We start from the raw sequence: 72,089 nt of genomic DNA on the forward strand, positions 1-72,089 counted from the left end.
CTTATCTTTAGCTCACAATTCGAAGTTACAAATCCTCATCATGAGGAACTCAAAGCAGATAGAACCAGAAGTAGCCAATCCCATGCAGCCACGGTGCAGAATAGAGGGCGATGGATGGGCTAATGAATACAGGGGCCGACACACTGCAGAGTGCTTCTTCCTATGGTCATTAGCGGGGCCTCCACCCTCTTCTGTCTGCCAGGCTTTCCAATTTTTGGTTCGGCTAGTATCTGCTACTGCTGTTCCAAATACTTTGTCACTTCGAAGGAGAAGGCCAGATGCCCCTAACCTAGAATTCATTAATTTTTCCATATGTAATGCCCAGCTCACTTTTTTCTTTTTCTGCAGTCCAGAGACCAGACTATGAAACGGTGCTGCCCACATTCAGGTTTGGCCTTTCCACCTCAATTAACCCCAGTAAGGAAACCTCTCCCAGTCATGTCTACAGGCTTAGTGTAGACAGATCCTCACTGAGGCTTTCTTCCCTAGTGATTCTACATTGGACTGAGCTGACAATTAAAAATAACAATTACAAGGCGTTCATCTTGGATCACTGAGGTGGTGCTATTCTCCCCTGGGTAGAGACAGAGACGAACTCTCCATAGTTCTTAGTTCTACGGTATGGTGATTAATCTTCATTGTCAACACATGACAGGGTTTAAAAGACCCTAAGAGCTATCTCTGGGCATGCCTGTGAAGGCATTTGCAGAGAGATTTAAGTACAAAGGGAACAGTCACCCTGAAATTGGAAAGTGCTCTGCCGTGTCTTGGAGTCCCATCCCACACACCAGCAATCCATCTCTCTATCTCTCTCTCTCTCTCTGGGCGACCCGACTGTAGACATTATGTGACAAGCTGCCTCACGCCCCTGTCACCCCAGTTAGAGCCACTCCCATCATCATGCCATCCTTATGATATGGGATGCATCATTTGAAACTTTGGACCAAAAAACAAAAAACCAAAAAAACCCAAAAAAACAAAAAAACCTCTCCCTTCCCCCTTGTTTCTGTCAGGTATTTTGTCTCGGCAATAAGGAAGCTACGACATTGAGGCCACTGCTGTGACTAACCTGAACGTATGGTTTGTGGACCTTTGGAACTGGTCTGAAAGAAGAGCGTGGACATTTGCAGCCATGGATAAGAGGCTACCTACGATGCAAAATGTAGCACTTCATGAGCGACTCTGTTTCTTCTCTGGAATAGTATCTGGCTGCACTGAATTTCATATCCTGATAATTTGAGTGAGGCTTATTGCAAAAGTAATGGACTAAGTAGTTTGGCGATGTAAATGTCATGACATCCATGCTGTGGCATGGTTGCTACTTGCAGCTTTTGGTCATTTCTATAGTGAGAAAGAGCAGATGGGTATGAAAACTGTGGGATTTTTTCTAAGGAAAGTGACCAAGTTAAAGCTGCAGACAAGGTAGGTGCAAGGGAGCAGCTGTAAGGTCAGTGCAGCTAAGAAGAGAGCTTTCATTTTTGCGTTGAGATCACAGGTAAAGGCACCTTGAGGGCTAGAATCACCCATCCCCTGTGTGGCATGCCAGCAAAGGCTCCAGTTTGTAAAAATGCAAACCCATTTGAAAGAAGAGTGGGATGAGAATGACACTGGTGAAGTATTTTCTCAAGTTTAGTGGCAAGGCATGAAGAGGCCACTGTGATATCCCAACGTTTCAAGCTGGGAGTAGAGCTTGGCAGCAGTATCCTCATGGTGCTGGTCTACATGGATACAAAATGCAAGACTTATAGGGTTCATGGAGGCTCGAATCAAGGTCTCAGCAAAATACTAAGGTCAGGCAATAAGTGTCAGGGTTGGATTCCTTGCAAGAAGTCACTGAGGGGCCACTGTGTAAAACTGTGAATGTAAGCCTTCTTTCTGAGTCTCACAAGGTCTTACAAAAAGATTGATTCAAGTCTCAAAAGAGACTTTGGGCTTTTGAACAAAGTTAGAACTGTAAGATTTATGGGACTTGTAACAGATGAACTAAACGTATCTTGTTTTATGAGAAGTTCCTTAGTTTTTAAGGATCAAAAGTAGAATGTTATGGTTTTCAAATTATGAGCTTGGATGGTGTGCTGACAAGCGATAGACTTATGGTAGTTAATCTTCATTATTAACTTAATGGGACTTAGAATTACATAGGACAAACACCTCTAGGCATGTCTGTGAGGGCATTTCCAGAAAGGCTTATTTGAAGAGGGAAGGCCCACTTTGGATGTAAGTGGTACCCTCTCATGGGCTGGGGCCTCAAACCCATAAGGAGATTGTGACCTGAGCATCACGGTTCATTTCTCTATTTCCCTGCTATGTATGCAATGTGACCACAGACCCCATGATCCAACTAAAGCTTTATCAGCACCACATCTCCCCCGCCATAATTTGAATATACCCTCTCAAGCTGTGATCCAAAACAAATCTTTTTCCTCTTCCTTAAGTTGCTTTTGTCAGGCGCTTTATCACAGCGCTGAAAAACTTACTGATACAAGGGGCAACTGGGCAGAGGTACCTAACGATATTATAAAGGCTATCTGGATATGTTTGAAAATGGCTTTTTGGTCAGGGACTTCAAAGCCAGTGAGCAACAGGAGGGATAGAGAAACGGAAAAGGACCTGAAGATTGAACCACAAGTCGAGTACATTAGAAAATGTTGTCCTTCTGCTGCTGCCAAGCGCTGGGGACTTTATCGGGGGCCCTATGAGACTCACTGTATACAAAACAGTATCTTCTTTTCATCTGGTCTGAAGCTGCTGTTGAGAATTCAAACTGTCCGACTGAGAAACAATGTGACCTTGAACTAAACATTTCATCTTCCTCGGCTTTGATCTTCTTCTTATCTGCCAAAATACATAGAGTATCTGCACTGGATTATCATATAAGGTCATTGGGAAGCAGAGGATGATGAGAAAAGAGGAAGAGGAGGGAAAGCATGGTACATGTGAGATGGCATGAGATGCCTATGGTCATCCCACCCTGAACATGCCTGGTTCCTTCTAGTACCGCAGCCTGTGGACTACAGAGAGCAAGGAAAGTGATGATCACATGATGACAAAAATGATGACAAGTAAGCAGTCACTGTTAAAAACATCTCTATTTAGTCACAGCTGTCAGATTTCGAACAGGAGAAAACACCACTGAGAGCAAGTTTGTACATTAGTGAGCCTGTGCTCTGTGCCAAGTGTCGCTGTCATGAGGGCTCCCGACAGCCCTGTAGCACACAGCCTCCTGTGGCTGCAACCGTGCCTTGACTCCTGCCTGGAGTTAGCTCAGGGCTCTACTCTTCCTCTTTGCAATTGACAACTGACCTTTCTTCCTTCGTGTGGAACAAATCTTTCTCTATCCTTTGTTTCTAGTAGGTTTCCCACTGAGGGGGTAGGATTCTTCCTGGCTGCCTCACAAGGTCTCCATTAGAGCCAGGAGAACTGATCTGTAGCTGGAAGATGGAAGTGAAAGCAGACCAGGCAAATTCTTATTTCATTTTAACAGTCACACCGATGAACATTCAATCCTTTTAATCTTGGCTGTGATCTGGCTACTAAACAGATATTGTCTATTAAAATTCAGTATCATGCCTGTTTTCTAAAAATGACTCCCCAAACTCATGAGTTAGAAGCCTGAACTATGTTTCAGAGATTCCTTACCAGGAGGAGCCAGAGTATGCCAGAAAAGGGAACCTGGGCATCTCTGAGATAGATTGTGGATGACTGTATTGTCTAGTAGTGATTTGTGGGTTTTTTTTTTTTTTTTTGCAAGAATTCATGACCACCCTCCTATAGGCACCTAGTGTGTACACAGCAGTGCCTACTTGGTGTCTTTCCTCAGCCTTTGGCTGTGTGATGACAGGTTCTCTCTGTTAGATACATTCCTATGTGATTCACCCACAGTGGCTTCTGTGTCCTGTCAGCAAACACATCGTATGTGCCCTAATAAAGCAGGAGGAGAAAGCACCCTAGGGTCAGGATTCAAACCATGCTGGGGGAAACCATTGAGTGTGTCATCCATCAAAGAGGACAGAAAAGATTTATTTTGATTACTCCTCCAAACTCTTGTGAGAGGAAAGGATACAAGAGCACATTTGAACCCTTTCAGATTTCCACAGGAAGCTGGGAGGCCCTATTTTTATCTTCTTCGCAGAGTTTCTTTTGGAGAGACTGCATCCTTGTGTTCCCTACAAGAGAGACTAGAATTGCTTCATCAGCCTCATAGCTGACTCTACACAATCCAGCAAGTGCCTCATCCCTGGGAATTCACGTCACTGCCCTACCCAGACCCTGCTGCTGCATCGGCCTTGGCGGGCAGCAATTCACTAACGCTTGTTTCGTTCTTGCTTTCTGCCAACTCTCTATCACACAGGTCGGTTTCATCCATGGAGAGTAAAGTACAGTACGAGGGCAGCTAGAACGAAACACAAGGGCCATGGCCAGGAGCATCAGATGCTTAGACGTGAAGATGGTTTTTGTTGGAATCAGTATCATCCTGGTGTGGCCCAAGGTGATTTGTATGTATGGTGCGTACATTTACGGTGTGTACATGTGTACATGTGTGTTGGTACATATCTGCCATAGCAAGTGTGTGAATCTCAGCCTTGGCAAGCACTGTGTATGTCAGACAGTTGGGCCCATGGGCTTCCAGGGATTCTCCTAGCTCTACCTCCCATCGTGCCATACGAGCACTGGGGTTACCTCCACACACTACCATGTAGGTTCTCTCCACACACTCACCTTCATGTAGGTTCTGGAGGTTTGAACTTAGGTCCTCACACTTGCAGGACGAGTGCTTTACTCACTGAGCCATGTCCTCAGACAATATTTACCTCTTTTATATCCATGTATCTGAATGTTGTCCCAAGTGCTGTGAATGTTGTGAGCCTTGATTTCCTCACCTGCCGTGACTCCCCGCTGACTGTGCAGTCAAGTCTAGACCACTTAGCAAAATGCAATGGCCTTTCCAGGACTGGCCATGGCTGCACTTGCCATACACTCTCCCTACTTCATCAACCTGCCCTTGCCAATGATTTATTTTATCGATAAGCCCCATCTGAGTGGAGCTATTTGTGTCTCCTCAAAGACACCAACTCCATCATGAACTTGGCCTTCATACGCACTGTCCCTGCAGCAGAGGCACTGTATCCTAATATCTGTTTTGAGGACTACTAACAATCCTTTAAGGCCCTGCTCCCAAATGTGAGTTTTACGTGGAGCCTCTTCCTCCCATGACCACATCCCATCTTGCTCATGGAAAATGTTTATGTTGAAAAATTTCCCAAAGACCTTGGACATCTTTTACCACTATAGACATTACAACGAATTAAAAGCAGACCACGGCTGAGCATGATAGTCTGAATCTGCTGGTTGCTGTAACAACCTCAACTTGCACTAACTTCAAAGAGCAAGGCACTGTTTCCCTCACTGATGTATTGTCAACTCAGCTGATTTGGACTGAACTCTCTGTTGTAGGTGAAGCATTAATTGTATTAATTTTTAGCATCAATAGGACAGGTATTCAACCTTTTCAGGATCTGCCTCTGTTTATGGATTATTCATAGTTTATCTATTCAACCACCCAGGAGCAAGTCTATCTCTTAGATACTGTAGCTGATGCTTTTGTGAATGGGAGTAGAATATCTGATGGTTTTGGTTAGGTAGGGTACATATCCGAAAGTGGAGTTACTGAAGCCCTTAGTAGTTCTGTGTCTTGTTTGCTGAGGACATACTGCACCACTTTTCCCACCACAGTGGCCAGACCAGCACCATTTTACATCCCTGTTAGCAATGCACGAGAGTTCCAACTTCCGTATAGCTTCACCAATGCCTGGTATGGTTTTTGTTGTTGCTGTTCTGTTTATGTTTCAGTAATGGCCACCCTGATGAGAAGTGGGTGCCACTTGCATCCCAGGAAAGTGGTGCCCATTTGCCATGCGCTGTGGGCTCTATGCTCACTGTCTTGGGAGCAATGTCTATTCAAGTCCATTTGAAATGAAGTTTGTTTGTTATTGTGTTGTGGGATTTTAAAATATGTTTCGATGTTGATTTCCTATCAGATATATGATAAGTACATATTCTCATCCATTCTGTTCGCTACCTCCTCACTTTCTAGATGCTCAAATGAACAACATATACACCAAAAATAATGGCATTATGTTGGGAGCCGAGAGACCCTGGCTGAGCTGAGAGACCCTGGTTGCGTTGAACTCCAGCTGACCCTTTCCAGCCAGCCTATACAGAAAGAACTTATCAAACATCTTGCCTGGCAACGGACAAACCGCAAACGTCGTGCTTGGCCCCAGGAGAGGGAACTTGGCCCTGAGAAAAGGAACACTCAGTGTACCGTGGCTTTGTAGCCTTTCACAGGAGTCACGGTACATGAACATCTGACGTGCTATGCTCTCTGGGAGAGGACCGCGGGGCCACCTGTCTCCTCCCCCCGCCCCATACATTGTCCCAGGGGTTCCTACCCCAGAAGATTCTGTACTCTCCCACTGCTCTCCCTCCTTCCCCCGCCCTTCCTGAAGCACACTTTAAAAATCATACACCTGCTTTCAGTAAATGACTCTTGATAAGACAACCTTTCAGGAGTCGTGTCTTCTCTCCCGCCCTATTCTTCATTTACAGGCCGCGACCCCCTTCGAGAACCCGAATAACTAAACCTGCGGGACAGGGACAGCATTACAGAGGACAAACGATGAGTGACACTGTATGCCTGGCTCTCTCCCCTGACCCGACTCTAGTCTTTTGCGTCTCTGGGTCCCCTGTGACTTATTCTTGAGCAAGGTGGCCAGCCTTCTTCCGTTTGTCTAGATTAGACCGTGGTTGCTATGTAAGGAAAAATCATGACACAAAAACATGTAAGGTCAGAGTTCAACTTCAGGTGTCTGTCATCACCTTCCGTCTTGCTGGAGACAGTTTCATCCTTATTGTTCAGCTTCCTGTTCCAGGCAGCTGGCCATTGAGCTTGTGGGGCTTCTCCTGTCTCTGCTTTTCGTTTACCGCAGATGTGCAGGGCTTACGAGCACACACTACTGTGCCAGGCTTTTCTTTTTATTTTAGACATGGGTTCTGGGGATTCAAACTCAGGTCCTTGTGCTTGCAAGGCAAGAACACCTCTCACTGAGCCATCTCCCATGCCTGATGTATCTTGGAGTACTAATGAGTCCATAAGGCCATTGGGATTAGTAGGACACTTAACATTATGGAAGCAGTGCACAGACACAGTCTCCTACAACTTGGCACCATGCTTATCATCCCACAGTGTTCAGGGCAGAACCTGACGCGCTTCACAAGGATGGAGGAGAGGCCTCTGGGTATTTCTTTGGTGATATCTCACTGAATGCTGAAATGCAAGATACAGCCCAACAGATGCCTTTCTCCATCATGGTGAGAAGCCACAGAAATCTAGTACAATTGACAACCCAGTGTAGCAAAGTCTAAAAAGGAAAAAAAAAAAGAAAAAAAGAAAAGAAAAAAAAGAAAAGAAAAGCAATTGAGCAAAATTTATAACACTTGTCAAATATGAGAATGAAAATACAGATCAGGCAAACTTCTTATGAATATATCCATTTTTAACATTCAGTTTCAATTATAATTTCAGTGTCAATGGGGGTTTCACCTTAATAATGTTTTTCAATCATTTTAACTTGTACTTGGTGATCATTCTAATATAAATTCAATTTGAAAATATAAAGGACCACCTTTCCTTATTTCTTTCTTTTGTTTGGGGGGGAAGAGACAGGATTTCTCTGTGTACCCTTGGCTGTACCGCTGTACCGGACTCACCTTGTAGACCAGGATGGCCTTCAACTCACAGACATCCACCTGTCTCTGCCTCCCTGAGTACTGGATTAAACGATTAAAGGCATGTGCCACCACACCTGGCTAGAACTACTTTTCTTTGAAAAGTTATAGCGTCAATAACAGATCTCTTCTTTAATAAAAACCACATTTTAAGTGTAAAACATGTGTGTGTCTGACCTCTGCTGTATTGATTATGTTGATAGGAGTTAAATAGGACTTGGAAATAAGGTTGGGGAGAGATACCCATGAATTCACCACATCACTCACAGGTTAGAGGTGGCCCTGAGAGATAGCAGCGGGGCTGTGAGAGCCTCAGTGTGCTGGTAATTATGAAAGTGAGAGCTCAGGCTGGAGAGACAGCTTAGCAGTTAAGAAGGCTTGCTGATCTTCCAAAAGACCCAAGTTCCATTCCCAGCACCTATGTTGAGTGACTACCAGGCTCTCTTTTGGCCTCTGTAAGCATCTGTACTGATGTGTGCACACACACACACACACACACACACACACACACACACACACACACAGCATTTTTGATGTTCAAAACAAATTTGATGACTTTTTTTCCTTCTAAGACAGGGTTACATACAACTCAGGCTGGCCATAAACTTGTCACTGAAAACAACCTTTAATTTCTGACAGCCCTGCCTCCACCTCCTGAGTACTGGGATTCTGGAATCTGTAAACCATGCCCATTTATGTAGTCAGAGCTATTGAACCCAAGACTTTGTGTACTGGTAAGCAAGCACTCTAACTATGATAGGTCTCCAGCCCAAGTTTGATGACTTCCTGTGATAAGTGGCTGTGATGAACACGCTACCTAGTAGACAGTTCCTGAAGAAAAGAACTCACACAAAATTTGCTCCTTCAAGTTGAAAGTGGCACATTAATGACACACCAAAGCAAAAGTGTTCCAAAGAAAGCCACACTGTGGAAATAGCATTTTGGGGACACTGGATGCTTGGAAACATCACTAGTATTTGGCTTTTTTTTTTTTTTTCCTTGCCCCGGTTTGGTTTCCCTTACAAATATTTTCATACCTGAATACTCAAAGGACTTGTACTCGATGATGTACATATATAGTTTCTGTGGGATTCTGAAAAGTCACTCCTTAAAACGTTGAATGTAGTGCCTGAGAAAGACTACACTTGCCTCTGAGACATTGGGTGGAGTCTGAGTACAATTGGATCCAAGCAGAGAATCCGTGCACACCCTCTATTATAGAGCTCAGCAGCTCTGCCAGCTGCTCTACTCACAGTCAACACCAGTTCGAGGAAGCCAGTGTGTTGAATTTCAGTAGGTATTTGTTTGTTTGTTTGTTTGTTTGTTGTACTTGAACACCTTGCAATGGACATCTCTATATAATATCGCAATTCACTATAAAGCAATCCATTTGTCATCAATAATTATGCCCCCATAGTTTGATACTGTTTTGTGCAGCATTTAATTAATTTGTTTTTGAAGCTACCAGCTTCAAATAGACTCTCCAATAGTCTCTACCACCAGTCTCTGAGGAAGGAAGCCAATCCTCCTTTTTAAAACTACCTAGAACATTAGCAACTTGGCTACTTTGTGGGGGCATAGAAATTAACTTTCATCTCTCTCTCTCAGAAAAAATAATTCAATCATTTAAAGACTATGCTTTCAGCTGCAGGCGTCTGATTTCATATGAGGTAGAAAGGCAGGTTTATAACGGAAGACATATCTGAATAGAGTCAGACTAGGAAGCTCAGGTAAGTTATGGGTAACATCTCTGAAATTGTGTCTTTGGTCAATTTTGTTCATCTTGGGAGTCAAACCCAGGAGCTCTGTGACTCTGCACGGCCTCCCCTGGCCCCAGGTCCTGGTCCTTCCAGCTTCTCCAAGCTTGCTCCCCTCCGCCTTCAGTAGGGGACCATGCCCGCTGTACTGTTTGCTTGGTATACTCACCTGCCTTGAACTTTAGACTCACATTTCTCTCTTTTGGAAATGCTTTTCTCACTGAGAGCTGAGACCAAATGTTTCCTATCAAGGGACCTCCTTCAGCAACCCCCTCCCAATGGTGCTCCATTACCAGCCAGTTTACCACACCAAGATTGTGTGTAGGCAATACATAATACATACATACATACATACATACATACATACATACGTACATACAAATATGTAATACATATATACACTAGACACACACATATATACATATGTTGTATTCATGTACGTGTGTATACATGGAGTGAAGGAGAACAGTATGTATTCATGTTTCCTTACATGTAATAATGATATGAGCTATAAATGATAGGACACAAAGGCTATGAGAATCTAGACCTTGTCCGTTTCATCTCCCACTCTACCCTCGATGCAATGACCCCTGCAGCACAGCTACTGAGTAAGTACTTCTCAGATGCACAAACAAGGAGATCGCTGAAAATGCCTAAGACAGAGCCCTCTTTGCAGAACTGAATGGGAGTCATGAAGGGCAGCAGAGATGTAAGACCCACCATGCAAGAATCAGGCAACGGTGGGGGACAAATGTCCCCGGAGTACGTGCTGTCTCAAGATGACAAACATGCTGTCCCTTTCCCGGTCCTTCAAGGTAGGTAGAGCTGACACCCCAGTTTAGATAGGGAGTCAGACGCTTGTCCAACTACCCAAGCTCATGTTTGATATGTACGACCTGGTGAGACTGCACCTTAGGGTCAGTGGGTCACAGCATGTGTGTCCCTTTCCCTGCAGTCTTTGAAGAGCACAGACATACAGGTCCCGCAAGGCTCTGCTACCAAACCGCTGGGGTTCAAACCTTTAATTATTTTCTACTAATCTTTCACTAATTAGATCTTCTACTAAAAGATTTCTTCTAAATCTTTTAGATTTATCTTCTAAATCTTCTACTTAAAAATCTTTTAATTAGCTGGGTGGCTTTGAAAAAGAAATTTAATCTGCTTAATTGGGGTGATAATAGTACTTACCTCGGGGTTATTGCGAGCATTAAATGAGATGATACACGTTAAGCACCCAGAACAGAACATGGGCTGCCAAGTATCTCAATAAATGTGGGCTGTCAGCATTGCACTCACTAACAGCCTTAAATTCTATCATTTAAGAAGCATTGCTCTTTCCCCTTCTCCCTCCCTCCTTTCCAGGCATCCTTTCTTCTTTCCTTCATTTCTCCCTTGTATGTGTGTCTCCTGGTCCTACTAGGTCCTTGACACTGCTATAGGCATCTGAGATTCAAGGATACTTAGAAGAGGACTTTCACTGCAGGCGGCTTGTGTGTGCCATAGGAGTGTGGAGAAGAGAGCGTGGAGGCTTACTGACACTCTTGGAATCAGTCAACATCTGAGCTGAGCCTCAAAGGACAGAGTGGGACTCTTCACATGGGTCAGTGAGGGCAGAGGAAAGTCCAGAGCCTTCTGTCAAGACTAGGTTTTAGGAGTGACTCAGCAATGGAACAAACTAACTACAATTAAAAGAAAAGCAAATGCTTGTATGCATGCCTGCACACACATATGTGTGAGAGAAAGAGACAGAGGCAGACAGAAGGGGCAGAGAGAGGGAAAGAGAAACAAAGAGGCTGGGAACTCTGTATAAACTGTGGCTATGTTTCAATCATTTATAAGATCCAGCTGTACAAAACAACAATTTTTCAAGGGAAAAGAACATGTGGCATCATCGGAATCAGAGTGGCAACTGCATCACGTGGCTTTTGGTGCATTTCTTTGGCTCTCTGATGTTTAAGCTCTTTATGCATTTAAAATTAAGAGAGAGGGAGGCAAGAAAAGGAGGGTAGTGGGACAGCAAGTGTGAGCTTACTACAACGATAAGCCTGTCTAAAATGCCATTTCGTTACCAACGTTGTATGCTATCTAGAATATTAATGAAAACATGTCAAAGAATCTTATACAGGAGAGGAGTGACAATTCTTGCTTTACAGAGTTCTCTTAAAAATTAAATTAAATCCGGTGTCTACTGTTATTTAGCAAGGGCCTGGCACACGCAAATGTTGAATGAATGTTTCCTTTCTCCCGTCTAGAGTCTGGCTCTGTGCACTGAGCATGCTGTGGGCCTGAGCCAAGTCACTGCAAGGCACCATCATTCTTAGGACTAGCAGATTCCATGGGACTTAACTCAGTGCTTTCATCAGGCAGTGGCTCCTGTGAGTCAAGGTTTTCCCTCCCCAAACTGAGAGTGGAGAGATACCAACGCCTCTGGAGATCCTAATCGTCACTGGTGGTTTTGTTTTGTTTTAATCCGGATAGGATGCTAATTTGATGCTCGGGGAACGAATGCTCAGAAAGCCTTGGGTTTTGCATTCATCCTCACAGGAAGTGGGGAGCTAGGAGCTCTCCCAGTTCCTGCCTCGGAAGCCCAGTTAGCCCATGGGTTATAATTCGGGCGAGGTATCATGCAAATGATGAGCCTGGGTGTCAGATACTATCCTCTGTGCTTATGTAGATGCTTCAGTGAAAGTCAAGCAACAAGCCTGGCCAAACAGAAGGCCATTGGCCTGGATCTGTCCGTGGTGCTGATTTCCCCTGACCGAAAAGTCGCCTTCTCGTTGCCCACTGGTCTGCACTGGTCTCCTTGTGTTTCTTTTCCGCTCTCTGTATGTAGTCATTAGCACACCATTTCCCTCCCTCATACTCTAGTCCAGCTGGAGAAACTGAGGCTTGACATCCAACCAGGCTTCCCCAAGCTTTCTGAAGCTCTTGGCTGGTGCTAGAATCAGAGGCTCCATCCTCCCCTCTCCCATCTGCTGCCCTTCTCTGCCTTCTCCCTCTGGCATCAGACATGGAGCTTCTGCCTGCCTGCCTGCCTGCCTGCCGGCCTGCCTGTCTGACGCATTCAGCTGTCCCAGAACCATTTAGAAATAATTATTTTAAAAAACAAATAAACTCTTCTTTCTGTGATCTTTACTCTTTTCACATCCACACAGAGCAGTGGCTATTTTTACTCACCCTAGCTCCTGGCAGGTCTCTTTGGAAAGTCACCATGACATTTTGTGAGACTTGGCCTGGCATTCATCTAAAATATTTTTTCAAAAACATCCTGCTCTGGAGAAATGTCAACGTTTATGGTGCGTCCACAGGGATGTTTCAGTGGAGGGAAAGATCCTCTTAAGAAAGTCCTAGACTGACAAGGAGTGGGTTTATAGGCAGGTACACCTGAAAGCAGCAAAGCATCCTGGGACATGCCAGGGAGAATGGCATTGAATATCCAGGTCTGCATAAAGTTCCATGGGGAACACATGGAATCTAGCGTGAGGACAGATCTGCTGGATGAACAGAAGTCAGTGGGTCCTCCGGCCAAGGCAGGGAAGATGTCTGGGTCAGTGAAGGCCAGATGGATTTAACTTCAAGTTATGATCTTGTCTTTGCCTCTATATAATGCTGGGGCAAGTGTGCACAGTACTTTTCCATGCTGTTGGAGAGGAAACATTGGAGGAGAAGCCTTTCATGACAGCCCTGGATTTACTGAGTTGTCTCATGTTTGACAACTTGGGCCACTACTTTACCCCCAGGCTTACATTTTCGTATCTGTAGAATGAAGTGGGACATTTTATCATAGGTGGTCCCTGTGAGGTTATATAACCTTCATAATATAAGACCAAAGCCTGAATACTATGCTTTATCATAGAGAAAATTTGGAACCTAAGCTAGGGAGGGCCATTCCATCTATCCATCCATCTATCTATTTCTCTATATTCATGCCACTATTGATTCCATCCAAAACTCATCTTCAAAGAGCATATCGTGGAAAAGCGGGTAGCTACCCTTTAGCATGGCTTCTAATGAGCCTCGTCTACTGGTACCCACCCCTATCTTGATCCTTTGAGTCTAGGGGAACATAGACTCATGATACAAAGACAATTAGCTTGTGGAGTGTGGCACATTAAGAGTAACCTAGGTCTTCACCAACCACAAACAAAAAGCTGAGGATTTCCAACTCTGAGAGTTAGTTTAGACCCATATCTTCCTGGTTCCTGCTTTTAAGTAGCCAACTCCCTAGCCACCAGCCTAAGTATAACCCAAAGAAACTTCTTGGGATAGGATCATCCACGTAGGCAACTCCCATGAAAACCACAGACTAACAGATATTTGTTCTGTCTGTATATGCATCCACACATACGTGTACCCACACGCAAACACACGTGCATGCAGTCCAACAGTACACGTAGAAACCTGACCATTTAAGCTTCTAATTTCTTGGAATAATTTAATAACACAGGGAGGAATAGTAGTCAAACGGCGTGGGAGCTGAAACATGAGTGTATGGAGTCATCACACAGATGCCCAGGATCATTCACAGCAGCCATCTGATGAACGTTTCTCTAATAAACACATGGTAGTTACGAGCCTGAGGCATGGACTGGGATTTGGCTAGAAGAACCAAATTCCAGCTCTTTCCTGCTGTTGCTCTTTCCACTGATGCAAAGCCCACCCCTCCCACCAGGAAGAATTAGTGGGCTGGGAGGTGGTGGTGGTGGTGGAGCTTGGATCAGCGGGGCTGATGACGAGTGATGAACCTTTGGTTGACCCCCCAACCCTGGAAGGTGAGCCTCTGGCCAGTTGCTTCCCAAGCACTGATGAGTTCAATATTGTCCAACAGAGAAAAACACAAGCCAATTAGCTGCCTGCTGCCGGCAGCTGGTTTACTCAATGTAGCTTGCATCTCTTTTTTTTTTTTAACCTAATATTTTTCATGGATTTGATTTGGCTCCACTGGGAAGCAGAGATAAGCTGTTCAGCGTTGGCTGCTGAGCTGGCTCTAATAGCTCACATCGGTCGTGCTCCCAGCACCCAGTTAACTCTTAGGCTTACTCTCCAGTTTGACTGTGGATGGAGGCTTCCCAGGCCATGAGCAGCCATCACCACAAGGAACTGGGCAACCTTGGTGGGGCCAGAAGGGGGGAAAGGAACGACTTGAGTTGAACAATGTGGTCTTGGATGTCCAGGAGTCTCCCAGCTCTGAAGTTTGGCTCAACAACCCTTTCCTGTGTGTGTCCCTCTGGTTTACCCATGGAGTGAGATTCCTATCCATCTGCCTTTTTATGCTTGTATTCTTGGCTGGTAGTGATGATTATCATTTCTGTTAACGTCCAGCCTGCTCCTGCACACGATCAACACCTCTTAATTCCTATTGCAACGCTCTGAGATTGATCCAGCTTTGCTTCCATTTAGTAGAAGGGGACACATTTATCAACACCAGCTTTCAACTTCTAGCAAGAGCCAGGCTGGATCTGAACTCAAGTTGCCTAACATTGAATCCCACAGAGCCTTCTTTGTGTAAAGAGTGCTAGTGTTTGAGGGCATCTGCCACCCTAAGTCCTGTCATGTGAGGGTGGGTTAACCTCCCAGAAGCTGCATCAACCCACATCCATATATTCCCAAAGAACCCAGTTAGAGTATATGTAGTGGACAGACAGCTGGCTGAGCTGCTCATGTGTCTGCTAGGTCTGGTCCTCCCAGGACGCTAGCTCATCTCATAAACCAGCTCCTAAAGTCGGAGGATAATCCAGCCCCTGACCTGGCTTCCTCTCTGGTCTGTGGAAGCTTTTCTTCTACCTTTTCCATTTGGTAAAGGTCTGGAATCTCCTCCAGATCTGCTGTTGTGTGAGGGTGACTATGCTGGGAGAGTCAGCTACATCATCAGTATTACATCTCTCCCAGTTGTAGGAAGGCGGGGAAATCCCAGCACTGCTTTGTTTTCATAAAATATCTGTAAGAATTACCAGGAAGTAATGTTAACCGAGCCCCACAGACAGATTTGCATTAACATGGGTATTAGCTGTAGAATAAGGGGGGAGGGTTGTCTCTTGACTTAATAAGTCCCTTGTGGTTAAATGGGGGGAAGAGAGACTATATTCATATAGAAGTTGGAAGGCTAAAGAATGCCATAAGGAGGTTGCCATAGTCAGGGCCCTGTGGCGCTAACTTGAACTTAATCTGGGATTGCTTCAGCCCATGAAAGCAATGGGATTGTGCTCAGTGGTCTCAAGTCAAACTGCTGGAGTACCAGAATGGGCTTTTGTCAGGAGACCTTCACCATTCACAGCACGAGGAAAGAAGGCACGGAGAAAGTCCATGGTAAGGCTGCAGGGTTCAGAGCTATTCCATTGGTCAGAACTCCAGAGGAGGCGCGTCCCTCATAGACAGTGTCAGCAGGACTAGCAATGTGGGGAAGGTGCTGGGTCCAGATCTGCATGTGGTTAAGATGCAGCTGAGCCTTCCATGGGACAAGGTATCCCCAGATCTTCCAGCAGCAAGTTCTCCATGTTGCCTGTTTCCTTCATAGCCACCCTTCTCCACACGAGTGCTTGTTGGACCTTCTCCAACTGGCCAATGACCTTTCTGCTCTGTGCTGTGAGTTACTTGGTGGCTACCTGTCCTCTGTGAGGCTTTAAGATATCACTCCTAATAATATCTGTGGTTTCTTCACCCATCAGTTTTTCTGTTGACCACTCCATCCTCCTGTGTCATAAGGTCCTGACTTACCCTGCTCTCTCCTCCCACACTACTTATCTGTAGGAACCATAACAGCATTCCGTGGCAAGCTGTGTGTGATGTCTTCAGGAACCCTGTCCTGATTGGTCATCCTCCCAGGAGAAAGGACCCTCACTTGTGTGGCCTTACAGACTCCTCTAGCTTGATCTTGAGTGTACTGGTGCCCCCATCAAGACCAGGCTGCTCAAATCTCTATGGCTTACTACAGCACCATGGCCAAGGACTTGGCTCTGGGCTCCAAATCAGAGCTCTGATATATGAGCTCTTAGGTGCTGGCCCCCTGCCTCCTTGTCCCCCACCACCCCCCACTCTGCTTCTGCCCTGCTTAATCATCTGTCCAATGGGAATGATAGCAGCGCCCCCTTAGGGTAACTGAAGGGATCAAATGTGCACATTCAGGCAGCATGTTACACATCTGATTCATGATAAACGAACTGCTGTCTGCTGTTTTTTTATTGTTGTCACTATTATCCCAACTGGAACAATCATAGTTAGGGTTCACACTGTCCCAGTAGCTAGTAGGTGTGACACACGACAAGTATAAAACTGGGGACTGATGTGGAAGGCTCTATGTCACTGAAAGACTATGCTGACTCTTTGGAGCCTTGTATAACGAATGACGTTGTTTGTTAAATGGATACAATGAATCTTCATTGCCATCTTGGATGATGCAGAACTTCCATGGAGACCAGCAAGGCACACTTGTGAGTGTACCTGTGAGGGGGTTTCCAGAGAGGAAAACCTTTGCTTCCTGGCTGCTGTGGTGTAACGCTGCTCTCCTCTGCTCTGCCACAGCCTCCCTTCCATCAAACCCTGTGAAACCATCGGCAGAGAGTGGTGGCAGGCGGTCAGTGTCTGTGTATGGGGCCCAGCATGACACTGTACATGGCAACCTGAGGGAAGGACCAGGGGTCCCTGAAGCAGGTCAGCTCACAGATAAAGTGGGGCCACCTACTCAGGGCAAGACAGCTCAGAAATCAGGACTTTATGAGATCAGCCATCTCTGTGGAGTGGATGTTTTCTGTAATGTTTGCTTTTGTGCTCTCCCTCGGTCTTTAAGATTGCAGTCTGGAGGGGGAGGGGGAGAGGGAGGGAAGGAGAGGGAGGCAGGTATTTCTGACTCCAGCCTGTCTCAGCTCTTCAGAGCAGAAGCAGAAGACAGTATGAACAGGGACAATGTGATCAAGTGATGGCAAAAAGAGCCTCAGAAGAGATGCCCCCTGGGTTTGGTTCTATAACTGATCTGGAGTTTGGTTTCTTTCATCAGTCAAATGGGCATAAGAGACTTGATAAAGGACCATTGGGAAGAAAGTGCAATCATGAGTGTAGGGGGCCTAACCCAGGCCCCTGTGGCAGGGGACAACAGCAATTGACAAAGGCATTGGGGGAGCTGTGACAGTCATTAGTGGGACATGATGGGACAGAAGGTATCAGAGTTTGAGAGCTCCAAAGATGAGTGAACAGTGGAGCACCTGAGAACGTCCTCTCAGGAACCACTTATTTACCTGGAGGACTTTAACTATAGCCAATAGGGAAGGCTGCTGTCTTGATCACATTTTAAATATCTGTTGGACAAAACAAGGGAGGATAATACTGAGACAATGGCCGGGAGAGAACTTCCAAGTCTGAGAGTCTCAGAGTTAAAAACAGAAAAGAAAGAAAGATCCTCAGGGGGAGGCATAGGGTCTGGATGGGCTAGCCTAAGGAAATGCTCTGGAGCCCAGTGACCCTGTAGTCTCTGTTATCCCTATAATAAATTAGTAAGAGCCAGGTAGGGGTATCTTCTTATTGGTACAAAGCAAGGCTGAGCACATGGGTCTGGGAGAAGAGGAGGCTGCAAGATGACAGTTACAAGCATGGTTTTAACAGGTGGAACTAGGTTCGATTCCTGGTCCCGCTACCACTTACCAGGCTGCGTGGCTTTGAGAAAACGCCAGTCAAAGCCTCGGTGATCTCATCTAGACATGGTTCATTAACACACGAGAGTTGGTGATCAATAAATGAACATAAGGAAACTTGCCTGGTGCATGCATCACGAAAGGCATGAGCAGGCTCCAACTGGCATAGTATCAAAAGCAGCTTCATGGATGCTCAGGGCGCAGGAAGGTCAGAGGTTGTGAGGAAGGACTGGTTAGAAAACAATCGCCACTTCCAGTCCCTGACAAAGGCTTTGGTGCCCATGCTCACGGTCACAGAAACCCAGAATCTGTTTCTGTTAAAGGTTAATGTTTGCTTCACCAAGGCCCCCAAGTCACGTGTTCACCTTGCGTTATCATGCCCAGCCGTGTCTTCCAAGTAGCATAAGGTAATAAGTCAAGCAAAAAGAAGGTGTGCACCCCAGGCTTGTGCCAGAGACGTGTTCACCCTCTATGGCACTCCTTGCTCTTCACACAGTTTCTTACCCAACTGGGTCTGGCCTGGAGACACCCAAAACTCTGCACCCTTTACCTATTTTTTGTGTATATGTAGTGTGTGTGTGTGTGTGTGTGTGTGTGTGTGTGTACACTTCAATGTCAGATGTTTCAATCATTCCACTCACCTTGTTATTTGAGTCAAGGTCACTCAGTAAACCTAAAACTCACCAGCTGGATAGAGAACTCCAGAGATCTGCCCGTGGGATGACAGCTTTACTCTGCTGCGCTCTTTTAACATGGATGCTGGGGCCATAAACTCAGGCCTTAATGGTTGCCTGGCAAGCATTCCAACAGCTGAACCATCTCCCTGCAATCCCTAAATCCTCCTTCCACACAAGACCACAGACTCAGGGCTTCCAGATGTACTTCCTGCTCTAGTTTCTGTGTTGTGTCTGTGCCTAGAGATCCCATCCCTGTCCTGGCTCATTGACAGCTCCTTCTAAGTAGTCTCTGGGGCTACCCAAACCCTGCAGCAAGCTCCCACGAGGGAAACAGTCACATGCTTGAGTTTCAGAAATAGGTCCCCACTCTTAAAATTCTTGTTCCCAGGTCCCATACACCCGTCACAACTTCTAGTTGCCTAAATATCCACCCTGCCTGCTGAAGTGTTGTGGCTGACATGGAGTATCTGGTTTTTCAGTCTTCTGGATGAGTGTTTCTGCTTGCTGGCTAAACCTCACCCTTTGGATCTAAGGAGTTTTTAAATGCCACCGCTCTTAGTCTGCCCTGCCCAGCTGCAAAACAAACACAGCCATTTCTGGCATTATCTCAAAGCCTGCCAGAGCTTTTATTTAGGCTATTAATAATAACTGTTAATTTATTCATTCAAGCCAAGCATTTCCTGCTTTCCTGCGTTATACTAGATTATGATGCTGATGTTGGATATTCAGATATACCGTAAGTAGATCTTCAGTGTACCACAAAGGCCCATGTGTTGGAGGCCTGGTTTCCAGGCAGCAACACTATTGGGAGGTGATGAAACCTTTATGACATGGAGCCTAGTGGAAGAAAGTAAGATCCTTGGAGGTGCAGGATTCTAATCTCCCCCCCCCCCCCCCCCCCCCCCGAGGTGAGCAGCTTTGCCGCTGGGCAAGGCCACAGAGCCAATTGATGATGGAATGAAACCTCAGAAGATGTGATTCCCACATCTCTGGTGCATTGTGACAGCCACAGGAAACAAACACAAAGAGAAAGCCTTCTTGCCCTGTTGGAACTGTGGTTCAGTAGAGTGATGACAGACAACAAACTAGCAAACAAGGAAACGCAGAAATATTCCTTGGCAAGCAATGGTTATTTTGGACAGAGGATAAAATAGAATCTCACATATTCCAAGTCACACACTTGTGTTATTTAGAAATTGTATAAGCATGCAATAACCAGGAAAAGAAATAAATACCACAAGCAAATAAAAGGATATTTGTCAACCAAGTCTAGCTTTTCATTTCCAACTTAATGTTTCGAAATCAAATAGTTGACTGTCCGGTGACACCATTTATAGAGATGAGGATGACTATACCGCAGTTAGAGTGGACTACGCACAACTTTTGTACTCGTGGGTCATTAAGAAAGATAGTAGTAATATACCCAAGACTTAATGCTACAGTTCACGTACTAGGCTAATTGCTCTAAATGTATTATTTAAGGACTGGAGTGATGGCTCTGTGGTTATAAGTTCACTGTTCCAGGGGACTTTGGCTTCTGTCATAGCATCCCTTCTTGGCCAGCTCAGAACTACCTGTGGATCCATGCCCCAGGGGATTCCATTTATGGCATCTGAGGGTACCTGTATGCATATGTACACACACACACACACACACACACACACACACACACACACACACACAGACACACACACACACCCCAAAATGAAATCTTAAGAAAGAAAAAAAATGTATTTATCACGAGACATTTTTATCTTTGTTTCCAGAAATTGGAGTTTAAGTGAAACAACACACTAGACTGACATCCCCCAGCTGTGGACAGTAGGTTTGGAAGTTACCAGCTTGCTTCTCCAATGGCTGGTATATCCACCTAGAACCAGCTCCTGCACAAAGGGCTCAGTGTGCCAGAGCAGCAGGCATTAGGTTCCTCAGTGGGAGGTACCATCTCATCTGCTCTACAGCTGAATTGTTGGAGTGTGTATTTTTAAACCCTGCTGGATATGCTGAGACTCCCTAAGAAAGACAGTTAAATAAACAGAGTGATGAGGAGACAGGTGGGCTTATTTTTAGTGTGTCTCCGTATAAAGAAGAAGCTCACAGGCACAGAACAAGACTCTGTCCTGCATGTTAATAGGAAGCAGAGGCTGTCTCTAGCCCTCCTTTCTGGGCAGGTCCTCCTCAGAAAAGAACCTCACTGGCATGGTTTTAGCGGAAGAGCCACAAGAGGATATGCCACGGCACACACGGGATGCTCGTTGCCTCCAGAGAACTTAGGAAAACACAGAAACAGCATTCATCAGGAGACTGAGTAGCAGCTTGGAGCCCACCCACATTGGTAGCCGTGTGAAGCTGTGGCGGTGACTGGTGATGTTTTACGTGAATCGGCAGAGAATGAGGCCCACAAATGTTGTCTGAAGAAGCAAGCAAGTTTCAGGACAACAGTATGTAATCACAATTTTGTAAAAACTGACAATGAATGCATATGTATGGATGAATGCAAAAAAATCATGGTGTGCATACATGAATACTAATAGAGGCTCCAAACACTACCGCATGCAAAGAAACCGTGTACAGGACATAATGACAAAATGGGAAAGTGGAAAGATGGTTCAGCATTTAAGTGTACACAGTTCTGCCAAAAGCCATCCTGTTAAGGGAGCTCTCTAGGCATGTGGGCTGTCTAGGAGGTAATCTGGTATCCTCAAGGTCTGTACCATGATGCACCCCCAAATTGCTTCCAGCCTATGACACACTGTCAAGAGCCTTGGTTTGGGGACGTTCAGTAGGCATGAGAGATCTCTGGAAGGGATCCGGTATTTTGCAAGGTCTGTACGATGATGCACCCCAGAATTGCTTCCGACCTCTGAGTACCCTGTCAATTGTGCACTGCTGCGTCTCTCTAAAATCTGGCATTGGGGCTGGGCATGGTGGCACATGCCTTTAATCCCAGCACTCAGGGAGGCAGAGGCAGGTGGATCACTGTGAGTCTAAGGCCAGCCTGGTCTACAAAGCGAGTCTAGGATAGCCAACGTCACATCGAGAAACCCTGTCTCAAGAAACCAAAAAGAAAAAATATCTTGCATTGGTGTGAACTGTCACTTTCTGGGTATTGACCAGCTCTGATTGAGCAAACTTCTTAAAGAGGATTTTGTTGAGGATGTACTATTTGATGTTCAGATGAATTAATCCCTGATTATGGAATTCCTGATTTGATTCATATAGTTTAATAAGTTAAATTGTTTTAGATCTTCTAAAACAATTTTTAGAGAGTTTATGGCTGCAATAAATACTTTTGTGGACCTCCAGATACCTCACTAGGGATAGGCTTGAAACAGATTTGTGGCCTCAGATAAGCCTCCACTCCAGATGGCACCAGGAATTCTGGTATTCACCATAAATTTACGCAAGTTGTTTTAGACTTCCCATGAACCCAAGATAGGATGGGGCTACCTAGAGATGTCTAAACCATACACAAGTCTTGTTGTCTAAATATACAAAGTGTTGTGTTATAATTCCTTATACCTTGTCACTTTGTGACATCATATGTTGTCATTTTAAATTTACCCTGTTTCTTAGAATGAAAGACAGATAAAATTATTGTCCTGAACTCATGATGAACTAAGAGATAGCTGGATAATGTATAGTTATGTCGGTCCTAATTGATAAGTCATAAATGCTTCTTAGTTTCGGGCCTTGTCGATCTTTGTCACTCTGAACTCACTGTGAACTTATGCAATGGATACCTAGATAAGAAATGTTTAGCTTTAAAACATATAACCTGTTGTATTTTAGAATTCATGTTTTTGTGATTAATTGCCCTTTTTGACTATGAGGTAAGTCCCCTTTTCTCAGAAGTATAAGTATGGTGACCAACAATAAACAGCCTTGAAATTGGGAAGCTTAACTTCAGTTGGAGTTAAGATGCCTAACTTCATCCACCTTTTCTCTTGAGTGTATGTGTGTGAGTGGTTTATTTTCTATCTCTCTCTTATTTCTTATTTCCCTGTAGATTTGCAAATAAGTTAGCAGACTCAGGGCTTTACCATCAGCCTTCTAGGGCTAGCAGGTGTAAGTTTACGTTAGCTTACTGGAGAGCTCCACAAAGCGGCCCATCTACAGATCGAAGAGCCTCCTTTTACGACCCCCTGCAGTTTCTAGCTAGAAGCTGCTTTTACAGCCTCAGCTATAGGAAAATTGTGGTCAGTTTAAGTTTTCCTCCTCGGCCTCAGTACATCCAGTCTCTAGAGAAGGAACCCTGGGCTCCCTCTAGTCTTTCTTCTTTATCCTGATCAGTTGCCTGAGCCATCCATCAGCTCTGGTGACCCACGAGATGAAGCAAACTGGAAGGGCATCCGCATCCAACCCCAGAGACCCTACCCTGGACCTCTTCAGAGCCTCAGCCGGACATTAACACAGTTCACAAGCATGTGGACCCGAACCTGGATCCCAGTACTCAGATAACACTTTGGGTGTGGTCCCAGGCGGGGGTGAGGAAGACAGGAGGACAGCAGGGACTTGCTGGTTGCCAGCCTGCCTCAAAGAAATAAATGGGGACTGATAGAGGACATTTCAATGCCCACACAGGCACACTAACACACACATGTATACATACGTTACATATATACACCATGCTCACACACATATATACGCACATAATCCACACATGTTAATAAGCCCATGGGAGATGTACATGTTCATTTCTCATTTGATTTTTTGGGGAGAGAGAGAGAGAGAAAGAGAGAGAGAGAGAGAGAGAGAGAGAGAGAGAGAGAGAGAGAGAGAGAGAGAGAGAGACTCTCACCACGTATTATAGACTGGCTTTGTGCTCATGAGCCTACATCAGTCTACTGAGTCTTGGGACACAGACACGCTATGCACATCTCTGAATGTTCCAATGGCTATGAGGTATGCTTAGTTTGAACATTTAAGAAGGGTCATTAAGGCCATGCATGGTGGTGCACGCCTTTAATCCCAGCACTACTCGGGAGGCAGAGGCAGGCACATCTCTATGAGTTCGAGACCAGCCTGGTCTACAAAGCGAGTCCAGGACAGCCAAGGCTACACAGAGAAACCTTGTCTCAAAACAAAACAAAAAAAAAAACCCAAAAAACAAAAACAAAAACAAAAAACCCCAACAACAACAACAACAAAAAAACAAGCAACAGCAAAAATCCAAGAAGGGTCATTAAGACAAAACACTATCAGCCCGTTTTGTTGCTTTCCTTTCTGAGTCAGCATGAGATGCCTGAGGGAATGAAGGCACCCTTTACTCCTTGCCATTATCCTGCCATGTGTCCACCCATCTGTCCTCACGCCTCAATATTAAGTCCTCTCTTTGTCCAGTAGAGAACCACCCTGGCTGGTCCCAGAGCTGGCAAACAAGTGGGATACTTGGAAAGATGCCTAGCCATCTTCTCCCAGCTTCTCTCCTGGAGTCAAGAATTGTGTGGAACATCCTTCTGAGAGCCTCTCTGCAGGTGTGACCGTGTTAACTGAGAGGTTCTCACCTGTTTCATTCTCCTCCTTTCTCTGTATGAAGAGGAACACACAGACCTGGCCCTCGACACACATACATCCAGCGCTCACATGTACACAGTCCTCACACCCAGCACTCTCAGACACAAGGATACAAACTCACACATGTGCATGGCAACAGCCAACAGCAGGGACCTCAGATTAGAGAAGCACTAAACAACAAAGTTTTCTCTCAGTTAACAAATAAGAGGCAGCGGCCAGCATTTGATGAAGCTTATTGGAGGGAGTAAAAGGCTTCAGAAAAAAAAAAAATCAATGGATAATGATTATCCTTAAAGTGCCCTTCAAGCAATTGCATTAGCAAAGGTGGAGAAGAGTCTGCAAATTGTAGCGTGGGTCCCAATACCTGGAAATGACTGTAACAGGGACAGTGATTGCTCATCTCCCACCCTGCACCTTCCTGAGAGGAGGACAGATGCTGGCAGGATCAAGATTCCAGCTCCTATCTGGGGTAGACTTCAGTTAAAGGGAGGGAATAGTGAAGTTATCAAGGGTTTGATTTACATAATAGAGATGTAAGGGGGCAGGAAGGCCAGAGCAAAGAGCCTTAGGAGTGTGTAGGAAGGAGTGTGAGGGAGGTGAGAGAGGAAGAGAGGGAAAGTGGAAGGGAGAGGAAGGGGAAACGGAAAGACAGAGAAGGGAGGGGAGAGGTTGGGGAAAGAGAGGGATGGAGAGTGAGGAAAAGAGAGAGATGAGTAGGGGGAGGGAGAGGGAGCTGTTGCGGAGGGTAGGGGGAGTTATGACAGGGTGATGTCTTACAAGAAAGTACTTGGGAGAAGGGCCTGGATTTTAAAGGTATTTTCTTTGAGTTGGGAATATACACCCACCTTTTGCATGTCATCATCAAGAAATGGAGCCTGCCTAATTAGCCTTTGATTGCCAGACCGTGTTTCTTTGCAACTAGAAGTCACAGAGCCCTTTGTGATCTACCTGCATCATGTAACTAGCCCCACCCAGAGAGCTGTTGCCTGTCAGTAGCCGAATCCAACCCTGGCAGGCAGGTGAGGGCAACAGGGCTCAGCAAAGCCCAGCTCGCCAGAGCCATCAGGAAATCTAGGCAGCCACTGAGAAGGCCTGGCCTCTGCCGGGTTGCAGATGGTTTGGAAAGCACAGGAGAACTAACTAGTCAAGCCCGGAAGATGGCTCAGACCCTACAGGCACAGCAGCTGTACTTTTAAGAATTTTTTTTTTTTTTTCTTTTTTGGTGGTGGTGGGGATTGGCTCTTTTTCGAGACAGGGTTTCTTCAGATGGCCTTGACTGTCCTGGATTTGCTCTGTAGACCAGGCTGGCCTTGAACTTGCAGAGATCTGCCTGCCTCTGCCTTCTGGGATTACAGGTGTGTGCCACCGTGCCTGGCTCTTTTAAGAATTCTTATGTCCAGTTCTTGACTTCAGGCGGCTGTCAGGCCCCACTGAGTGGCATTCAGAGTTATGTAGCATAAGCTCATAACTGTTTTAATTATTTCAGAAGAGGCACACCCCTTCATATCAGAGGGTTATGTCAGTCATTCTAGCAGAGCCTTGCACTGTGGCTGAGACTGAGCCCTGCCAGGCTTCAGGTACTGAGAAGAGATAACTCTGTGGATATCTATCCCCATGTAATATGGAGGTTCGTGGCAATCCAGGCTGGCTGCATGTCATACTTAGGCTTGAGTCCCTTTTGCAGAAAGTGACAAAGCATAGTTTCCAGCTGAAAGAATTGTAGACAGCATGAATATGGAGGCTTAAGACAGTGGAACACTCTGGCCCAATGCTGAAGCTGCGCCTAACATGGCCAATTCACCTGTTTCCTCTACAGGGGAGGACACTCTCGCCTCTTCCCTCTCTCTGTGCATGTAGCTTCTCCTCTGGGACTCGGGAGAGAGGCTTTTTCAATCCTCACTGAATCTCCTGGCCTGAAGCCTGACTTGATGGCCAGTTTTCAGGGCTCTCTGTTCTTTAGCCCAGCGCCCAGCTCTGATCAGGATTGGGAGGAGAGGCTGAGCAGATGGAAGACAGAAAACAGAGGGAAACAGCTGCCTCTGTCTAATAGCGCATTGGGATGCAGCGCCATGTCTCAGTACCATGCCCAGCACAGGACAACACTCTGTTCTTAACACACACACACACGCACACACACAGACAAACCAAACAGACACACAGGCACACAGACACACACACACACACACACGAACTTTCCCAGTCTGTATTTCATGCACATCAGCGCCATCCAGGCCTTAGGAGACTACACAGATGAGTGCCGGGACACTGAAGGGATTACTGGGGCCCCACAACAGGCTGTGCCTGACTCAGGATTTGAGCCAGCTCTCCAGGCTCCCTGTCTTCTGTTCTTCCTCCTCGGTACCTTCATAGGTGCCTAGAATAGTGCGGGCTCTGCCTTAGTTTGTCATCCCAGACACCCTCCTGGGCTAGCAGCATAGATCCATGGGTAAAGCTCACTGCTGACAAGCCCGATGACCACACTTTGATGGCCAGAACCTGCACAGTGAAAGGAAAGAACTGACTCCTGTAAGCTGTCCTCTGACCTCTGCACATGTCCCTTGTGTGCACACTTACATTTTCACATGCCCATGCCAGATAAATAAATGGAAAAAAAAAACTAGCCACTTTCTTTATAATTAAATATAATTGATCCAAGATAATGAATGACAAACCGAGGCATACCCTTGATGTTGCTGAAACTTTACTTCTTCCTGGCTGCGTTTTTGGAGCAGAAACAGTGAAGAGCCCCTGGTCACAGGGCAGTTCAAAGTCAAGATGAACCCATCAGTACCATAACATAGTCCATACAAATGCAGTTGGTGAGAGAAGATGAGCATACCTCTGCCTGTAAAATGGGCACAGTAGCAAGCTTTCACACAGCATTGTGGAAAGCATTAGCTGACATGTAAGAGTATATACGTATTTTAGCAGGTCAACACTCTTAGCCATGGCATTATTAAACAGCATACCCAGGTAAGGGAAACAAAATGTGACTGGCACTCAGTGCACAGGCCACACCTTCGGCCCACGCAACAATTCAATTGAAAGATGGTAATGCTGCTGTGTGGGCTTTTTAAGGAGCTAAAAGGGACCTTGCCAGTTAGGGCTGCTCACCTCTCTACACTGGCAACATTGAGACTTGGTGCCAAGCTCCTCCAGGCAACTGGCGGAGCGTGCCGAGCATGCCAACCACAACTACTGGACTGGCGTGAGCACCGGACGATGCAGCTATGGAAAAGCAGAGGTGGGAAAACAAGGTCTGAACCACTCAAGTCATTTCTGAAGTCTAATGCACCCTGGCCCACACCGTGCCCTCCGGCAGCCTTCACACAGGCCCTCGCCTTCATGGGCGCACTGTGAATATCTGTCGGACATAATGGATCGATAAAGGGTCCAGACCAAGGTCAAATCAGAACCCAAAGCTCGGAAGTCATTATTTTCTCACTTCCCACTATCAACATCATAGCATTATCTTCTCACTTTCGCATGCCGGCAGAAGTCAGAATTGCTGTCACAGTACGCCCTGGACTGACCTTTTAGTTTTTTTCTGCGGTCCTTGGCCCTTAGCCTTGTGAGTATCTCCTGGGGACTAATAATTCCCATTTGATTACCTCCCAACACCTCGATTAATTTATGTGATGCTGTCTGGCCAGGACCTTATCTCCATCTAATGTGAACCTGAGAAAGGAACACCTCTGGGTCACATCCTTGAAATGCCAAGTGCCTTCATTAATGCTTGGCTCTGGTACAAGTAAGAGACCCATGAACTCCTTGGAGCATGGCTGTGCAGGGTCTGGGTCAGAGGGCACCTGGCAGCCCTAGCTAAGCCAGGGCTGTCTGAGGCTGAGCACACTAATTGGATGGCCAGGATGGCCACTGTTGGCAGCTCCGACTACTGTATGGACACCCATCACCATCCCATTACAAAGGATGGAAGTTTTCAAACTCTACGGGGCTGTGAGCCACAGTAGGGCAAGCACTTTGCAGTGTGGCCCTGTGTGCTTCTGCATACAATGTAATCTATCATCCTCGAACACACTTTATTTCACATTTCACCATCACTGGAATTTGAGCCTGCTTGTGAACTAAGATGCCGTGCAATCAACCAGCAGGGCTTTTTGTTCTTTCTGAGTGGTACCCAAACAGCACGGTTTCTTTCAATATTGTCATTACTACCCTGTAGTCAACTCCACCACCAACAGACGCATCTCAGTCTACTTGCAACATACTGGCACAGGGACACAGGACACAGGAGGCCTGCTAGGAGAGCCTGACTAAAGAATTTGCAGGGAGAGAGTGGACCTCAGATTTGCAAGGACTGGGCTATCAGGCCAGCAGCAGACAGCCTAGAAAAGAGAAGCATCAGGAAACTTCACATCAATCAAACTGGAGTTTCTGGCCGACTTCCCTTACGGACTAACCATGGAGACGCAGGAGAATTATTCAAATTACCAAGTGTCTCAGTTTTGTCACCTACAAAACACCGAACAGCACCTTTCCCGTTCAGAGCAAGAACTGGAAAAACACACACAAAAAATTAAAAGGTAGGAGGAACGCGTCGACCGAGGGCCTGCATGTAGTAAGTAGACAAAAATTGGCAGTAATTGTCATGAACAAAGCAAACACATTTTGTACCCACTGTGACATAAGCTAACATAGAGGCACAACTATCAACCACAGTGTAGTCTATTTTGTTCAATTAATTGCACATTTCTTTACCTCTACAATTAACACTCTAATTTCTTTCCATGTTGAGAGGCACGTATAATCCTCCCTCCTGGGCATCCTTTGTTTCAGTAAATGTCCGTAAAGTCTAGGCATGCAGCTGGCTGGCTCCGTCAAGGCTTTTCTAATACAGCCATAGTCACCTTGGAGTCTGTGAGTTAAGTCGTGTGTCCAATGAATTTCTTCGCTCTCTCTCTCTCTCTCTCTCTGTAGTGATGCATTCTTCTAGCGTCGTGTTCTCTCATTGATTATTACGGCTTACTGAACTGTTTGAACCTGATCAGCCCCGCACTACCTTTCTTCTTTTCATTTGCTCTCATTTTTCCCTGGTAGCCAGGCTCTGTTGATCCTCACTGGCCTAGATGATCAGCCCTGCGTCAGCATCTATTTGATCTCTCTGATGTCTCATTAGCATTTCCTCCTTCGTCTCTTCAGGTTATTTCCCACGATCCAGCCGCTAAATGTTTCCTAAAACTTTTAGACCTTGGAATAGATGAATGAATTGCCCACAGATGCAGAACAAGGTTTGAGGGCATAAATTAACCCTTAGAAATGAGTTCCGCCATGAGGACTATTTCAGTGTCCTGCGTTGGGCAAGGCGTGTTGAATAATGATAACGCTGAAGAAATCAGAAGGTTCATTTCAAACCCAGCACACGAGTGAGTGCTTGGTGATTTGAGTGATTTTAATAAATAGGCACTGCTCACCTGTCACCTGGCATCGCCAACATTTCTAAACTAACAGGCTTATCTTCTTTGTGAATTCTGGATGCTTAAGTAGTCACTGAATTATTTTAATTAATGTGCGAGTTTAATAATTAAAAGCTGTGGGAAATATTTTACATGGACTTGTGGAAAAGCAGGGAGTAGGTAGGCAGGTAGGGAGGTAGGTAGGCAGGTAGGGAGGCAGGTAGGTAGGTAGGTACGTAGGCAGGTAGGCAAGCAGGTAGGTAGGTAGGTAAACAGGTAGGCAGATGTGGAGAGCCCCCACGGACCGCACCCTAAGATGGCGCCTGGCACGACGCCAGAGCCGCCTCTGTAGAATACAAACAAGTCCTTATTTGGATATAGCCCACTGCCTGCGGTAGTTCCGCCTTCGTGGACCTATGAGGTTGCGAGACGTGGTGTGAATGGATTGGATGATATTATGCCTTATTAGTGCATGACGGGTGTGGTTCGGGGGAGTTGCTTGCATGAAGAGCTTGAATAAACTGCTTGAAGAAGAACTTGGTGGTTGCGTCTTCCTTGCTGGCCGAGTGAGGCGCGACAGGCAGATAGATAGGCAGGCAGGAGAAGGGGCATTAGAGAAAATAGAAAGGAGAGGAAGAGAAAGATATAAATAAGGATGGTGGCTAAAGCAATTCAAAGCAGACAATTAGGATCTTCACTGTTAGTATTTGGTCTTGATTTTTAAGTTAGGCGTGTGAAACACTAATGCAATCTATCACTGGTGTTATGGATCTTAATTATGGACGTTTACCATCACTGTCTCCTAATTACTCAGACACAGAGGCAGAGGAAATGTCTCCATGTGACTGCTGAGGAGGCCATGGAAGCTCCGGGCACTGACATGGCTGAATCTAATTTCATACCATGAACCAGTGACAGATCTGGAACTCGAGCCCTGGGCTCCTAAACCAGTGTCTTTCCTCATCCTCCAGGTCACCAGAGGTGACAAGAGGGCATGCTAGAAGCAACCATATCACTGCTTTGCTCCTTCCTTCTACTCAGCATCTTGGCTCTGTCTCAGATTTAAAATGCTCTAGAATACACCCATAACCCCAACATTCAGAAAGATGAAGCTGGATTAGGAGCTGAAGGCAAGCCTTGATGGCAAGACCACGTGTCAAACAACCAACCCGTAAGAGACTGAACCATCTAAAGGTTTCATAGCCCTTGGCCCGAGATGTTTTCTCTGTCTCAGGACATAATGGGGCACTGAGGGCATAGAATAGAGCACTTGTCATGCATGCATGGGGCCCCAGGTTTGATCTCTAGAATCGCCCATGCCCCACCTCCCACTGCCCTGTGGCAGCCTTGGGTTACTACCGCAGAAGAGAGACTACTGCCTCCACCCCAGGCAAACTGGAAACGGACTCCTGTCTGGTTTTCCTGACCGGCTCGTTCTGAGTCCCAAGTCTTCTCTTTGTTAGTGGTAACACTAAGCTTATAACCACACTGTCTTTATGTCTTAATAGGATTTATGTTTGTTACCTAGATGTTTGACACCTGACCTCTGACCTTGACAAACCAAGAGATCAGTTCCTGATACCTTCTGGTTAATTTACTTCCCAAGCGCTGTTTGCTGACCATCTTGGCTGCGACCTTCCCTGATGGATCTTGGATCAGCTGGCAGAATGAATCTCAAGACTTGTGGGGATAGGATAACCTCACACCAATAACCTGGTGAGGTCATGGTATGTCTAGCACATGGCAGCATGCTGGAGCTTTGTACCAAGTCATTATGACTCACATATCCCATCTATAAGGTGGTTGGTACTATCCTCAATTTACCTATGGGAAAACTAAGGCTTAAACAGGCTTAGCAAGCTCATTGGTGTGGAATAGCAAATGAGAATTTGGGCAGGAATTCAGGTCCAGTTTTTGCCCGACGCCAGAGCCTGTATGCACTGACAAGCCCCTCCCACTTGTCAGTAAGCAGGTGGGTGCTTTGCTTTGAGACCCCCCCAACACACCAAGAGCTTGGACTGAGGCTTTTCGGGAGAGGAGTCGGCTGACTCAGATGTTTCGTGTGAAAATGAACACCACCACCAACACATTTAGCAGTGCCAGGCACAGGGCTCTCTCAAGCCTGATAGGGATCAGAAACAGGGAGAAGGTGAGAGGTGTGTGCATGATGGATTATGGGCAAAAGGCTTGGATGAGGAAGATTCCATTATGCTGAGAAAAGACCTTACGCCAGGAAAGAAGGAAGTACTCCCCACTGGCTGGATCGTGAGATGCCAGGGTAACAATGCAGCTGGAAGGGGAAATAATTCGAAGAGGAGAGGCGAGAGAAGCCATGGCCCCAGCCCTCCTTCTACTCCCAGGTGGTATGAGAGGAAGGAGCTCGGCCATAGCAGGAAGCATGAGAACAGCCCAAGCAGAGGCAGCACTGGAGTGGGGCGAGGGGTGGGGTGGGGTGGGGGTAGGAGCATGTACCTGGGAGAGTTAGCCCGATGCTGTGTCTGTGTTTTACATGAAGCTGGTTTTCACAGACTTTGAGCTGCTTTGAGTTGTGGGTTCCAGAAACAGGAAAACAAACAAACAAACAAACAAAAACAAAAACAAAAGCACAGTGCCTGAAACAGACAGGTTGTACTGAAGAACCGGATTTCTTACTGACTGGGACAGGGCCATTGCAGCCCCTGCTATCATACCTTCTGGATGCAGAGGCAAAAGGCTAAGTGAAAAAAAAAAGCTACATCCCCTTTGCCCATGAAGTGCATATAGTCTGCAGTCTGTTGTACAGTGCGACGGAGGCAGAGACCATAGCAACAGCAGCTGGGTTTGGGACAGCTGGTAGCCAATGGAGCAGCACATAGGGCTAGCCTAGAGAAGGCGTGGCTAAGAGAAGGCTCCCCATAGATAGATTTTGAGTCTTGGAAGATGACAGAGGTGTGACCCCATGTGGGAGAAAGGAGGCATTCCTGGCAGGCAGCTCTGCCATAGTCTAATGTCACTGTTTTGGCCTGAGAGCATGGCGACCTTGACTGCCATGTGAGGAAGTAAACAAGCACCATGGGAAATACCTGCCTGCACTGATCTTGGTGGCCTTTGTTTCCTGGTCTATGAATCAGAGAAACAATCCCTGACCAACAGATGTTGCGAAGACTCAAAGGCATGGTGGATGTCAAGGGTCCAGCCAGCTGCATGTTATTAGACAAATGCTCTGTGCATGGCCAGTTCCTCTATACTTGTTACAACCAGAAGGTCATGGGCCCACGGGGCTTGAGTTAGTTGCTTTTCTCATTTCTGTGATCAAACACTCGACAAAAAGCAACTTCATGGTGGATGGAGTTGATTTTGGCAAGATTTCTTCTCCAGAAGGTTCTACAACCTTCCCGGACAACACCAGCATCTAGGGAGCAAGTGCTTAGACACTAGACTCTTTGGAGGAACACTCCACACTCAAGCCACAGTGGGGCCTCCCTTCTTCAAGGCCAGATAGACACCGAAAGGGGCCTTACGCAGCTTTGCCTCAGTTGGCAGACTGCTGGCTAAGCGTGAGCCAAGTCCTGAGTTTGATCCCTCTTACAGGATAAAACCAGATATGGTGACAAATGCCTGCAGTCAGACAGGCGAGATGGAAGCAGGGGAATCAAAAGTTCAAGGCTTTTATCTGCAAGTTCGAGACCAACCTGTGCTACATGAGATCCTGTATCCACATAGCAACAAGCATAATCATGCACATGAGAGATGCCAGTTGATGGGCCATGTGTGAAATCCCAGCACTTAGAAACCCGTGTCAGAAGAATAGAGGGCTCCAGGCTAGCCTGGGCTATACAGTGAAACACCTTTTCAAAACAAACAAACAATCAAACAAACACAAAGCAAAGCAAAAGAGCTGGGCTTTGTAGCCCACATCAAAAACAATATTTTGCCTCCCTCCACTTGCCCAAAATGCTAGGCAAGGGACTGCCCTGGGCACTCTGAATAGCTCCAACTCCTCTTCCTTCCACCATGAGTTTCAGTGTAAAGCTGCCTGTCGCCTAAAGATGAGGGAGCAGACCAGCAGGGGCAGGAGTCTTGGGGGTACCCATTCTGACCTCTGCCCCACTGCATGTCCGTGTGCCACACACGCACGTGTGTACTTGTGATCCTGTGCATAAATGTATGACTTTCTCTGCAAATCTAACGTCCAGAGTAAAGCAGGGGAGGGGCCGGATTAAAGACAAAGACAATTGTCATTGATCAATCTACTTAATGGCGTGAAAACGCCCAATTAGAGCAGTGTGCACAGCTGGCTGCTAAAGCTACAGGGCTGCCTGGTGTTCGGCTTTAATCAAGGTGCCCTATGGATGGCCAAAGTTAGCTTCCTGGAAAGGCCCTTTGGGACCCTCTGTTGTTCACACTCTGCCTCCCAGGGTGAAGGAGCCTGGATTCCATGAGACAGGGCAAGGTGCAGTGAGATGGCACCACCTCATCCTGTAGCGGCCAAGGAGGCCACTCATTATGAATCACAAAGGCACTGAGTTTTGTAATATTCTTTCTTTCCTTTATGCGAATGAGCTGAAGGTAGGGTGTCATCAGAGTGAATCTAAGCAAGAAAAGCCCAACAGAGAAACTCCATCTAGTGGTGGCCATCTGCAGCTCTGACTGTCCTTAAGCCAAAGAGACTATGACTTGCCTTCCACCTCTCCCGGGTCTTTGACATCAGGAGTTTCACTGAGTCTCTGAGTCTCCAACAAGCTGTGAGCCTTTCTACATCATGGTCCTAGCCAGAGCCTCCACGATGCCCTGCCTGGGCTTTTAAAAGATGAAGCCTTTCCCAAGTGCTCACTGCAGTAACTCATCACCTGTGCATTGGAGCCCTTGATAAGGGAGCTATTTGGTAATTATGGAATAAGCGAGTGAGTGCAAACCAGGAGGCAGCCTGAGCAGCCACCCCACAAAAGCCTGCTATGGTTCCCCTTTTGCAAGCCAGGCTAACTAACAGAACCAAAGTAGATTAACTTTCACATGGGGCAATCTGCAGAGCTCAACCCCTGGAATCCTGTTTGTGTGGAATACGGTGGGAGCTGCACACGGAGGCTGCAGTGCTGGGGCCGTGCCAGCACCGTGTAAAATGAGAGAGCTCGTTTTTTCTGAAGAACACAGTCTTGATCCACTTGGAGAACCGTGGTCAGTGTAAACTATTCAAGGCAAGTGTGCACTTCCAGGAGATATGTTTAAAGGAATTTCATCTCTAGACATGAGGGAGCTGTATTGTTAAAAAAAAAAAAAAAAAAAAAAAATCTGAGAACCTATTCACGATACAAAAAAAAAAAAAAAAAAAAAAAAAAAAAAAAAAAATCTCAGAAAAGCAGAAGTATGATGTTTCTTCCACTTGACAAAAAGCATCCTACAAAATCTCCACAGCTTACAGGCTTAATGGTAAATGACGGAATGCTTTTTATGACCAGGAAACAGAGATAGCCCCTTTCCTCACTTTTGTGGAAAAAAAAAAAAAAAAAAAAAAAGCAGTGCTGTAAGCTCTCTCTTGCCAGTGCAACAGACGAGAAAGGGAAATAACAGGCAGAAAGAGGGGTCATAAAGGAAGAATTGATTTTACCGCTATTTGAAATGATGTTTAGCACCTTAAAAGTTAAGAACAACTTCCGGCGATTAGGAAGAAAATACAACAATACTTCAGGATGGGAGATCAGCACACAAAAAATCCATTTTGTTTGGAAACACTGGAGTATTAGCGAAACTTGTTGGTATTGTAACAAAGTAGCTGAGAGAACAGCTTAAAGGATTAATCTGAGCTCGTGGGTCCAGAGGTTTCAGCTCATGGGCACTGTGAACTGTAAAGGGAACTTCTATTTGGCTGCTCTAGTGGTTGTCTGGGAGGCTTACTGCCTCCATCTGCTAACCTAGGCCTAGTCCTGGAAGCTTCTAGCCTCCATACAGTTCTAACCGAAGCCTAGATCTTTCCAGCCTCTGAGACTTACACCTTTCCTTGTTCTTACTGAGCTCTGGGCTGACTGGTTCAACTCAGCTGTTCTGGCCCAAACTCCTCTCCCAGCTGACTTATTCAATCTGGCTTTTCTCTCAGTCCCTGAATTGTTCTGCTTGGCCTCAAACTCTAGCAATCTGCTCTAATCTTCTGGCTCCTTCTCAATCTCTGGCTCATTTGGTCTTTACCTGAGTTCTCTCTCTCTGCAACCTGTCTATTACTGTCCCAGTAAAACAGCCTTTCCTCTTCTCTCTCTCTCTCTCTCTCTCTCTCTCTCTCTCTCTCTCTCTCTCTCTCTCTCTCTCTCTCTCTCTCTCTCTCTCTCTCTCTCTCTCTCTCCATAAGCCCTTCAGTGGCTTCCCTTTCCTCTCTCTGAGAGTTGGGCGTATCTGTCAAATCGTTCTCTGACTCCTCACATTTTTCTGCCACTTAATTAAACATCACCTTCAAACACAGGTGCTCCCTTCTACAAATTAACTTTACCTTCGTTGTTTGGGATTAGAGGCGTGTGTGGACCTAAGCTTTTCTTCACCTGAAACCTGCTCTAAACCAGGCTGGCCTTGAACTCAGATCTGCTTGCCTCTGTCTCCTGGATTAAAGGCGTGTTTGTATTCCAGCGGGATCACACAGACCTAGAAGGTCTTTGGATGTGCTCTCTTCCCACAGCAGTCATGTTCTGAACTCAAATTCCTCTACAGTAAAGGGCTTGACACAACGCAGAGTCTCCTGGGGAGGTCGTGATCTCCCCATGAGGAATGATCTAGATTAGGCTGGCCTGTGGACATGCCCATAATGGATTTTCTTAACTGAGATGGGAAGACCCAACCCTGAATGTAGGCAGCTTCATTTCCTGGGCTGGGCCCTGGAGTGAATCAAAAGTGACGTGATGTGACTAGGAGCCTCAGGCTCCTCCCATTTTAACCTCCTCACACCGATGACTGTAGCCTAGAAACTACACAAGCGCTTTCCACCTTAAGTCGCTTTTGTCAGGGTATTTTTTTTTTTTTTTCAATCACAGCAACAAGAAAGAAAACTAGGCTGGTCATTTGCCTCTGCCTGGGCCTGTAGTTATGCAGCGCCTGGCAGGTTCAGTCACCTCAGAGAGGAGAGTCTACGCTACAGTGAGGAAGGCAGTTCAGGCTCTCTCCTTTGCTGTTTTTCCTCCACCTCCGACCCTCAGACTATGGTATGATGCTTCCCTCATTCAGAGCAGGTCTCTCTCTCTCTCTCTCTCTCTCTCTCTCTCTCTCTCTCTCTCAGTTAATTTTTTCTAGAGACATCCTCACAGACATACCCAGAGATGCGTTCTCTGAGTGTCTTTGGTGCTTCACTTCCCAAACAAGACAGCAAGACCAATCGATTCAACTAGCATGAAAAGCATTGTCTGGTGAAACGAGAAACAAAATACTACTTATGACTGTTAAAAGCTGAAATGTTTATGGCCAAAATACGCACAGAATTAGCATGTTTTAAACTACATACTTTTATGAAATGGAGCAAATACCATAATAAATAAATGAAGAGGCATAGCCGTCTTCACAGATATCAGTTCTTCACTCGAATTGATTTTCCAGAGTTAATGCAAAGCCTGGTAAAATCCAAGGAAGATTTCTGTAGCTAGAGATAGGTTATTCTGAAATAGACAAGGCAACTAGTACAGTTTAAACCAGTTGGAAACAGAGAATTAAGTGGTAGGGATCGGTCTGCATAACTAATTGGTGCACATCAGGGTCGTAGGTGTAACTATTGCAAAGAAACCAGGAGATCCTTGCAGTGCTGGTGGCCTGTGCTCTTCCTGCGCGATGCTGACATCTTCCTTGCAGTTCTGGGATCTGTGCTTTCTGCCAGGATGCTGACTACTTGGTCATGGTATAATTTTGGAAGACTATTGCAAAGAAACCAGGAGATCCTTGCAGTGCTGGTGGCCTGTGCTCTTCCTGTGCGATGCCGACATCTTCCTTGCAGTTCTGGGATCTGTGCTTTCTGCCAGGATGCTGACTACTTGGTCATGGTATAATTTTGGAAGATGTTAATAAGAGAGAATAAGACACATAGAATCTGTTTGTTTGTTTGTTTTTACAGCTGTATATAAGCCTGAAAGTGTCTCAAGAAAAACCCTCTAGATCTAATAAAAATATTTTTGGAACTTTGATCATGCATGCACGCACACACGTGCACACAGAGTGGGTGACATTTGAGTAAAGTCTATAATCTAGTTAATTGTACTGGTTTAGTTAAGTGCATTGTGTCAATGTCAATTTCCCGCTTTTGATAATGTAATGCATTATGAAAAATGCCGAGAAAAGCTGAGTGATAAGTATATGGCACTACTCTGTTAATTTGTGCAAATTCCTGTGAGTCTATAATTACTTCAAAAATTTAAAAAAAAAAAAAAAAGTTTTTTCCCCAAGTACTGAGAACAGAAAGGAAAGCACTTATTATCAAGCAGAATGTGGAATCCCCACCCTGAGAGTTCCCTAGAAGGAGGCCTTCCTTATAACTTTCCAGCTGGTATATTCTGCATATAGAGGGTGCTCAGGGGTCTTCCAGCTCAGCTTTCACTGCAGTAGTGAGTGAGAGGCATTCAGGTTTCCCTCCTCTCGATCCCAAACTGGTGTAAGATGGAAACAGCACTCCAGGAGCCGCGGGTACTGCAGAGTTAGGTAAGATGAAAGTATAAGCCATATGCTTGCGTTATAGTCATGTCCTATTTGGATCTGTTCACTGGCTTCAGCTTCTTCTTGAAAACCATGCTGCTTCATGTCAGGCATTAGAAAGATGAAAGGGGGTGTGACAGAAGAAGATACAACCTCCTCTCTCCCCCACAGGCTGTTCTGGGAATGGCGGTCTTGTGAGGCAGATGGGGACACATCATCCTGGCAGGGCGTGGCAGAAATCCCAGAACAGTGTGCACGCACACGCGTGCATATGCGTTGTGCATGCGCAAGGCTGATTAGCTTGTCCTATAATAGAAAGGCCTCAGCTGCTTTCCCATCTGTGAAATGGGGAGGCTGCCAACAGCCCTGTTACCTTAGGTCCAACTGGCTCCCAGCGGGAACTACACTATGGGATAGTGGGTCTAGTATTTATCCCCTAAGACAACACGATCAGAATGTAGGGATGGGAAGAGAGAGAGAGAGAGAGAGAGAGCTGGCTCTCAGGACCTAATGCAAGTCAAGAAAGAGGAGGAGGGCTGGGTTATCCTGCTGAAGTCTGTCTGGGAATGCTGGCTGGACAGTGTGAACACAGCCCAGTGCTCTGGGGTCTACTTTGAGCTCCTATACGCATGCCTCAGTTATAGTCAGCACACTGTGTGGCAGTCATGTCATGGTGGGATGGACCACTCCTAGCAGCCCTTTAGATAGAGCTGATCCTTCCCTACAGCTCACAGTGGAGTGAACAGGTTCAGAAAGGCTCCGCGACTGGTATTTGAGGTAGAGTAGATGCCAGAATCCCAGATCTAGAGTTCATGCTGTCAACCACAACTTGAGTATTTCTTTCTGCTATTTGCTTTCTTGCTGACACATTCAGAGAGAGCTGGGGCCCTAAAAATGTAGGGAGATTGGCACATGTGATCTCCTTCTGTCAAGGGAATGGCATCTCCATGCAATTCCAGAATCTTCAGTTTCCTGGAGATTTTGACCCCAGTTGTACAGAAGAAAGGTCAAGCCAGTTACATCTGCTCCCTGCCACCTGGCTGCAGGCCTGCCTGTTGTCTTGTATTGGTATATTGTTCTTTGATTAGCTTCTAGAAGTTTAAGAAAGCCCTGGCCACCTTCCCAGTCTTTCAGTTGGGAGTCATTTGCTTACCTTTGGAACTTGTGGTTTTGGAAGGAGGCACATAGAATCCAGAACCAGCCAGCCGATGCCAGGATTCAGACCTCCCACTTACTGTCAGGGAAGCCCCATCACTATTTAAAAATGATCTCTACATGTGGTAGAATTCCAGATGTATTCAGCTAGTAATGGGGCAATCTGTGGAAATAATTTCATATGTTTGAAAGAAAAACATAGAAGGCAAAACTATACTCCGTTTGCAGAGATTGGGATCTAAAGAGTAAGAGGAGTCCTGGTAAGTGGCTCAGATAGCAAAGTGTTTGCCTTGCAGGCATGAGGTTCTAGCACTTACATCAAACAAACAAAAAAAAAAAACCTGTCTTGATGGCTCACATATAACCAGCTTCTAGGGAGGCAGAGACAGGAGAATCCCCAGTGCTCAATGGTCAACAGACCAGCCTACTGCATGAGCCCCAGCTCCCAGTGAAAGATGCAGTTTCAAAAACAATGTGGACTGAGGCTAGAAAAATGCCTTGGCAATTAAAAGGCTTGCACTGTCTTTCAGAGGAACTGAGTTTGGTTTCTAACACCCACATCACGTGGCCCACAACCACTCATAACTCCAGCTCCAGGGGATCTGATGCCATCTTCTGGCTTCTGTGGACACCCACATTCACGGGAGCACATACCCGACCGACCCCAAACACATGCATATAATAAATAGATGACCAATAAATAAGTAACTAGTAAGAGAATCTTATCCCAGTCAGAAAGACAGTTTTAAGAAAAAAAAAAAAAAATCAAGAAATACCAGCCCAGCGTCCATGGGAGACAGTATGGAAGCTGTTCAAAAACATTAAAAATAGATCCACCATATGAGCCAGCTAGACCCCTCCTGGGTATTTTTGTCCAAAGGACTCTAAGGCAACATGTCACAAAGACACTTGCGCATCTGTGTTTACCGCGGCACTGCTCACAATAACTACATTATGGAACCAACTTAAGTGTCCAAAAGCAGAGGGAAGAACAGGATGGTGTGGCTCGCAGAAAAGCGGGTACAATGGAAGAGAGTCGTATTAGATGAGTTATGCCAACATGAGAAGGACAAAACTCACGTGCTTCCTCTCATTTGTGGTTCCTAGCTTATACACAAAACCATGTGTGTAGAAATGACATGAAGCAGAAGCCAAACTGTCTGATGGGAAAGGGAGTGCTAACAGGACTGGGGAGGAGCAAGAGGGTAGGGGTAGTAGGGTTATGAGGGAGGATATGCTCAGTATACAGCATATTCTTGTTAAACTAACTTTTAAAAATAGTAAAAGGGCAGGCCTGGTGACAAGAGTTCCATCCCCGGGATCCACACGATGAAAGGACAGAGACAACTCTGATACACACACACAAATGCACACACACACACACACACACACACACATATATACACTCACACAAATGCACACACACATATACACACACACACACATACACATATACACGCAAATGCACACACACATGCACACATATACACACACATACACACATGCACGTGCACACACACATATACACTCACACAAATGCACACACACACATATATACACACACACAATGTAATTTTTTTTTAAGTTAAAGATTTGGGCAGGTGATGGGTGGAGACAGGAGGATCAGGTGGGGAGGGGGAGGGGAGGGGAGATAAGGTAGAGGGAGGGAATGCAGGAAGAAAAGACCGTAATTGAGGGATGATATGGAAACCTAGTACAGTGCAAACTTCTAAAGTATATAAAGGAATTCCAATGATACCTCCTAATGATATGGGATATAGAGTGTCAACTGGTCATCTCTTATGGCCAAATGAGACTTTCAGTAGTGGGACTGAACATTCAGTTGAATTGTTGGCCAAGGGGGGGGGGGGCCCTTGGAAGTCCCCAAACAACCCAGGCTAAGACAATGAAGTCGCTCTCTGTAAACTGGCAGTGGGGGACCCCCCCTTGCAGACAACAACGCTCCATTATTTGAACATGGAGCAGCCAAGCCGGTGCCTACGTGACGTCTTCACCCCAACGTCCTAGTGTTCTTGGTGCAGGAAGGTAGCCTTCAGTCCACCGAAGAGGAAACGTAAACCCCAACCCAGCCACAAACCTTGTGATCTACAACACTGTCCTCCTTGCAAGATGTGCTGGAGCAGTGGCGTCACAGAATTTATGGGAGTAATCAACCAATGTCTGATTTGCCTTAAGGCCCAAACCGCATCCAACCCGTATCCAACACTGCGTGACCAACAGCCGGAGACTAGATAGCCCAGAGACCTTGCGTAAAACCAAACACTACTTAAAAAAAAAAAAAAGTTTCAATAAAATGACTACTAGTGAAACTGTGCTACACTTCTAGATAAGCGTCTTATCCAGTCGTCAGAGAAGCTCCCTCCTGTAGCAGATAGAAGAGACACATGGCCAGACACTACATGGAGAGAGAGAGAGAGAGTCCCTGAAACACATAGCTCTAATTTGGATGCCTTCATCAAATCCTCCCCCTCAAAGCTCAGGGAACCCCATGGAGGAAGAGGATGAAGGGATGTCAGAGGCGGAGGGGATGGAGGACACCAGGAGAACACAGCCCTCTGAATCAACTACGCAAGGCTCACGTGAACTCACGTGAACTCACATGAACTCACGTGCAGCAAGCGCAGGCCCTACACGGGTCTGTACCAGGTCCAATGCAAGTTAGTGTGTTCACGGGACTCCTGAGTGTGAGAATGACTGGCTCTCTGATTCTTCTGCCTGCTCTTAGAACTCTTTTCCTTCTGTTGGGTTGCCTTGTCCAGTCTCTTTGTTTCATTGTATTATATTGTATTGTGTCATGATTGATTGTTATCTTTTAGAAACCTGTTGTTTTTTGTTTTTTTTTTCCTAATGACAGACAGAAAGAGAATGGGTGAGGGGTTGGGGAGGATGGTGGAGAGGAACTAGGAGGAGGAGAGAGAGAGAGGAAACTGTAATCAGAATATATTGTATGAGAAAAGGATCTATTTTCAATAAAAGGAAAAAAACGAGAAAAATAATAAAGTTAGAGTTAGTACCAACCTCAGGTACAGGGAAATGCAGCTTTGTTATTCTATTATATTCTACATTCCCTTTGAGCCATACTTTTCTTTCTCATCTACATAATGGACTTTAATTCACATTTTAAAATCTCCTATAACGCTGTAGCAAAGCCTTGCCTGGGGAGGGTGGGACATTGGTGGACACTGGGCCCCTGCAGAATCTCTTTCCTTTCTCCCATGGCTGAAGGCTCATCAGTAACATGGGGGCTCAGCACACCTCCACTTCTAGCTGAGGTACACAGGTCAGGTGCAGACAGAATTTGCATAAGCAGAAGTGAAGCTGGGCTTGTATCCTTTTGAGCAGAATTCTGAGCAGCCCTTCCTCCATTAAGAGCTCCTGTGCTCAGAATGAGACGCTGGGCGCTGTGGAGCTCTTGGCATGGCTTCCTGGCTCTGAGCCTCCATCTGTAATTTGCTCCTGACCTGGAAGAAATAAAATCCAGTCCAGGAAGGACAGACATGCCACCCCTCTTCCTAGCAGTTATCAAAGTCTCCCTGGTCCATCAGGGTCACACCAGAACTAGGAGACAGGACCTGGACCCAGGTTTAAAAAGAAGAAATGTTTCTTGTTTTGCATATAGTTGCATTTATTATTCTTTTAAATCTATTATCCCATTAATTCTATAAACTAATTGTTTTCATTATGACACTTTTATACAGGTGTATAATAAACTTCATATTCACTCCCCCATTATCCTTGCTCTATCCTCCCAAATTTATTCATGAAAATCAAAAAAGTTATGGGCAGTATTTTGGCTGGTTTCTGTCCTCTCTCAATCATTCCAAGCCCCCTTCTCCCTCTCCCCTCTCACTTTGTCTTCTGTCTCTCTGTCTCCTTCTCTCTGTCCTCCCCCCTCACATACACACACAGACACACACCACTGAAACCATTTATAGCTCTTTTGTATAACTTGGTAGCTCTATGTTGACTCCACCTCCACCAGAGTATCAAGTCAAAAAGCAGGTAGACCTGGCATGCAGGGGGAAGTCCTTTTGCCTTACAAACTCCTCTTGGGTTTACCCATAAGATTAGAATAAATCATTGTGTCTTGGAGTAGCACAGTGTGAGTTGGGTGTATGCCAGGAACCTGGCACAATGCATGGCACATGGCCATCACCTGCTATGATTCCTCCAAGTCTCCAAGTGTCTCGTACCAGAAACCACAGAACTCTGTCCTGATTCTCACTCTTATTTAGACTTATCTTTTCCTGCACAGTAGGGGATGTATCTGACCTCTGGATCCTTCTAGAAGTCACTGCAATCTACCTCTATTGATATCTGTGAACAAACACTGCAATCTTGAGTTTGCCTGCCCCCCCCCCCCCGCCAGGCTATGAATTTCTACATGTCTGCTTTGGATTGACACTGCATCTGACACCCCTGAAGAGCTTTCCCTCAGCTGCACAACTCTCCCATAAAGCTGTGCATCTTGTCTGTCCTGACCGGTACATGCTGTCCTGGTTTGAGTATGATCTGAAAGGTGTCCTCTCTTGTTTTGGTGTGACGGCTAACTGTTGTGAAGGTGTGGTACTTGGTCCTGTTTTCCTACCATAAAATAAGAGCAAGCATTAACAGTCCTGCAGCAAATTGGGTGTAAAGTGGCCTATTCAGTCCTCACGCTGAAAGCAAAAATATTAGTGAGCTCTCTTAACCCTAGAGTGAAGGGGGAGCAAGCATCTCAAGCCAGACTGGGAATGAAGCTTTGCGGTTCTAGAATTCATTTCAACGCTGGTGGTACTTAGGAGGTTCCAGAAAGAGAATATTATCATCTGTGTTTTTCATCATTTGTTTTTAGAAGTGGGACAGCATAGAGGGAACCGAAAGGGCCCTTGGGATGCCTGCAACATTCTCCCAAGCGATTCCAACCACAGGGTTCTCTTCTAGAAAAGTCTGAAAGAGGAAGGAGAGAGGAGGCAAAGAAGAGACACCCGTAATATGACAAATGAGGCAGCATCCAGAAATAAAGCAAAAGCCTGGGATTCCTTAAACCTTAACCTCGGGCCAAGGGGTAAGCAAAGAACAAGTCCTCTCCAAAACAAAGGACCAGATGGACATCTGATTTCGGCAAGTGACACAAAGCTGCATCTGCCCCTGGAGAAAGGAGAAAGGAGGAGGCTTAGTCCTCCCATGGTCACCAGCTTCTCACCTTCCAGTGGGTTCTGTATCCTTCTCCCAGAGGTGGTAGATGGTTTAATCCCACCCTGCTCCCATTTCTGAAGCCACAGTTCGAGCCATGTCCAGGGTCTTCCCAGGCAGAGCCCAGATGCACCCGTACTCTTCCAAGCCTGTCTGGCCCTCTCTAATCTGAAGCTTTATACGCTGCGCTCTGCCTGCCATATGCTTCCTTCTTTTGGGTTGAAAATCCCCACGCCTGGGTTCCTGTTGTCTCCCTCATTTCTACAGCTGCCCAGGCTCCCTCACTATGGATCTCATCACGTCTTGTAACTATCTCTCCACTTGTCCTTCTAATGTGTCTGTTTTGAACAGAGTCAAAGCCCATGGCCAGGACCAGGCCTTCTGACCAGTAACCCTGTGTGCTCATGAAATTCAGAAGGTGTGGAGACATAGGAGTGGAGTAGAGATGCTGTTCATGGGGGTCGCTGAGACAGAGCTCTAGTGCAGTTGATAGAGGCTTGGGTAAATATACACAAAGCCATGGATTCAATTCCTAGCAATGCATAAATTGGAAGTACAGGCCTGGAATCCCAGAACTTGGGAGGCAGAAGCAGGAGGAGCAGGAGTTTGGGGTCATCTGTGGCTACACAGAGAGCTCTAAGCCAGTTTGGGAAATGTGGGTTGACGGGGGGCGGACCATTGGTGGACTAGTGGTCAATGTCTTGATGGGCCGTGCAAATGTGGGCTTGGACCCCAAACTAAGATGATCTGAATAGAATGATGAAGACAAATTAGGCAGAAGGACATCTTAGATGAAAGTCTGATGCCTTTAATCCCAGCATTCGGGAGGCAGAGGCAGGCAGATCTCTATAAGCTTAAGGCCAGCCTGGTCTACAAAGCGAGTCCAGGGCAGCCAGGGCTACAGAGGACCCTGTCTCAAAAAACAAACAAACAAAGAAAGAAAAGAAAAGGAAAAAAAATGAAGTCAGAAACAGAAGATGTCCCTCCAGCATCTCTGAACATTCTATGTGCTCTAACAGCGTATTAATGGGTTTCCTCATGCGGTCTCACACTTTTGCAATAATTCTAATGCCCTCTTACACAGTGGGTCCAAGCCATCCCCAATAAACCACTCACTCAGGGAAATTCTCCAGTGCACACACACCTGGGCTGTGAGAAAAGACCGACCATGCCACCTGAGGCTGCTTTGGTCAGGCCATTCGTCACCACACTTTCCTGGCAGGGTGGCGAACTGTTCTCACCGAGACAACCACTATGACGATGGCACACTTCCTGCTGAGTGGTGGCCACGAGGCGGCTGGACCGGCTGAACCTATGCCAGCTCCTCAGATCTCCAAAGTCACGTGCTCAGAGCAAGATAAGTGGTCAAATGCAGCAGGAGGCAAGACAGTATTTTGGGGTCCCGAGCCAAGCTCTTCCTCCTCCGCTTCAGTCTTGTGACGGGAATGAATAATCACCCCAATTACAGAGTAACCTGAAGGAGGCAAAACCACTTAAGTAAATGAGGTGCTTGGGGAGCAGAAGGAGGGAGCAGTTTGCAAAAGATTTTGGCAGAAGGTTCTGGGCCAGCTCCCTGGGAAGCTTATATTAAAACAAGGAACATGGTTATCAGAGCTCCTAAGTTGGTGGCCTCAGGTACCTTTGGTGGTTTCTAAAAAAAAAAAAAAACAGTCTGCATGTCTACTTCGTACTTTGTCATTGTCATCTCCAGGATGTTTAGAAAAGTGAATGCGAAATTAAACTTAGTCAGGATCCAACAGCGATCTAATAAAGGCCACGGTTAGAATATGGGAGGGGTGCGCAGCTAATCAGAGCCCTGGGGAGCCGAGGGGCTTGGCTGTCTCCTTCAACAACTCCTCCGGGATATAATTAGCTCGGATAGTTTGGGGCTTCTCTCTGCTTACTGCAATAAGCCAATCCAGAAACACAAAAGCATGGCAAGTATGGTGCCACAGCGAGGGGCTGATGGTCTGTCAAAGTCCCATGGGAGCTTGCTAGGTCATCTCACAAGCGGTGCTCAAAGACCAAGTTTCCACACCCCCACCCCTCCAACTGGCTTCTCTTTAGAAGGAACACAAGACCATGTGTACAGATCTGGTTTGAGCCAGAGACCGGCAAAGAGCCCCCACGCTCTCCAACAGGCCAGAAAGACTTGAGTAGGCCCGGAGGCAAAGGGGAAAGTTCCCACAGACTTCCTTGGCACAGAGTCCTGTGTGCTGTGGGGAAGCCTGGCAGGCTCTTTGTACACCTCTCAAGGCAATCTGCTATGCAGTGGGGCAGCAGACACCAGCCCCAGTCCCTTTGGGCTGGGCTAACATACCTTATACACGCCCCAGATCTGCAAGAGTAACAAAAGACAGGGGCACCCATCAGAATGTAAAAGCTGTGATGGGAGTGCAGGACTAGAACCCAAGAGCAAAGCACCAACAGGTCAGCAGGTATGAAGGCCAACTCCTCAAAGATGCATGCTGAGCCTCAGTCTGTCCAAACTACTCCCTAAAGGTCCTCCACCTAAAGGTTAACTCCACCATAGCGGCCATTTGGTCTCCACAGGAACTTTGGAAGGACCAATGAGCCTGCATGGCAGAAGGCCCAACTGTGGCCTCTAGATAGAGAGTGACTATGCTGAGTGGGTGTATTAATGCCATGCCTTTCACCTCTCTCCCAGATCCCTGGGCTATTACACTTTATACATATTTATAAGTAGAATTATATTAATAGTAATTTCTACTAGCATCTAGTTAAACAGCCAATCGCCTTGTCTGACACCAGTGACCCGCCCCAGTCCCAGCCTTCTCAGAAACTCCTCTTAATGTCCGGAACACAGACCTCTTGGTTCAGGCACCCAGCCTGCCTGGCCTTCAGTTCAGCTTCTCCCCTTACCAGGATCCCAGACTCCACCTTGACACTTCAAGCCACCATGTGCTACCCAGTCTTCACGCGGCTTGCTTGTTGGATCTGTTAACTGCTGTCTCTAAAGAGATCCCCAGAAGACTGGCCTGCCCTCCACTCCTTTTGCCCATACTGCCCTAAACTATGTTCAACACCAGCGTCAAGGACTCAGCTCACCCAGGGCCCATGTCTATCAACTGCACACTTCCCCCTAAAAACCTGGAGCCTAGGAAACAGTGCCTTCACCTCTGAGCAAGCAAGCATTCTGTGGGCCGCTCCTGTTGTCTGATGGGAGGACAGATAGGCTGGAAGGGTCAGAAAACCTGCATCCCAGTTCGATAGTCTCACTCAGGCACTCCTCCGCACAGCTCCAGGAGTAAACATGAATAAACATGAACAGAACGGCCTTGAGCTGCATGACTGAACGGATGCACCCCCTCCACCCCAGTGCTGTGGCCTTGGGTAAGACACTGGATGGCTCCAGGTCCCAACTCCACCTTTTAGAGCCTTATGTTTAGGCCAGGGGGGCGGGTGGTGGTGAGGGGAATTATCATTTAGGTCCGGGAAAGTAGGGGCTAACTGGGGAAAATTTTAACCTGTTTGCCGCAGTCATGCTGTTGGGATGGTTTTTCAGTGTGATGTTCAGATCCAGAGCTATTGTGCAAGCCGGGCCTTCCTGCCCCACACTTATGGGAACCTAGGAAAGGGGGCTAGGGGAAACAGACTCCCACAGATCTTCCTTGGCTCTCCACTCACCCCTAAACCCACAGGCAGTGTGGGGTCAGAGGTCACTGTTGTTCTCCCTGTACACATCAGGCCATGCAGGCTTTCTCCCCTTCCTTGTAGCCCTCTTCTCCCCCCTGCCCCCTGCTCCCCGGAATTCCCTATTTCTCCAGGACTCTTAGGAGGAGAGGAGACTATCCTTGGGCAATGCCACCTTCCGCCACCCACTATATACTGATCCAGGGTCTTTTATGCTAATTATACCATCACATTCTCAGCAGGAGACTTGAGGAGGGGAGTAGTGACGCCAGTCCCATCTCAAGGGCAAGGAGGCAGCAGAGCCTCAGTTCTTCTTCTCTGGAAGGTGGGTATGAAGTGGCCCTCCTCTCGGAGGACTGAGATGGTCAAATGGACGGACGAGTGTGTGGTAGATTGATAGCAGGCCTGACAAAAGGCAGCTCTGTCTGCGCAGGTGCTTCCACCCACCTCCTCTTCCTTCCTTCCCTCCCTCCCTTCTTCTCTTTCCTCCTGCCTTCTCTCCCAGAGTCCTATTAGAAACGAATAAACCAGGCCAGACCCAAGGCCTCCCTAGTCTATAGAGTGAGTTCAAGGCTGTCCTTGGTAACATTTCAGACCAAGTTTAAAAACAAAACAAACAATAACAACAACAAAAAAAAAAAGAAAAAAGAAAGAAAGAAAAGAAAGGAAAAGAATGTAGCTGACATGAGAGCCCAGATTCAATACTCAGTACTAGAGGAATAAAATACATAAAGTACAAGGGGAAACATTCAGTGGGAGCTGGGGAGGCAGCACAGTTGGCAAATTGCTTGCCACACAAGCACTAGGACCTGAATTTAATCTCTAGAACCTACATAGAAGCATTGGGCATGGTGGCGCCCACTTGAAATCCCAGCACTGGGAAGAGACAGGCGAATCCCTATGGACTGTTAGCCAGCCAGCCAGCCAGCCAGCCAGCCAGCCAGCCAGCCAGCCTATCAGGAGAAAGAACCTAGCTAAAGCCAAACAAGCAAAGTGGGTAGTGTCTGAGGAACAGCACCTGAGGTTAACCTCGGTCCTCCACAAACATGCTTATGTCTGTTACCCCAACACACTCACAAAGAAGCATTGAGTGATTTGCCCAAGGTCAAATACCAAGCAGATCACAGAAATAAGAGCTGGAAACTTTAAAATGTTAAACATTTTTTTAAAAGGTTGGTAGGAGCCAGGCTTGTATTGAAATATAAAAAGGAGAGTGATGTTGCAGTTAATTTTAAAGTATGGCCCAATAAATGTTTATCGTTAGGCTAATTATTATTACAGCGGTATTTTCTAACCTGCTATCAATCAGTAAAAACATGGACACCTGTTATATTTTAAAATAGCCTTGGTTCACCCGGGGCAGGGCAGATATTAATCCCCTAAACTACCTCCCATATCTCCCTTCTCAAATCCCATGCCGTCTGCGTCTAATAATTTCTGTCAAGGTACCTCCCATCCATAATCCCAAGTACTTACTAATACTCTTCATCTGGGCCAAATCCTCCATCCACGCCGGCCATGTGCTTCTTATTCTACCGAACCCATAACAGCTGTCTCCTTCCTTCTCCTCTTCCCTCTCATCTCCTTCCCAAGATCCTCTTCCGGTCTCTGATTACTTCCTTTCCCAAGATCCTCTCTGTCCACAAAGCCTTCCCAATTTAGCCACGCCTATCTCATTTGCCCTGCCTGGGTGTGTTGGCTTCTTATTGGTCAAACAAGAATAAGTTTTTACATAATAAAAATATAATACAAAAGTCAAGGATTTATTTGTGATTGAACAGCTGTTCAGTGGATTTTTCAGTGAGAAACATATTTCAAACTGGCAGCCACTTCTGCTACTGAGCTGTATAGTAGCATTTTATCACAAAACCGCATATCTAATGTTCCTGGACTTGGATTAATCTATCAATGAAGCTGTTCTTTTATAACTCACTCAGCTTTCTAGAAAATATATTATCATCTTATATATGCTATTGCTGTGAATATATTTATGGTTAACACGTCCAGCCTAATTCTACTTTGTTCAAATTTTATGAGTGCATTTGGAGTCACAGGGTACATAGCTAATTAGGTTCAATAACCTAATTTTGAAAAGTATCAAATGTTATATCAAGTATGTGAAGTGACATCAATAAACATATTTCTTCTCTTAAAAAAAAAAAAGAATAAGTTTTTAGGCAAGATTACAAGCATTTTGAGGTATGTGAGCCTGCTCATTTGGGCAGCAACCAGACCAAGGCCCCAACAGAGTGGTCCATCACAGCCTCTTTGCTGGCGGTGTACCTGTGGTGTGCACACTAAACATAAAAAAGGGTGGGGAAGAACCCAGAATAAACCAAAGACACTCTCAGTTCCCACCCACAATCTCCTTTAATCTTACCAATGACCTTGCAAAGTAAATCTCAGGTCCCCGTCCTATGATGTAGAAGACTTGAGATTTTCCCAGAGCAAGGCATGGCTTCCCAGTTATGCCTAGCTGGCAAGATCCCAAAGGCAGTGGACTCAAACTGGGCTTGTCTGATTCCAGAAGCCTTGTTCCTCGGCCTGCCCAAGGCTGCCTTCCAAATGCAGACATGTCTCAGTCTCAATATTAGTCTCTCAGTGTGAGCTTTGTAAACACTTTTCCCTGTGGGTCCTGATGCGTTTGTCTCCAGTTACTAGCAGTGTTTAATAACGGCATTGTGTTTTCCAGCCTCCTTTATTCTCTGCAGGAAGCGAACGCATGCCAAAGTGGGTGTGTAGAGTCTTGTTAGACTGGAGGTGTGAGGGTGCATTAATTAAGAACAGGGTGTGACGCCATTTAAATTTCATATTCGAAGTCCTCCCTGTGCCACAGTTTCATGACAGAGGCCAGCCTATGCTGGGGTTAAGTACCACATGGCAGGGGAACTCACTGATAACTGAACACCGCAGCAAGGAGCTGAAGACATGGGCTGTACTGTCCATACAAGGGAACAGCTTGCCAGTGCATGGCAGGTTGGGATTTTTTTTTTTAATCTACAATTGGGATTGCTGTCGATGGATCCTGCCTCATGGACACACCTCATCGCTCTTTCATTATTAATATCACTGAACCACAATCTGCACTTGTCCTCGGAGTCCCATTGGCCCCGCCCCCTGACAGCTGGTTGGGGGCGGGGCAGGCTTTCTTCTTTATAGTATACTTTGTTCAGACTGCTCAATCTCCCTTCTCCCCAGTATATATTTTTCCAGCCTTCTTTGAAATGCAGCCATTTCATCTGTGTCTGAGAGTGCCAAGGTTGTTTATGTACTGGCCACACTGGTTTCTGGGCAGATGAGTCAATGGATTTGCTTCCTCAGACTCCAAAACCCTTACAGACCCTATTTTCTCTAACTAGACCCTTGGCTTCTCTACTGTTCTTTTCTGAACATATGCCGTTTGTCTTTGTATCTCTGCTCAGCTGACATTTTCCAGGAAGAGTTCCCTGACCTCCTACAGTCACGGTTTCTCTTCTGTGCCCTCTCTGCAGCCTGTGTTCCTGCTCCCTGCCACCACCATAGCAAGCGTCATGATTGACACTCACAGGCATTGTGTAATCCTTTGGTTTTCATGCCCCGCCCTGCAGCTTGTCAGTTTTCAAAGCAGGGGAGATAAGATGATTCACCGAGTGCTGAGAGGACATTAAAAACCACGTTGACATTTATTTTGACCTAAAAATATGAAATTAAGCTGCATTCATCTTTTCTATGCACCTTGACACCGATGCCAGCATTCTGTTCAACATGAGACAGCTACATGTCACATATGGACTGTGAGCATCCAGGGAGGAGTAGTGGAGAGGGCTGAGCCATGAGGTTGACAGAGCAGAACTTGCCTGTTCTGGGACTTGTAGATATATTGTGATGGATTCAGTTAATGTGTGTCCAGAATTTCAGAATGTAAACCAATACTTAACAGAACAAGGAAGCAGCATCAAAGTATTCTGAAAAAATACCATGCTGCTAATGGCACAAGGACTACAGTTCTCCCTGTATTCTCATCATCACCCAGATCTCTATGTCAACAACAACCCTGCTCTAATTGCGTTTGGAAAGGGAAAAAAAAACCAAGCCACAAAAGCCTACAGCTGCTACAATGGTGATTAGTAAAGTGTAAGTACATTGTAGCTGCTAGAGTGTTTTAGCCATACAAAGTTTCGTTTCATGGGTTGCCATCCACCACTCCCGAGATCTCCCCAGACACCTTGTGTTAAACCTATTGGAACAGAACAGCACCTCTCTGCATTGTGGAAAGATCAGACTTGAAAGGAGTGAGGACACAGTGGAGCACACACACGTGCTTGTTGCCAGAGAAACAAAGCCCAAGTCATCACAAACAAAAAGTGTCCACTCAGAAGTGCTCATATAGGTATGATGTGTTATTTTTAATTTTTTAATGTTTTAAAAAACATTTTTTTTTTACTCCTTGGAAGTGAATGAAAAAGTGGTCCACAATTGGAACTCTTTTTTTTTTTTTTTTTTCACAATCGGAACTCTTAGATGTGTATATGGTAGAGATGTACGTGAAATAACATGTGGATGGGGTATCTGTTGGGAGTCTTAGAGACCAGAGGCCATTTGTAAAGCCGTAGAAAGCAAAGCGATAGCTCTTTCTTCATTCCCTGGCACCGAGTGAGTGTCCCTCTGGGCAGGAATTGGAATTACATGCCTATGTTAGCGCTGGCATTTCTACTTGAGGCTGCTAGAAAGACTAAGGCCATATGGCTAACAAATTCAGTCTTAAGAAAAAAAAAATCAAGGCTCAGATGCAAAGTCAACATGGTTGCTGACACTCTTGACACAAGCATTGCTGGCAAGAGAGCATCATTTGCTCTTGAGTGTGTCCCTAGCCTCTCTCTTTACACTCCATGTCAAGATAGTTTATCCTTCTGGATTATCCAGCAAGTTCAATGTGCTCCAAGCAAGAGGAATTCTAGTGAATAGATTTTTCTCCATACACAATTACACAATGCATGGAGGAGATAGAATTAAAAACTCAAAGATCTAGAAGGGAGCTAGGATAGGGGAGTAAGTCCTTGTGGCTTTGAACTCAGATAGATATAGAAAATAGATTGATAAATAGTACCTACAAAGTTATAGATAATAGGTGCCTGATGGATAATAAGTAGATGGTAGATAGATGATAGATAGATAGATAGATAGATAGATAGATAGATAATAAATAGACAGAAAGACAGGCATGGAAGGTCTCCCATTTCTTTCATCCTCCACAGCAGCAGAAGCATCACCATCATCCATCACACCCATTTTTATGACCTGCTCCACATTATAGTTAGTCCCGGTCAGCACAGCTGGCGAGCAGATCAAGGGCCAGCAGGTTGGAGGTGGCAGAGATATTCTTTGAGGCTTCATTAGAACAGCTTGAATTAGACTCTCTGACCCCAAACACAAAGAAGAACACGCATGAATATGTAAACCTGGGCCATTAAAAGATGTTCAGCCGGGGACAGCAGGGGGTGGTGACGGGAACACTGAAGGAATAGAAAGGCATATGCTGGCAAGATTTTAATTTGTGTTCAGTTTTTATTACTGTTTTACACTGTGCCCCTCCTGTTTGCTTGCTTGTGTTTGCTTTTGTTTCTTTGCCCGCTTGCCTGCTTTGACGATGCAGAGTAGTCAGGCATCCCCCAAGACAAACAGAAGCACAAGAAAATTGAAAGCTAAGGTGGGGGTGGCTAAGGGAGATGCAGAGGAGAGTTTTTTTTGGAGGGCACTTTCCCCTAAGGCATTGAGGGGTTTAATCTGTTCCATGGGAACTGGGGACCCATGTCATACTGAGTGGAGCAGAAGAGGCAGATTATTGGACAGAGACCCAAACGTGGCCTAAGTAAAGATAGGCAGCCGTGATGAGTGTGTACCGAACACCAAAGGCTCCCACAAATCTCCTGTACTGCATAGAAGTGTTACCCCAAGATGCAAATTGCTGCCACGCCCATTTCCCTACCAAATACTCATCCCTGAGTTGCCCACTCACTGTGCAGTCAAGGACTGGCCAAGGCACTGTCAGCAGAGAGGAATATTAAGCCTGAGCCAATGACATTGGGAAGAGCGCTAAATCCTGAGGACCAAGAACCTCTGAATCTAGGGACCTGGGCTGGCACCATGACTCAGCACACGGAAGTGGTTGTCATGCCATCCTAAAAACCCGAGTTCCCTTCCTGCACCCACCCCGTGAGTAGCTGGAAGTAGAGGCTCACCTCACAAAATTTCTCTTCTAACTTGCATGTGTGCAACGCCTCGCATGCATCACACACACACACACACACACACACACACACACACACACACACAAATGAATCAAGTATTTTTTCAAATTAAATATTTTTAATTAAAAGAAGCCAAAACAAGGAAGCATCATAAACAAGGAGGAAAAAGCGAGGGCCACAGCAATGTTAGCCCACATACTGACCATCTTGTAATGGTGAGAAAGGCTCCCTAGAGCGTGGGAGCTTGATGAAGGCCACCTCTCCCTGAGCTCTTAAGCAGTGAATAAGCAGCCATTTTTGGAGCACTGTGTTAGCACCCTGGCTTGCTCCCGGTAACTCACACTTGTCCATAGTTCTTAAGTCCATAGTTCTTAAGAACAATCCAGAGCAGTCTTCTCTGCTTCCTAAAACCCTTCCCTGCCTTCCATCCATCCCCTGTCACAGAGTCAAGAGTCTAGACTTTAGGACACGAGAGCCTAAGGCAAATATGGTGCTTCTTCCCAGGGTGTCTCCTTCACTTTTGCTTTTATGCTGGCCTGCCTTGCAGACAGAGTAGACCACAAGCTCCGAGCGCGGTTTAAAAATAAACCATGGGACTTGCTGAAAATCTGAACCCTGAAAAGAATTTCTTCAGGCATTGCCCATTGTATCCAGTTGCTGTTGCAATGATAAATTATCCCGACAAAAAGCAACTTGTAGAAGAGGAGTTTGTTTGGCTTAGAGTTTCAGGGTAGTGAGAGTCCACCGTGGAGGGAAGACATGGCAGTAGGCAAGGGAACCATGGTTGGGAGCAGGAGCTGGCTGGTGACGTCATCATCATACCCAGGAAGCAGAGCGACCAGAAAAATGGCATACAGCTACAAACCCTCAGAGTCCACACCTAGTGACATACTTCCTTCCGCCAGGCTCCAACTCCTAAAGGCGCCAAACCTCCCCAGGCAGCTCCACCAACTGGACACTAAGTCTTCAAATACGCACATCTATGCGGGATGTTTCTCATTCAAACACTACATCTGTAGAGTCCTCAGATTTCCTTCTGTAGGATGGAAAATCCAAAGAGCCCTGGGCACTGAACACCGCCTTTCACTTTTGCCGCTTTCCCATCTCTACAGCTCCTTCATCAGCCACTCCACGGATGTCTTGTTTTCTAGAATACAAGCTGAGAAGCCTATTGCTCTGAATGGATGTCACCTTTGCTCACATCCTAAGCCTTTCTTGATTTCTTCAGCTCACATCATGCCATGTCAACTGCTTACACACACATGCACACACACTCAAAACATACACTCTCACATATGCATACACATATGCACACACACAAATACACATGTGTACATACATACACTTATACACACACATGCATACATGCACACACATATGCACACAGCCAAACATTCATCATCCTATGGGAAACAGAAAGACAACAACAGTAATAAAGACCAACACAAATGAGGTGCTCACTGCATACCCATCATGCTCTGCACCTCATCCATGATCCTGCACCTACTGTACGGTGGTCACGCCATACTATCCTTTAAATTGAGCAAAGAAGTTCCATGTGACTGGCAGCCAGAATAGGATGATGCTTGGGACAGAAGGAGATGGTTGAAGGGAGAAGTTATTTAGTGTCAGATCCCATGTCATTGAGACTCAGGATCCTAGGTCTCTTAGCTTGTAAGAGGCCAAAGCTTTGGGGAAGGTAAGTCAGGAAGAACAGCTTGGAAGTGTTGTAGAACTCTATCCCCTAAGTACAGAAGCCATTGCCTCTGTTAGAGTAGCTGTGACAGCTTGAGAGACTCAAGATCAAGTGTGTTTGCTGCTGCTGCTGCTGCCTTATAGAGGGAGGGCTGTAAGGAGGGCCCTCTCCTGAGAGTGCAGCTGCTCCCTCCTGCGCCTCCCAGACATTGGTATTTAATTCTGTCCTAGTTATACGTGGCTTTTGTGGTCTTAGAGGTGCTGGAATATAAAATCCCTGGAAGGCTAACTGAATCAGATTCCAACTATGCAGCTACGGGTGGGGGGGGTTGTTCTCCATGCTGAGGTACGGTTTTCTGGTGGCATGGCTACTTTGGGGTCACCCATGCTTCTTTAAGTAGCTCCTCGCCCATGACCTGTAAGTAAGCCTGATAAACCCATTGGTTCCCCAAGCTGGACTTCATATTCACACACACACACACACACACACACACACACACACACACACACACACTCACAAGAGAGATAGGTAGATGATAGATAGATAGATAGATAGATAGATAGATAGATAGATTTCAAAACACTAAGTCGAATTATCCCGCTGTGGCTGAGCTCTGGATGAGGTCCAGGTCCTGTACAACCTTTCTTTTCTTCTGGAACCCGACAATGGAACCTCCCATTCTTTCATTCCCATTCTTTAAAGCTAATGAAAGAGAAGTCAGGCTGGGGACCTTGAACTTTATTTATTGACTAATTCCAGCCTCTTTCTGTGATCATTACCTCGGTTGCTCCCCACTTTAAATCAATTGGAATTGCACTCTTGTTGCAAATCGGAGCCACTTCAGCACACTTCTCTCCGCTCCTATTCATCTAAGGGTTTGAAAAGCTAAGGGGAAAAAAAAAATCCCAGAATAAAACCCAAAAGTATCTGGAATTCATTTCTTCACAAATGCAGAACAAACCTCCTGGTCCTTAACTCTTGGCAGTCATTTTTCATATACCCTGTCCCAAGGGGCCAGTTCCACACACTCCATTAATGCTGGCTGCCAACAGGGATCATTATGGACAGACAGCCTTTCCCATCCTAGCAACTGTTTGAATCAAAAAGCAGCCAGCAGGAAGGAAAAGGCAGGTTTCTGCTTTGTCACTGCCCTTACAAAAGGGATCTCGGCTACTCTCCTCCCCCTCCCCCACCTCCTGTGCCCACCTCCCCTACTGTCCATGGACAGAATTCAGAACTGCATTTCACTTACACGGCTGCTATTTTGTTTTCTACTTCCAGCTTTTAAAAGGAAAAAGAGTCTCCACTTGAAAACCTTGCAACTGCTGTCCATCCCTAGGCGCCTTTGCAAGCCTTGGCCTGAAGCCTGCTCCCTCGATGAGGACAATTTTTCTCAGTTGGCTGTGGCTGAGAAAAGTCATGCTCCGAGAGTTCACAGGCATGAGCTGGGGTGGACAGGGACTTTGCGTGTCCCTTCTTGGTGATTCTCCCGGGCTGTCCTACTCAGGCCCACCCATCCCATCCCACTGACGTCATCATCATAGAAACTGTTACAGCTTATCATGCAAGCTTTCACATTTTCTGTAAAGGACCCAAGAACTGCAGTTAGCAGTGTTTAAGATGCCAGAAACCTCTCTCTTTCAGCAGGGAGATGAGCTATCTTACAGAAACTCCTGGAACACCCATAGTTCTCTGCCATCAAATTCTTTAACCACCCTGAATTTTCATTGCTCCATCTAGAAAATAGAAAGAGTATCAAAAATTATATGCTTTGCCACACAAATGCGAGGAGCTGGGTTGAGATTCCCAGTCCTCACATAAAAGTCAGGTATGGCAGAGCTAAGCCTATAGTCCTGGGCTTTAGTGAGGGGAGCTCTGTAGCTCATTGGCTATATTGCCTAATGGAGTTGATGAATTCCAGGTTCAGTAAGAGCTCCTGCCTCAAAAAAAAATGTGGAGAGCAATTGAGGAAGACACTCACATCAACCTTGCAGCCTTCAGATGCAAACACACACACACACTCACACCATTGAAAAGAACAGTGAAATAAAGTATGAAACACATGACACATTTAACACCATATCTGGCATGTTGAGAACTCTGTGAATACTGGCTGATGATGGTCCCAATAAAAATGATGTGAAACATCAACTTTGGTATTGTGGACACAGAAGAGTAGATTTGGGGGAAATCACAGCTACCTCACAGCACCTGGTTAGAGCCTTGCAGAATCTGACAGTCTCAGGTTCAGATGCAGAGGCAGAAGTTGGAGAAAAGAAGAGACATTGGTGGAACGACTGGTGAGAGGCCATAGGAAGAGTGGACAGGACAAGGGGCCAGATCTAAGAGGAACCTAAGCCCCAGGGCAAAGGACTTGGCCTTTTCTGAGGGTAAGAAAGACCTATATCTGGCAGAGTAGATTCCTTTCATAGTTCCCAGTGTCTATACAGTGGACTGCCTTGCTGAGCAAGGATATCTACATGTAATTCACATAAAATGAGGTCTGAAAGACATCCACACGACTAGCTGATACAACATCTTTGTTAAAGACAGTCCACAGATAAGTGATGCTCAGACAAGGGCTCTAGTAGCAAATGTCACTGGGGAGATGGAAAGTATCCCTGCATTGGTCATAGAAGCAAATGTCACTGGGGAGATGGAGAGCATCCTTGTGATGCTGATGGAGGCATATGTTACTGGGGGGGGGGGGTGGAGAACATCCCTGCACTGGTGATGGAGACATATGTCACTAGAGAGATGGAAAGCATCCCTGTGATAGTGATGGAGGCATATGTCACTGGGGAGATGGAAAACATCCCTGTGATAGTGATGGAGGCATATGTCACTGGGGAGATGGAGAGTATCCCTGTGATGCTGATGGCAGCATATGTCATTGGGGAGATGGAAAACATCCCTGCACTTGTGATGGAGGCATATGCCACTGGGGAGATGGAGAGCATACCTGTAATGGTGATGGAGACATATATCACTGGGGGGATGGAGAGCATCCTTGCACTGGTGATGGAGGCACATGTCACTGGGGAGATGGAGAGCATGCCTGTAATGGTGGTTGAGGCATATGTCATTGGGGAGATGAAAAACATCCCTGCAATGCTGATGGAGGCATATGCCACTGGGGGGATGAAAACATCCCTGTGATGATGATGGAGGCATATGCCACTGGGGGATGGAGAGCATCACTGCACTAGTAGTGGAAACTTGTGGTGTTAAGAGTTATATAACTATACCTTTCTCTCAGTACCCTGCCCTCACAGGGTAGCAAACACCCTCAGGAAGGCATGTGGGTCCTCATTTTCATGACATTATGCCCTTTGTGCTATTTTGATATCCAACCAAGCATTTCCCCAAAGTTAGTTTACTGTCGGTGCCAGTTATGAAGCTGTGTGAGGTTCACAGGGAGCAAGCTTTGCCTCGGAGCTGCAGACTCTGAAAGTTTGGGTTAAGCTTCCCACCTGCGTTCTCACAATACCCTTCAAGGATTCTACACGCCAAGATGGTTCCTTGTGTTTCTTCCACACAGATCCCCTCAGTGTCCCACAGGGCACTGCACTCACATTCTAATATTCTTTTTGAGTTCCTTTTGCAAAGCTACTCCCGCCAGCACCTGGGCAATGTCTACATAAACATTCAGTCAGTTGGTATTATCAAAGAAATGACTGAAATATGGTGAGAACCAATGAATAATGGGGATGCTACTAGCTGTCACCTTTTGTGTTTGCTCTGTGCCGCAAAGGGTTACGCAGTTCTTCTGTGGGTGCCATTTAAATCTTGTATTCCTATGAGGCAAATACAGCTTTTCTCCGTTTTATGGAAACAGGAAATAAACTCAGAGCGATTAAGTGACTTGATCAAGTCAAACAACTTGTAAGTTATAAAGTAAGTTCTCCTCTCCTCTCTCCTCTCTCCTCTCCTCTCCTCTCCCTTCCCCTTCCCTCTCCTCTCTTTTCTTCACTTCCTTTCTTTTCTTTTCTTAATAGATGAATGAGTGGATTCATGTGTCTCCCCCCCCCTCCCCCCTTGCTGGGGTCCATAGGGCTTAGGCTGCCTGGCAAGCCCGGGAAAAGCACAGTCTTGCTCTCATCTGCCCTCTGCTGGCCTTGTGTGGTGCAGCAGGAAGAGGACAGATGCAAATCTGGCTTCCTTGTAGACATCTCAGTGACTGGAGGCCTGCTGCTAATAGGTGACTCACCTCTTTAAGCCTCTGTGACATGTTTTTTTTTTTTAGCATGGGAACAATAATCTCATCCTAGATAACTACTCAGTGACTCAGAGGAAACTGAGTCAGAACCGTGAATGGGTACGTGTTTTGCCTTTTTTGAGCTACGTGTTTACACAAATACAAACATCTGTCTTCTGATGGGGGTAATTAATGACTTCACCCTTGTGGAGTGCTTAGGCTAGTGCCAGGCACACAGCAAGCTGTCGTTCAACATTAATTAACGTTGCCAGTGTGATGAGCTCCCTTTAGCCCTTCAGCCACAGCCACCCTAGCTCTCTTTCTGTTTTGCGATTCTCTGTCCTCTTGGGATCTAACCATCTCCTCCCCTTGATGCTGTGTGAGAGGCATGGGCAGCCATGCCTGTCCTGGTACTTGGATGCTTAGGACTTCACTCTTGCAAAGCAACACTCTCCACGCACTGAGCCACCTCCCCAGCCCCAGGCAGAGATTTGTTGATGATGACCTTTCCTGGACCAGGCGCTGAGGTTCCAGGATGTGGCTGTGAATAGTTCCAGCCTGTACTCACAGAGATAACCTTTATCTTGTAAAACAGATGCCTGTGACAAAGGTACGGGGGTGGGGGTGGAAGAGACTTGAGAAGTGCAGATGCAGGGTTCCAGATAATAAGCTGGGAGAATTTAATGGCAGAGGAAGGCGCCTACATAAGAAGCTGAGACCCAGGGAGGCTTCCTGGGGAGATGTTTGTGGTGAACTGTGGGAACAGGAAAGAATAAACCAGGTAAAAGACAAAGGAAACAGCCTTTGGTTAAGAAGACCAGGACTGGTAAATTGCAAAGGTGCCAAGGCAGAGTGGGGTGTATCCCTGAGGCATGGCAAGAGCACTGCAGTTGATTCATGGAGTCAGGGACGGAGCTCCAAAGAGGGAGGCGGGGAGGGACCTTCCAGGCTGTAGAGAGGAGCCGGGGATTTCGTTTTCTGGAATAATCTGGGAAGATCGGTATTTTTTATGGCATTTTAAGGCCATAGGAATAGAGGCTAGCATGTGACGGAGGATCATGGTATGGATGGCCTACAATCACCCCCACTCTGCATATTAATAAAGGTCAAGTTTCCCAAACTCAGCATCTGTCCATTTGGCTTGTAGTTCTTTGTTGTTGGGGCTGGGCTGTTCTTAGCCGAATTTTTAGCTGTATTCCCAGCCTGCTCCCACCAGATGCTAGTGGCAGCCCGCTAAAGTGCGATGACCAAAGAAATGTCCAGGCATTTCCAAAGGGCCGCAGGAGGCAAAGTCATCACCAATGTAAACTGCTGGATACTTGTTTCACATCACTCCATTCTGGCCCCTGAAAGATGCTCTGCAGGCTCTTCTTAAAGCATTTCCAAGACTCTTTCCCATCACTTTTCGGTGATTTCCTTATAACAGGAAAGGAGAGGCTGAAGGGTTGGGGTGCTGGCCTGTGTCTCAGCCTCCGGCTTTCCTGAAAGGCCTTTTGCTTCCTTCTTCACGTGCCTGACTCTCGTTATTCTATGAAGCTCAGTTGAAGTGTTTCCTCCTACAGAGATCATCTGTGGTCACCTCCACACCACACCTGTTGTCCCAGTGTCCTGTGCGTATGCTAACAGCTCCAGTCACCACAAGTACTAGAATGATTAACCCCCTGCACTCTGTCCCTGGTTGGACTTTCAGAGCCTTGAAGGTGCTGGGGCATGATGGCACACACCCTTAATCCCAGCACTCGGGAAGCAGAAGCAGGAGCATTGCTGTGGGTTCGAGGCCAGCCTGGTCTAAAAAGCGATTCTAGGATAGCCAAGGCTACACAGAGAAACCCTGTCTCAAAAACCAAACAAACAAAAGAGCCTTGAAAGTAGAGGGCACGACATGACTCAGGCTGGCATCTCTAGTGACAGCCCAGTGGCTGCAAGCCCTCATTGAGCCTCAGCAAGTGAGTCAGACCTAGTTAATGTTCTGCCTTCTCTTTCTCCTTTGTGCAAGGTGCATAGTGTACAAGGTGACCTTTGTACAACACTAGGATTCCAAGTCAGAAATCAGCCTTACAGACAGTAACTTCAATGATATCTTTTGTAAGCAAGCTTCCGCCGTGGAAGGGAACCAGCTCCATTGTCCATTTCCCCATTTTCCCCACACTTGAGAGGCCTGCACATAGCCTCTAGGAGAGACATTAACTAGATCAATTAAAAAAACAATAACAGTGGAAGAATTTTCAGTTTTAGTCCTGATAGTTCGGAGAAGTTCATCTGGCACATTTGCTCCTGGCTTAATGCCAGGGCCAAATTAGATTTATGAATTTAGCATGATTGCAAGTTAACAGATAATTCCATGTTCTGCAGAGCCAGTGTTTAATCAAGGAGTGGAATTAGAAGTTAAGTATGCCTTCCTGCAGATATGGGGGGAAAAGCATAAAATAAGAAATACCCCTAAGTCTTCCAATCACAGCCAACTTCCAGCCTGTTTAGCCTGCCAAGATTGTTCTCAGTGGCTTTCACTTTGGGAAATGGCACTTCTCAGCACCAGGAGGTGGATGCCTCATCTCAGCACGGGCAAAGGAAACCTTATGTATAGTTATTGTTCTTATTCCATGGCCTGGAAGAAACCACTTTATTAAAAAAGGATTGATTTTGGTTCACTGTTACTGGCCGTATCAGTCCATTAAGGCACAGGAAGCATTGCAGCTGGGTCTGTGCACGAGAGCCTGGGGCCCAGCTTAATCACTCCTTAAGTAATCAGGAAGCAACAAACAGGACCAGAAGTGGATGTTGCCTCCACAGAACCCGCCTCTAGCAATCTGCCAGGTAGGTCACAGACCTAAAGGTCCACAACTTCCCCTAAAACAGCATCATGACCTGGGGGGTGAGGGGGGTGGGGGCAAAGGTTCAAACACTGAGAGGGAACATGTAAGCCTGTGGGAGGGGCATTCCACATTCAAGTCAGAGCCTTTTATAAGTGGAAACACTTTAACATCTGCTATTGTCTCCACTGTCACGGAGACCCACGACCACGACAGTCAGCACATCAGCTCGCTAGGCTACGCGGCAGTAACGCTGAGTGCCTTGAGTCAAAAAGATGCCCAGCTACAGAGGCTCGCAGTTGCAGATCATGAGGGCATTAATGGGGATGGAGTGATGGCTCAGCAGTCAGAGCACTGACTGCTCTTACAGAGGACCAGGATTTGGTTCTCAGCACCCTGTGACAGCTCCAAGGAATATTCTAGCATTCTCTTTTGACCTCCGTGGGTACCAGGCACACAAATAGGGTACATACATACACACAGGCAGAACACAGAGGCACATTGAGCAGAAACACATACACCTTGAATAAATACAGTTAAGACGGCACTAGGGAGGAGCTTACATGTCTCACTCCTATCTTCTGGAAATTTCTTGGCTTGAGGCAGCGTAACCACTCTCCAGGGGGGCTGGTCTTCCTATGTTCTATCTCTGTGCTCAAATTTCTGCCTATCCATAAGGATACAGTCATGTTGGGGCCCACTTACCTCCCCCAGGGCTTCAGTTTCACTAATCATGTGTGCAATGACCCAGCTGGGGTACCAACAGGACCTCAGCAAATGAGGTTGGGGTGGGGGTGGGGGGGACATGTCTGCTAGTTGCCCCGCACACTCATTTTGCATTGTGACTTCCTAAGATCCAAGAGGATCGAGTCTGGAGGACATTGTGTGGCTTGGTATCTTCAGAAGGCGGATTCTCCCTCCAAAGCGGAGATGTCGGTAAACCGCTAATGTGCTGGGCAGCCTGCCTGTGCTCTGGGAGGCCAGCTCCCCTCCTTTAGGCCTGTCTGTCTGGGAGTTCCTCTTTCATGTTTCGCACTTTGGAGTCAGCTTCTCAGGGCAAAAGGCATGTGTTTTACATGTGTTTTACGTGTTCAGAGGGCTCAACAGCTAGAAACCGCAGTTCTTCCTCACGGAGCGTCCTGGGATGTTGATACCCGAACGTAGCAGGAATATAATAAATGTATAATTGTCTCCAAGTTGATCATTATCTACCCTAGATTCTAGATTTGATAGAAGCAGTGGTGCCTCATGGTTTACAGGGGGAAAAAAACATACTTTAAAATTCAAACAATTATATTCATAGCTTAAAAATTTTAAATGTCTGTGATCAAATTCCAGAGAAGGAAGAAATTGGTCCAAGTGGGGAACATGAAGAACTGTGTGGGAATACCAAGGCGTTCTGTTTCACGCTGGAAAAACACAGGGCTGTGGGCTCCTGATGAGAAACTAGGTGCTGTGTACAGGGCTAGGCAGGAGACAGACGCAGAGCTGTCACGGCGAAGGATGCATAGCCAACTGTGATCACCTGACGCCAAGGCAAATTCTCAGGCAAAGAAAAGTCCACAAACTACAAGACTTTGATCTTATCCCCAACTCATTTTTCTCCTAAGGGGGCTTAGTTCCCAAAGAGAGACAGATGGAAGCGAGCTTTCCTTCTTCTTCAGCTCTCCCCTACAGCAGACTATGGTATTCAACATTTTTCAGGCTGCCGAGGCCCGGCGATTCATATTTCACTCCTGACTTGGTCCTGAGGGAACTGCCTATCTACTCTGATCCCCACCATCACCAGGCAGGAAGATGAATGACCTCTCTATCCATCACCAACCTCTGTGTGTGGCCTCCAGCAGACACGCTGGCTTCTCTGTTGGCTCTGTTAGCCAACTCTCCTGCCCTCCCACTGCATGTTCCAGGAGCCTCCCTGTCCCACTCCGGTTCTAGAATACCCTGACAGAGAACCTTTGATAAGGGAGGACTGTGCATCATGTCCTGATCAGGGGTTCACTGAATGTAAAAGGCAAATCCAGGTTACCAAAGGCTTGCTTGTCTCTTGGAAACAAAAAACAGGTCCAGCCAGGATGATAAAGCTGCCTAGAGTCCTGAGAGGAAGGAGTTCTCACTGGAAGAATGTGTTAACCCCTGCATCATCATCTCAGGCTACAGGATGACAGAGGTTACTGGTGGGGTAGCTCCATTTACCAGGCAGATAGACAGAGGCCCAGGGAAAACATTCAAGTAAGTCTCCACAACTGTCAAAGAGTCACTGCCTCTGATACGATGTCCAGCTCTGAGCACTGTGGAGTTGCAAAAAAGCCAGGGCAATGGGTGTTCATGTGGGAGTGCCTGCATCCAACTGAGCGGCGGCTGATTACGCTCAGGTTGAGACGGGGTTGATTCTCCAGGAGCCCTGAGAGGTCCCAAGGGAGACTGGGTCAAGGCTATTCTCCCACTGGACAGCCTTGCTCTTTTGGCTACCATCTCATCAGGAGGGACTGAGCTCCCCAGGGACTGGTCAGTGCTAGCCTAGGTGTAGGCATTCTGAGGTCTTGTGGCAGTAGCACAGGATCCCACAACAGTAGGTCTTGGCACTGATGAGTGCACAGCTGAAGCCAAAAGAAGAGACAAAGGGTAAAGGGTCAGGACAGGCAGCAGAAAGGATGCCAGAAGGAGGACACGCCAATCTTGATAACAGCCCATTGCTGTCATTTAACTAAACTGGCAGAGCATCAACCTGCCTTCTGAACAGCCGTGCTCATACCCACAGCCAGAAGCTCCTCTCTGCCTTAGAGATGCCGCTCCCTGTGACGAAGAATGGCTAGACCCATGGCTACCCAGGGTTCTGAAAATAAATCATGGTCTTGGACTGAGATACCTACACCATCACGTCTAAGGCTCGGAGAGCTTCACAGAAGGCGCGTGACATGCGTAAGAGTCAAAGGTACAGTGACGGGCAAAACCATTGCAGTTAGTAACTTACAATTGTGGTTTCTTGTCCCGAGTCCACAGGAGATCAACTCTGTCAACAATCAGCCATGGACAGAGGAAGGACTCTAGGATCCCTACTTTTTTTTATATATATTTTATTAATGTATTCATATTACATCTCAATGGTTATCCCATCCCTGTATCCTCCCGTTCCTCCCTCCCTCCCATTTTCCCCTTACTCCCCTCCCCTATGACTGTGACTGAGGGGGACCTCCTCCCCCTGTATATGCTCATAGGGTATCAAGTCTCTACTCTTTACAGGCTAGTAGCCCCTGCTGAGCCCACAAGGCTCCACTGAATAGCTCCAAACCCACAGTCACGCCTTCCCGATTTGACTCAGTGGATCATGAGACACAATGAAATATGGACATAAATGTGTGAGGCCATCTAAAATGAAATGAATAATTATAACAAATCACAGGATATCCAGAACAGCCGAGCCTACGATTCTATAGGTGCTGAACCTGAGCTTGGAGTGGAGAGAGCCTTGTTTTACCATGAGAATTGGGCATGGAGCAATTTGCCAGATGTCTAAAATTTGGCTGGTCACTATTTCCTATAGTTCTACCCTTCACTGTTGACAGGCCACCTGAGTACCTTCTCCATCCCAACTTTTGTTCATTTTGTTGGTAGAACATCTGATCTTCAAGGAGCCTTGGGAAGAAGTGGGGCTCTGCCCATTCTCTGCAGGAAGCCTTGTGGTCTAGGAAGAGGGCAGCTCTGGTCTTGGGGTCAGCACCTTGGCCAACAGACGCAGTGGTTACCTCTCATCCATCTCTGAGGAACATGCTCTTCCTGCTCCACTCTCCCATGTGTCTAGGAGAGTTGTCATTGATATGTCCCTCCAGAAAACTAGGAAGCATGCCCAAGGATGACAGTCCCCAGCTGCAGAGCCAGAGCACCACATACCAAATGGGATGAGGTGAGCTGGGAGCGTGCCACTGTGGTTGTGTTGGTGGAGTTGAATCAGGAAAAGACAGGGATTGGGAAAAGAAACCCCAAAAACAGTCTAGCTGAGGTCATGACTGACAGGCATAGGCCTTGAGGTCACCCAGACCTATTTAAATCTTGACTCTCCAACTTAATGTGTGTCTCTGGATGAATTGTACCCCCAGCCCACTGACCATTTTTAGCATTCTCATCTACAGCAATGTCAAGAGAATTGATTACTGCATAGAGTTGTGTCCGTTAACAAGAATAACACTGAAAACATCTAACATGCGATATACCCAAAGACAGATGCCAGGTACCCAATGTGATTTCTTTCCTCACCTTCCCCAGATTCACTATCCAGAAGCAGAGAACAGCAAGGGCTAGCAATGTCAGACTGACATCTAGAGGGACAAGCTCATATGGGCGCTGGCTTGTCCTCAAAAAGGAGAGAAGAGATGGGGATGACAAGCCACTGCTTCTATGCTCTAGAACAGTCACCCAGCAGTGAGTCCTCCTGTCTCTTCCTTGTCCTCCAGAAGGTCTGGCCCTCCCTCTCCCTGTCCCTGTGGTGAGAATGAAGACCGTTCATTACCATCCTCCCCAAAGCCCACTCAGCTCTCTTTCCACCAGGCTCTTTCTTCTTTCCTTTCAATTTGGGTGGTGGCAGATGCCAAAAGAAGGTGCCAGGTCATTTATGAGGCATCTTCTCCATGGCAGAACAATAACGGAATAATTATCTGCCAGTGTCATTTGCTGCATTTGGTGGCAGGTCCTGTGCTCAGGGATAGTCACGGGCCCCAGCCTCTCTAATGACCCGGAGAGTGGAGAAAGGATGCTATTATTCTGTTTATTGAGAATTAAAATAAATCTGGCCAGAGGAGAAGCCATCCGCTATTTGGCTCTCCCCAAAAGCAATTACCTGTAATTCTGCAGCTTCAGGAAAGCGAGTCACTAGCATTTGGGGGGCCCAAGCCATCACCCGCAACCAGAGAAGGCCCAGAGGAGAGTAATGAGAACATTTTTCTCAGGACTACATCTACCTCACCTTCTCTCATTTTGAGTTCAATTTACAGCCTACACAGCCCTTTATAGGAGCAAAAAGAGGGGAGTGTGTGTGTTTGGGGAGGCATGGGGGTTAATTGGAAAATTCCATAAACCACCGTTAGCAAAGAGGAGGCAGCCGGCTGGCCGGCCTGTGCGCTTCAGTGTTTCTATCTCTGGCTGAGATGTGTTTGGGCTCAAGAGACTTATTGTTGGTTTTGTGCATTTGTGTGTGCTCGAATTAAAGATATTTAGGCAATGGGCTGCTGTTCCCACCTGGCTGACAGTGATCCAATGGTGCACCAGGATCCTGTGCCAAGAGTGTTGCAAATCAGTTTTACTACTCATTGGAAAAACACCGGGTCGAAAATCATTGTGTGATAAAGGAGAAAGAAAGGTCTCATCATGCACCTACTCGCCAATGGTGTATTTGATTTAATGGCAGAGAAGAGGTTGGCTTCAGAGCCAGGATTTAGAAATACCACAGAACATCCAGCCGTATCCACACTCTGTGCTCTGGCAGCAGGGAGCTATTACGGCTGTGATTTTGTTTACAGGGACTCAAATGTCAGAGAAATGACTGTGGATCAGTTTACTTTGAATGGATGCGTTGCTTTCTTGATCGCTCTGCCCCAGCAAAGGTAACTGTGTGTAAATCTGAGGACTTTCCCCCAAGGGGTGAGAAGAAGGAGAGGGGGGAGTGAGGGGGAATAGGCCGTGAGGGTAGGATGGCAAGAAGAGGAGGGAGGGGGCTGGGATCAGGCTGTAAAATGGTTAAATAAATAAATGAAAAGGATCTGACGACTTTCATGTGACAATATTTGGCATACTCATCACCTCCAGTTACTAAAGAGGGAATCCAAGATTCTGAAAGTCCCACTGAGGGATCTGGACAGGTCGCTGGCTTCAGAAAGCGTGTGGCAGTGAGAAGGGTAGCAACCCTGCTAATGGAGTTCACAGTGCTGTAGTGATTGTTAGCCTGTGAGCTGCACAGCTCTTCCTATCTGCACAAAGATGGTGTAAAAACCATGGGCTGAGACCCTAGTGTACCATGAAGATGCTCTTGGCAGGTCATGCAAGCATCTGAGTGTGGCTTCTCTTTGGTACCCAGGAAGACGCCTGGTGGGAACCTGTTGCCAGTACACAAACCGAAATAAATATAAAATCTCCATTTACTTTTTTTTTTTTTTTTTTTTTTTTTTTTTTAAGCTATATGTTCTTTAGATTACTGACTGGTGACAGAACATTCTGAGGCATCCCTGGCCTTTACCCACTAGGTCCCAGTAGACTCTCCCAGCTATGATAACCAAATCTGTCACTGTGAAAAATACACAGTTATGCATAGTCCTCTGTCCTCGAGGCATTTAATTGTCACGTATGCTCTGAAGGTGACCAATCTGTATCAATACCGTCTCTGCTTTCCTACATGAACAGTCAGTTGAGCATGGCCTTATAAAAAGCTACGTAACATCCAACTCTATGCATCCAGTAAATGTTGCCTGATTGTGTGTGCAGCGGGGAGGGCTGTCACTGCAGATACAATCAAGCTAACGTCTTGAGATAACATCTCATTCTGGATTAGCCTCAAGAGCCTCCAATCCAACGATCGTGCCTTCCTAAGAGGCGGAAGAAGAACCACAAAGAAGGCTATGTGGTTGGGTCAGTGAGCGGCAAACCAGAAGCCAGGAGGCCAAATAACGCCAACATCCACAGCAGACCCTCCGGGGGGACAAAAGCCTGCCCAGACTTTACTTGCAGATGGCCAAACTCAAGAACTCAGTAAAAATTAATCCCCACTGTTTTTTTAAAGCCACCCAGGCTTTCCATTTCGCTATGGCAGCTAACATACTCTATGTTACACTTTCCTTATGAGCACACAGCAATATAAATGGTTCTGCATGCTGCCTTTTAATTTACAATGTTATTCTAGAATCCTTTTCATATGAATACTATTGCACATTAGCATTGCTAGAATCGAAGCGGTCATAAAATGGAGCGACTCAAAACACAGACAGTTATACGTATAGTCACGGGTCCGTCAACTGGGCAGGGCTCAGGAGTACTGCACACTCTGTTCTCCCACAGCACCTGCTGAGGCTGGAGGGCCAAAGCTGCTTCACCACAAGACATCAGGCACCTCAGCTGAAGTGACAAGGGGATGTTGGCATCCCTCGCTCTCCTCTTGGCTTCTCCGTATGGAAGCTAAGGTCTCCTCCCATCCTGGTGGCTGCTGTTGTACACTGTATTTCACAATAGTAAGTCTCAGTGTGAGGTCTTTCACAAAGCCCCCACTTCAGCCACGCTTTCACTTGCCTTGACTAGTCAACAGCCAAGTTCAAAAAACAAACAAAGTGGGTGTAAGGCTTGGTTGGCATGGTTGGTTAGGAGCTGTCAAAGTAAAATTCTACCACAGCATCTGAAGAGTTGTTTTCTTTTTCCTCTGAATTCACTGTGGGCACATAAGCTAAACAAAGTTACTGCCTCATTTTCTTTAATAGCTGAATGATTCCTCATTATCTGGAGGGATAATACTTTATTTAATTGATCATATAATAATATTTACATTGTTTCTAAATGATGTCATTAAAAGCAATGCAGTAAGGGGCCAGGTGGATGGCACACACCTGTAGTCCCAGCACTCAGAAAGCTGAGGCAGGAGAACCATAAATTTGATACCATCTTGGGCATTGAATCAGATGGAAGCTGCCTTAAAAGAAAAAGCCAATGCTGGGGAAAATCATTTCTGCCTGTGTCGTTTCATGGATCAGTGAGGATATCGCAGAGTGAATGTCTGGTTGTGGGCCTGCTGCCAACACAGCTTGTGTTTCTGATGGACAGCGACTGACTAACCGGCCTCCTTAGAGCTGATATCAGAGCCCATCTGCAGTGCGTGGAAAGAATTGTTTCCCCACGACCCCAACACTTTCACCTTTGCAAGTATGGTAGGTGGGACATGGTATTTCTTTTTATTTTAATTGATATCTCTCCTATGAGTAAGAGCAAACATGGTTACCCAGTCTTACAAATAATAAATACTTTTTCATGAACCCATGTTGCCCATCTTGGGGAGACTTTTGGGCCTTTTTCTTGTTGTCTTAGAACTGCTCATAGGTAAAATGATTAACCCTTTGCCCATCGTATGACTGGAGCTGCACTTCTCCGGTTTGAAGTGTGATTCTATGGTATGTTACGATGATTTGCAAGAAGTATCTCTTGAAGTGACCCCCTGTGCAGAGGTGCTGCAATACTCGGAGGCGGGGCTTTGGGAAGTGGTTAGATCGCAGGTGTTCTGAGAAAGCAAATGGTTTAATCTATTGAATGGAGTCGCAATCTGATGATGTGAGAGCTGATAGAAACCAGGAAGTGGAACCCACTTGGAGGAAATAAGTCACTGAAGGCGTGGCCCTTGAAGAATCTGTCTCCCATCCCAGCTTTGTTACTGTTTCACTCTGTTTTCCAACCTGACATGAAAAATGCAAATGCACTCACCATCCATATCTCATCATGAGATTTTTGCTTTGCTTCAAGCCCAAAGCAATGGAGTTATCCAAGTATGGCCTTGATTCTGTGAAATTATGAGCCAAAATAAATGCTTTCTCCCTTCAGTGATTTTTCCTCCAGCATTTTGTCACAATATCAAGAAAACGGTTGATCCCCCTCCTCCATTGCATTTTATAGCATATAATTTATCTCATCTCACCAGGTCTTGCCAGCTTTGGAAAGGTTTTCCACATGAAAAGACCATGAATTTGTGCATGCAAACACATGTATGAGGCTGTGTAGATATGTATATTT

This window comes from Acomys russatus, chromosome 16 (assembly GCF_903995435.1).
Source record: "Acomys russatus chromosome 16, mAcoRus1.1, whole genome shotgun sequence".
NCBI classification, from domain to species: Eukaryota; Metazoa; Chordata; class Mammalia; order Rodentia; family Muridae; genus Acomys; species Acomys russatus.